At 32.6% G+C, this 72,089-nt stretch overlaps 3 protein-coding genes across 5 annotated transcripts in view; 2 read left to right on the top strand and 1 right to left on the bottom strand.

The window, feature by feature from the left end:
• The window catches only part of LOC134690248 (baculoviral IAP repeat-containing protein 3-like), a 5,541-nt gene extending 1,317 nt beyond the window's left edge, over nt 1–4,224 (top strand). Inside the window, exons 2-4 of the mRNA XM_063550225.1 lie at nt 1,633–2,017; nt 2,347–2,481; nt 3,884–4,224. Of these exons, the coding sequence (XP_063406295.1) occupies nt 1,633–2,017; nt 2,347–2,481; nt 3,884–4,080 (717 nt within the window). The 3' untranslated portion in view covers nt 4,081–4,224. The remainder of the gene's footprint in view (nt 1–1,632; nt 2,018–2,346; nt 2,482–3,883) is intronic.
• A 36,652-nt stretch (nt 4,225–40,876) lies between these two features.
• LOC134690557 (uncharacterized) lies at nt 40,877–45,885 on the bottom strand. Its single transcript, XM_063550513.1, has 2 exons — nt 45,812–45,885; nt 40,877–42,704 (listed from the first exon to the last, which is right to left on the bottom strand). Exon 2 carries the CDS (start codon nt 42,700–42,702, stop codon nt 41,410–41,412), a length of 1,293 nt encoding a protein of 430 aa, XP_063406583.1. The 5' UTR covers nt 42,703–42,704; nt 45,812–45,885; the 3' UTR covers nt 40,877–41,409.
• Nucleotides 45,886–53,015: 7,130 nt separating this feature from the next.
• On the top strand, nt 53,016–61,337 carry LOC134691440 (baculoviral IAP repeat-containing protein 3-like). Of its 3 annotated transcripts, none has more exons than XM_063551969.1 (6): nt 53,016–53,093; nt 54,912–54,942; nt 55,429–57,098; nt 58,106–58,472; nt 59,441–59,575; nt 60,631–61,337. In XM_063551969.1, the coding sequence occupies exons 3-6, from the start codon at nt 55,446–55,448 to the stop codon at nt 60,825–60,827; spliced, it is 2,352 nt and encodes a 783-aa protein (XP_063408039.1). In that variant the 5' UTR covers nt 53,016–53,093; nt 54,912–54,942; nt 55,429–55,445; the 3' UTR covers nt 60,828–61,337. The 3 variants fall into 3 exon arrangements, with proteins under 3 accessions (XP_063408039.1, XP_063408037.1, XP_063408038.1); XM_063551968.1 differs by lacking the exon at nt 53,016–53,093 and adding an exon at nt 53,461–53,578; XM_063551967.1 differs by lacking the exons at nt 53,016–53,093; nt 54,912–54,942 and adding an exon at nt 53,440–53,578.
• The last annotated feature ends 10,752 nt before the right edge of the window (nt 61,338–72,089 follow it).

The raw sequence follows: 72,089 nt of genomic DNA, 5'->3' as shown, positions 1-72,089 counted from the left end.
AGAGAGACGAAAGATACCAGAGAGACATTCAAACTCATAAATCGAAAATAAACTGACAACATCATGGCTAAAACATTTAAAGACAAACAGACAAACAATAGTACACAAGACACAACATCAAAAACTAAAGAATAAGCAACACGAACCCATCAAAATCTAGGGGTGATCTCAGGTAACGTTTGAAGATAATTTGTACCTTTTTTTTTAAATTAGATAAATTACATTACAGCAGAAAATGACAATATTTTTCTAACATCACGAAGCTTTTATGAAATACAAATATTTTTAAAGAATTGTTATACAGATTTAGAGCATAATTATATTTGAACAATTTCCAAAATGTTTTTACAAAGAAAAGGACTTGTTTTTATAGTTACAATGTAGGTGTATCCATCCAATGGATAGAAAAGGGGAAAAAAATCAAAAACAAGGGAAAAAAAACCCACAAATTTTGGATAAATGTCTCAAAATCGACCAAATTTATTTCTTAAAGTAGCACATGCATTTTCATTTTTATTTACATATTTAAATTGGCTAAATAAAAAAAAGCTTGTATGCAAATTTGCGTAAATCAATTACCTTCTGCCCTAAACAGTCATATCAATCACTGTATTTATTAATGTTATCTTCATGCATTTTTTCATACAGTGAAAGGAGTAGGTCCGGTAAGGACCGATTTTGGCCTCAAATTTCAGTTTCATCTGACGAAAGATTTTGACCGATTTCAAACACTTGAGTGTCTATTTCATTTGAATTAATTATTTTTTGTGAAAGATTTTAACTCATTTAGTCAATAAAAACGATCCGATTCAAGCTAAAATATGAAAAATCTACCAAATATGCGAAAAAATGTCACTTTTCAGATGTTTTTTGTCAAAAATGAAAGTGGCCGCATCCGTGTTCATCCTCAATCTTTATATATGTTATGTATTATTATTAAATACAACTTCCATTTCAATATTTTGGATGAACACGAATGCGGCCACTTTCGTTTTACACGAAAACCGTCTTAAATTTAACTAAAATGCTGGAATTGTGAAGATTTCAGTAATTAAGCATCACTTAATGATAATAACTTATAATCCTGGTACCTTTGATAACTATTTAATGGTGCTAGTACTCAATATGTGTGCATTGTATTGTCAAAAACAGCCAATATGTATGTAGCAGAACCATTCTACTATCCAATAAATAACTAAAAGTTTACTTTTTAACAATTTTGTAAAACTGCTATATTTTGGGGCCAAAAAGGGCTCTTACCGGATCTACTCCTTTTCATTTTTCGTGCAGTAATTCGATTCATTTTATAATTTGTATACGAAAACTGGTTTTATTGGTTTGGTTGGACCAGAACTCACGACTTTTATAAATTTTGGTAGATTCAGAATATTTGTCGATGTTTAAGAATATTGTTTCGAAAAACTAAGGATTTTCTTATCCCAGGCAAAGATTACCTTAGCCGTATTTGGCACAACTTTTTGGAAATTTTGGACCCGCGATGCTCTTCAACTTTGAGCTTACTAAATATTTTGATGTGAGCGTCACTGATGAGTCTTAGGTAGACGAAACGCGCGTCTGGCGTTCACTTTTTGTCATCCTTGTACATTTGATAACTATTGTATGGCTTTTCAGGATCAAAAGGGTAACGAAAACAGCACCTACAGTCCTAAAAACCAACAAGAAGATCGAACTGTCACATCTAATAGGAATACAACCATGGCTTCCACTTCTGTGGCCGGTTTGGACAAGAGTAATATGTGCACACCAAATTACCAAGTACAAGAACAATCAAATAGCAGAAATTCATCATCGGGCATACAACCAGTTACTAATGATAGTACCACTGTTGCTTCAAGGGTGAATACTACTTATAATTATGTTTCCACAACAAATATAGAACACACGGAGCGAAGGATATTGCAAACTATTGCAGCTAGAACTGTTATAGAGATGGGATTTAACAGCCATCAAGTAATCGATGCTGTAATTGAAATTCAGAGACTGAGCTCAGGTAAATGATGATTAAAATGTACGGAATCAAAATCTTTGAATAGCAATGAAAATTTAATTGAATGGTATGATTAAATGCCATGTATAAGTGTTTTGTTTTCCAGAAGAACATCACAATCCCCGACTCTGACTCGAGTTAAAGATCATCAATAATGGTTTATCATATATTGTGCGGACTTGAATGGGCATTGTTTGTGTTTTGATTCGTTAAAATAAATGAACTTTGTTTTTTTTAATCAAAAATATAATTCAATTAAATATATTTGATATTAAGGTTAGTGATAAAAAATCAATTTGTTAAAGTTCTAACATCAAATGTCCAAAATCATTTTCCAGTTGAAGGATTCTCAGATGTTTCAGCAACAGATATCATGAATGTTCTTCTCAGAGAGGACCACCAGCAAACAGTAGAAGTTTTGAATGTACAAGAAACTAGCACAGGAAAAGGCATAGGTGGCGCTTCTTTTGATGGTAAGAATGTAAAAATATTTCAAGCAATAAATGTAGTACAAGCATCAACAACAAGTGATTACTGCTAATAACTCATGAAAAACATTATGCTTGATTGCTTTACTGTAATCATATTTTATTGTATTTTTAACACATTTCTCACAACATAATCAGAATTCCTTTGACAAACAACTGTGCTCTTTTGCATTGATAATTATCATTCCTTTGGCCATCTTATGGGTGTAATTTGTGCTTTAATAAAGAATTAATTATCATTTATTAGACTAACAGTATTTTCCGATGTAAAAATCAAGGTAAGAAACCAAATCAGAAATTGCATGAACCTCAAAAAGAAGCGAGACATGTTGCGTCGACAGGATTTACGTTATCTGCTCTGCATACACCACCCGGTATCATAGTCCACACTTAGATAAATGTCATAAAAAGAGAATATGTGGCACGGTATCGGTACAGATTAGGACTACTTTTGTTATCTAAAGACCAAACACTGCAAATACCGAACGTTGCTATCAATTTGAAACACAGACATAATCTAAAAAAACATTTCCCATGTGCATACTACCGACAGAATTTCTATAAAACTATAAATTAGCAGTTTAATTTGATTTCACACTTGGTTATATAAATGATTTAATTTCACTGATAACGCAAAAATTTGTATCCAATATAATCGCAACTAACCAGATATGGTTCTTTCATATCGTGACAAAATTCAGGAAATGAAAATGAATATGATGATTGATGGACATTTCGAATTTTGCAACTTTGTTTTCTATTCTCACTACTCACTACACCGTCACGTAAAATTGGCACCATTTTTTGTCAAAATTTTCTTAAATATCGACCGAGTTTACTAAAGATCATGTTTTTCAATTAACTGAAGAAAAATCCTGTCCAAATATCCACTACTGTCCTACCTTTTATTGTGTTTGCACTGTATAATCCTGACCTTCACATATTCCAAGATTATTTTGTATGGTAGAATCCGACATTGTTATTACCGGAAGTGTTGCCGTGGAGTTCCACGTGCTCTCCATTTTCTTTTGTCTCTCGGAGCTTTTCGTTATTGTTATGTAAAAAGGGCGGTAAATTGTATCATCAATGACAATGATATTACCGGAGGGTAACGAATGTTATGGAATAAGGGAGCCTCATAGAAACCAAGATGGCGGTTTTACAATGTAAATAATCTTGAAAAATGTGGAGGTCGGGCTTATACAGTGCAAACACAATAAAAGGTAGGACAGTAGTGGATATTTGGACAGGATTTTACTTCCGCTAAATGAAAAACATCATCTTGAGTAAACGCGGCTGATATTAAAGATTTATTTGACAAAAATCATGGTGCCAAATTTACGTGACGGCGACTATAATTGATTCTATCCCTTTTTGATTTTTTCAGACACTCATTTGATTTTAGAAGAAAATAGACAGCTACAAGAACAAAGCCAATGTAAAGTGTGTAGAGAGTTTGACTCTACTGTCGCTTTCTTACCATGTGGACATATTGTATGTTGTACAGACTGTGCTCCAGCAATGCGTAAATGTCCCGTATGTAAAACGTATGTTAAAGGTACAGTGAAGACATTCCTAGCATGAGGCGATATGACAGATTTTTACAATTAAAGTTATCGTTAGATTGAAAACGTATCGAATATCACGTCGAAAGTTTCAATTAGTCGATGCAATTGCACAATGAACTTGGACAGACATTTGCATCCGTTTATACGTACACGTTAGTCATCGCTTGGGGGGATATTCACCGTATGAATTATTCAACGATGAAATTACAAGAAGAAAGAAATAGTCATTAGATGATCAGATTACAGTAACAGAGAACATTTCTTTTGATAAAGACTTATACTCAGACAATTTGCAGTTATCTTATAGTCTAATTCATTGAAAGACAGGTATTTTGTTTATACAGCGACTGAGGTAGCTATTGAGGACTAATAGTCATTCTACTTCCACGGTCGCAATGACTGTTCTGATTAAACATGATTAGGTTTTCCTTGTTTCTTTAATTTCATGAAAGGGTTTTGTTAGTAAACCCTAATTTAAATGTTTTCGTTTGTTAAAGCGATTTAAGATGTAAATATTTGAATTAAAGAGGTTTAAGATGTAAATATTTGAATCAAAGCCTGGCACGTCTTCAAACAAAAAATAGTGCTCCATTGTGTTGTCATCAGTCTGGTAGATCAGTCATTTCAAAATAAAGTACACATTCGGAATCTGAACTTTTCCAAAAAAAATGTTAAAATAAATGCAAATTAATTTAAAAAAACAATAGCATATTGATTTGTTAATATATTTTCAAAATATGCAATCTTAACAACACCTGAGAAAATTTTATTTTAAAATTGTGTGCCAGCTTGTGTCAGATTTTGTCCATCCTGTTACTTTTTTTAACTGATAGCAAAAGTGATAATAGTAAAGAAAATATCCAATGAAAGGTGTGGCTCACATTTGCATAGCAGTGTTCATTTGAAATCACATTTACATTCATCATTTATGTAGATTACCCAAAAAATATCTGCAGATAGTCGGTACGTTCAGGAAAATCATCACATTTCTTATTTTTCAAACACTCTTAAAAAAATATTGTGGAGACAGTGGCATTGAAAATTTACTATTTTGTCCCTTTTCAATTATACTAACTGGAAACTTAGTCAATAGATCAGTTATGTTGATTGTAAAAATTATTTTACACATTTTCTGGGGTAACAGGAACGAACAAAGGCAGTATCAGGGAGGACAAAGTGGTAACAGTAGAGACAAAACATAATTTGGGTCACGAAAATCAATAACAAAAAACTGGATTTTGAATTTCATAGGGATACGAACGGGAGATATAATAAGTATCTAAACATTATACACGAACCATTTATACGCGTATCAACCCTGTCCGGGTCGAACAAACAAAACAAAATAAAAACAAATGAAAAATTGGTATTGGTGTTTTTTGTTTTTTTCCCGCTAAGTATGAAATAAGATTTGGTTGCCGCAAGTCGTAAAAATCAGTACATAAGATGACATGCCTTTCTGTGAACTACCGCTTTTGAGACCAAGTTCAGCATGTTGGTTCTTATTTATTTATCATATTCTCTTCCTGAATATGCCTTTAAGTGTCCACTGGAGGCTAACCAATCACAAGAACAACCACCCATCGTACCGTCTTAGAGAAGGTTGAAGGTATAGGCGTAAAAAGCAAAACTTATTTCATATGTTTAAAAACATGAGGACAATTAAATCACCCCTAGTTTTTGGTGGGGTTCGTGTTGTTTATTCTTTAGTTTTATATGTTGTGTCATGTGTACTATTGTTTTTCTGTTTGGCTTTTTCATTTTTAGCCATGGCGTTGTCAGTTTGTTTTAGATTTACGAGTTTGACTGTCCCTTTGGTGTCTTTCGTCCCTCTTTTAAAAGAACACAACAATACAACTGAACGAAAATTCAAATTATTTTTTTCTTATTGTCAATGATTCTGATATACATGTATCTAGTTTCTGACACATTTTAACACTGAAGGCTTGTCATTCTTGGATTTTTGGATCATCTCCATAAGTTCACGAAGAGGTTCTGATTTTATTTGGAATGATAGCCAATATTCTGGAAGTTGTAGCAGCGTCTCTTAATGGGTTTGGCAAAGAAAAGCACGGAGGCGTCCAAAAAAAAGGGGGGTATGTCATTATAAAAATTATGAAAATGAATAATACACACAGATTTGCCGCTGGTGAGCGTATTTATATTTGGAATGGCAAATATATCAATGACCTGCAACTTTAAGAAGGCAATAAAACAATGGGTAGAAATTCTTATACCAAATAATGGGTCGACCCATACGTACATGATGTGCACCTACTGTAGACTAAAATTGGTGTTCTAATATTTGTATCTCCTAATATCATCTCATTTAAGTATGATAGTGGTAGCTGTGAAATATATATGTGACGGAGAAGGGATTTTCACATTGTTATTTTATGAATAGGGCAGGGGAGTTCAAACCACAACCGGAGGTATAATATACCCACATTTATATGTTGTGCACCCCCCTTTTTTTTTAAATAAAAGACATTATTTTGTGTCATAAGTGTTGCTGTCGTCTCGCAAGGTCTGTATCTCTATTTGCCTGTAACGAGAAAGTATCGTGTCTCTAAGAAACCAGTACAAAAGTTGGCAAAATATGATGATAGTTTTACAACCCAAGCAGAACAAAATAACACATCAAGGAACAAAATGAACCAAATTAGGTTCAGGTACTAAAGAAACGTTTTAAATACAAATCGCAAAGGGTAAAGCATCCAAAGGGTATTGAAAAGAAACAATGCGTATTCCATATGACACGCTTGAATAATAGCTGTACAGTAATATCGGCAACTGAATTCTAAATTATAGTTGCACAATTAATAATGTTGTCCATCCTGTTACCAGTCAAGGTAGCACTTGACTTGTTCTAGAAATACCTCAATACAAATGTACATTTTATGAATTAATATACCGTACGGTAATAAATATGTGTAACAATTTATATGCGATAATGTAAGAGGCATTTTGAGTTTTCTTACAAAGTATGTCTATCCTGTTACCATATTTGTCCCTCCTGTTACCACTGTCTTTGTAACAGGAAGGACAGTAACAGGATGGAAAAATTAGTACATAACTTAAATTGGTTTTAAAAAAGTCGCCCTCTAATAATTGATGTAGTGTTTTTATACTTCCGGCCCATGCCTAAGTTACGGTAACAAGCGTTTCATTAGTCTTATGCAATTGAAAATTATCTATCAACTGGTAACATTAAAGACATTATAAAAAGGTACGCATACATCAATACCTACCGATCTTTTGATTCTGATGACCAAAATCTTTCCATATAAAAAATTTCACCATGTCGTTACGTCCTGTATCCACGCCTACGACGTCACCATTAAAAACCGCCGTTATTTGAGGGAGAAATTAGTTTTATTCCGTAAACAAATAAATAGTAACAGCAAGGACAAATATTGATGAACAGACATTCCCGTGACTGTGGAATAAAAGTGTCATGATTTGAAACCTGGAAAGTTATTTATTTGTAATCATGATGTTACTAAATGTAGAAAAATCATTCTGTTTACCTTCAAATGCAGTTTTATGTACAGAGAATTTGAATGCAAATGTTATTTATCAAAAATGGACGCATGGAAATTGGCACACTAATATTTGCATGTACTATCTTGCACAATATGCAAACTCTTATGTTAAATTAAAAAAATATGTCAAACTTACAAATGAAACAGACAATAGACAATAACCGAAAAATGTACATTTTTTTGTAATGACTGAGATAGTGCCTAGATGCCTTCGCATTTCATCACTAAAAATAAACACGAAACATTTGATATATTTATGTCTTTATCATGCACGAATCAATTTAGCTGATTTGGGGTTTCTTTTTACTTCTGTTGTCTTTATTTATTCACCCCTTATTTTATTTTATTTTATTTTATTGATTTTATATTTATATTTTATCATAGATAAATCTCTCCGTTCAGTGTATGTTCACTTGTGACAATATGTTCTTTTTTTGCGTTAATCTATTTCAATTGAAATTTTATGGTGTGTCTTTCTATACACGTTTTTTTCGGGTACGGGCGATGGTTTTTACCTATTAAAATGTTTAATCCCGCAGTATTTGTTTGCACTTGTTCTAGTTCAGGAAGCTGATATTCAGTAGTTGTTAATGTGGTTATAAAGTGTTTCTTGTTTCTCCTTTTTTATATAAATATATATTCGACCGTTGATTTTCCCGTTTGAATGGTTTTATTCTTTTTTTGCCCTTTACAGCTTGCTGTTTGGTGTGAGCCAGTGCTCCGTGTTGAAGACACTGGTCTGTAATGTTTTTTTTTCTGCTACAAATTGTAAATTGGATGGAGAGTTGTCTCATTGGCAGTCATACCACATATTCGTATATCTATATATGTCATACAGATTTTCAGGAAGAATGAAAAGCAAGCATTATCTACTGATTTTACGTTCCATCTTTTAAATGATGTACACTTACTGAATAATTTCAGTTTGGAAAATAGGCGCGAAAGATATAAGAGGCTAAGTCAAACTCATAGATCGAACATAATCTGACAAAGCTATGACTAACAGGGAAACAGACAAATAATAGTACACAATACACAACATAGAATACTAAAGACTAAGCAACACGAATCCATTCAAAAAACAGGGGCGATCTCAGAATCTCGTCTAATATTAGTAGGTTAATTCATGAAAAGGGAAGGGGATTGTGGTTACAACATAATGAAAAAAATCCGATAACATCTGTGAATCGGTAATTCCAAACCAGTAAACCAACTAGTGATGGCGTCTGAAAAAGGTACAAAGGAATTTTTTGGAATTTTGGATCCTCAATGCTCTTCAACTTTGTATTTATTTGGCTTTTTAACTATTTTGATCTGAGCGTCACTGATGAGTCTTATGTAGACGAAACGCGCGTCTGGCGTATAAAATTATAATCCTGGTACTTTTGATAACTATTTACACCACTGGGTCGATTCCACTGCTGGTGGACGTTTCGTTCCCAAGGGTATCACAAGCCCAGTAGTCAGCACTTCGGTGTTGACATGAATATCAATTATATGGTCATTTTTATAAATTTTCTGTTTTCAAAACTTTGAATTTTTGGAAAAAAATAAGGATTTTCTTACCCCAGAAGTAGATTACCTTAGCCATATTTGGCACAACTTTTTTGGAATTTTGGATCCTCAATGCTCTTCAACTTTGTATTTATTTGGCTTTTTAACTATTTTGATCTGAGCGTCACTGATGAGTCTTATGTAGACGAAACGCGCGTCTGGCGTATAAAATTATAATCCTGGTACTTTTGATAACTATTTACACCACTGGGTCGATGCCACTGCTGGTGGACGTTTCGTCCCCGAGGGTATCACCAGCCCAGTAGTCAGCACTTCGGTGTTGACATGAATATCAATTATATGGTCATTTTTATAAATTTTCTGTTTTCAAAACTTTGAATTTTTCGAAAAAACTAAAGATTTTCTTACCCCAGGAGTAGATTACCTTAACCATATTTGGCACAACTTTTTTGGAATTTTGGATCCTCAATGCTCTTCAACTTTGTATTTATTTGGCTTTTTAACTATTTTGATCTGAGCGTCACTGATGAGTCTTATGTAGACGTAACGCGCGTCTGGCGTATAAAATTATAATCCTGGTACTTTTGATAACTATTTACACCACTGGGTCGATGCCACTGCTGGTGGACGTTTCGTCCCCGAGGGTATCACCAGCCCAGTAGTCAGCACTTCGATGTTGACATGAATATCAATTATATGGTCATTTTTATAAATTTTCTGTTTTCAAAACTTTGAATTTTTCGAAAAAAAATAAGGATTTTCTTACCCCAGGAGTATATTACCTTAGCCATATTTGGCACAACTTTTTTGGAATTTTGGATCCTCAATGCTCTTCAACTTTGTATTTATTTGGCTTTTTAACTATTTTGATCTGAGCGTCACTGATGAGTCTTATGTAGACGAAACGCGCGTCTGGCGTATAAAATTATAATCCTGGTACTTTTGATAACTATTTACACCACTGGGTCGATGCCACTGCTGGTGGACGTTTCGTCCCCGAGGGTAACACCAGCCCAGTAGTCAGCACTTCGGTGTTGACATGAATATCAATTATATGGTCATTTTTATAAATTTTCTGTTTTCAAAACTTTGAATTTTTCGAAAAAACTAAGGATTTTCTTACCCCAGGAGTAGATTACCTTAGCCATATTTGGCACAACTTTTTTGGAATTTTGGATCCTCAATGCTCTTCAACTTTGTATTTATTTGGCTTTTTAACTATTTTGATCTGAGCGTCACTGATGAGTCTTATGTAGACGAAACGCGCGTCTGGCGTATAAAATTATAATCCTGGTACTTTTGATAACTATTTAAACCACTGGGTCGATGCCACTGCTGGTGGACGTTTCGTCCCCGAGGGTATCACCAGCCCAGTAGTCAGCACTTCGGTGTTGACATGAATATCAATTATATGGTCATTTTTATAATTTTTCTGTTTTCAAAACTTTGAATTTTTCGAAAAAACTAAGGATTTTCTTACCCCAGGAGTAGATTACCTTAGCCATATTTGGCACAACTTTTTTGGAATTTTGGATCCTCAATGCTCTTCAACTTTGTATTTATTTGGCTTTTTAACTATTTTGATCTGAGCGTCACTGATGAGTCTTATGTAGACGAAACGCGCGTCTGGCGTATAAAATTATAATCCTGGTACTTTTGATAACTATTTACACCACTGGGTCGATGCCACTGCTGGTGGACGTTTCGTCCCCGAGGGTATCACCAGCCCAGTAGTCAGCACTTCGGTGTTGACATGAATATCAATTATATGGTCATTTTTATAATTTTTCTGTTTTCAAAACTTTGAATTTTTCGAAAAAACTAAGGATTTTCTTACCCCAGGAGTAGATTACCTTAGCCATATTTGGCACAACTTTTTTGGAATTTTGGATCCTCAATGCTCTTCAACTTTGTATTTATTTGGCTTTTTAACTATTTTGATCTGAGCGTCACTGATGAGTCTTATGTAGACGAAACGCGCGTCTGGCGTATAAAATTATAATCCTGGTACTTTTGATAACTATTTACACCACTGGGTCGATGCCACTGCTGGTGGACGTTTCGTCCCCGAGGGTATCACCAGCCCAGTAGTCAGCACTTCGGTGTTGACATGAATATCAATTATATGGTCATTTTTATAAATTTTCTGTTTTCAAAACTTTGAATTTTTCGAAAAAAATAAGGATTTTCTTACCCCAGGAGTAGATTACCTTAGCCATATTTGGCACAACTTTTTTGGAATTTTGGATCCTCAATGCTCTTCAACTTTGTATTTATTTGGCTTTTTAACTATTTTGATCTGAGCGTCACTGATGAGTCTTATGTAGACGAAACGCGCGTCTGGCGTATAAAATTATAATCCTGGTACTTTTGATAACTATTTAAACCACTGGGTCGATGCCACTGCTGGTGGACGTTTCGTCCCCGAGGGTATCACCAGCCCAGTAGTCAGCACTTCGGTGTTGACATGAATATCAATTATATGGTCATTTTTATAATTTTTCTGTTTTCAAAACTTTGAATTTTTCGAAAAAACTAAGGATTTTCTTACCCCAGGAGTAGATTACCTTAGCCATATTTGGCACAACTTTTTTGGAATTTTGGATCCTCAATGCTCTTCAACTTTGTATTTATTTGGCTTTTTAACTATTTTGATCTGAGCGTCACTGATGAGTCTTATGTAGACGAAACGCGCGTCTGGCGTATAAAATTATAATCCTGGTACTTTTGATAACTATTTACACCACTGGGTCGATGCCACTGCTGGTGGACGTTTCGTCCCCGAGGGTATCACCAGCCCAGTAGTCAGCACTTCGGTGTTGACATGAATATCAATTATATGGTCATTTTTATAAATTTTCTGTTTTCAAAACTTTGAATTTTTCGAAAAAACTAAAGATTTTCTTACCCCAGGAGTAGATTACCTTAACCATATTTGGCACAACTTTTTTGGAATTTTGGATCCTCAATGCTCTTCAACTTTGTATTTATTTGGCTTTTTAACTATTTTGATCTGAGCGTCACTGATGAGTCTTATGTAGACGTAACGCGCGTCTGGCGTATAAAATTATAATCCTGGTACTTTTGATAACTATTTACACCACTGGGTCGATGCCACTGCTGGTGGACGTTTCGTCCCCGAGGGTATCACCAGCCCAGTAGTCAGCACTTCGGTGTTGACATGAATATCAATTATATGGTCATTTTTATAATTTTTCTGTTTTCAAAACTTTGAATTTTTCGAAAAAACTAAGGATTTTCTTACCCCAGGAGTAGATTACCTTAGCCATATTTGGCACAACTTTTTTGGAATTTTGGATCCTCAATGCTCTTCAACTTTGTATTTATTTGGCTTTTTAACTATTTTGATCTGAGCGTCACTGATGAGTCTTATGTAGACGAAACGCGCGTCTGGCGTATAAAATTATAATCCTGGTACTTTTGATAACTATTTACACCACTGGGTCGATGCCACTGCTGGTAGACGTTTTGTCCCCGAGGGTATCACCAGCCCAGTAGTCAGCACTTCGGTGTTGACATGAATATCAATTATATGGTCATTTTTATAAATTTTCTGTTTTCAAAACTTTGAATTTTTCGAAAAAACTAAGGATTTTCTTACCACAGGAGTAGATTACCTTAGCCATATTTGGCACAACTTTTTTGGAATTTTGGATCCTCAATGCTCTTCAACTTTGTATTTATTTGGCTTTTTAACTATTTTGATCTGAGCGTCACTGATGAGTCTTATGTAGACGAAACGCGCGTCTGGCGTATAAAATTATAATCCTGGTACTTTTGATAACTATTTACACCACTGGGTCGATGCCACTGCTGGTGGACGTTTCGTCCCCGAGGGTATCACCAGCCCAGTAGTCAGCACTTCGGTGTTGACATGAATATCAATTATATGGTCATTTTTATAAATTTTCTGTTTTCAAAACTTTGAATTTTTCGAAAAAACTAAAGATTTTCTTACCCCAGGAGTAGATTACCTTAACCATATTTCGCACAACTTTTTTGGAATTTTGGATCCTCAATGCTCTTCAACTTTGTATTTATTTGGCTTTTTAACTATTTTGATCTGAGCGTCACTGATGAGTCTTATGTAGACGTAACGCGCGTCTGGCGTATAAAATTATAATCCTGGTACTTTTGATAACTATTTACACCACTGGGTCGATGCCACTGCTGGTGGACGTTTCGTCCCCGAGGGTATCACCAGCCCAGTAGTCAGCACTTCGGTGTTGACATGAATATCAATTATATGGTCATTTTTATAAATTTTCTGTTTTCAAAACTTTGAATTTTTCGAAAAAACTAAGGATTTTCTTACCCCAGGAGTAGATTACCTTAGCCATATTTGGCACAACTTTTTTGGAATTTTGGATCCTCAATGCTCTTCAACTTTGTATTTATTTGGCTTTTTAACTATTTTGATCTGAGCGTCACTGATGAGTCTTATGTAGACGAAACGCGCGTCTGGCGTATAAAATTATAATCCTGGTACTTTTGATAACTATTTACACCACTGGGTCGATGCCACTGCTGGTGGACGTTTCGTCCCCGAGGGTATCACCAGCCCAGTAGTCAGCACTTCGGTGTTGACATGAATATCAATTATATGGTCATTTTTATAAATTTTCTGTTTTCAAAACTTTGAATTTTTCGAAAAAACTAAAGATTTTCTTACCCCAGGAGTAGATTACCTTAGCCATATTTGGCACAACATTTTTGGAATTTTGGATCCTCAATGCTCTTCAACTTTGTATTTATTTGGCTTTTTAACTATTTTGATCTGAGCGTCACTGATGAGTCTTATGTAGACGAAACGCGCGTCTGGCGTATAAAATTATAATCCTGGTACTTTTGATAACTATTTACACCACTGGGTCGATGCCACTGCTGGTGGACGTTTCGTCCCCGAGGGTATCACCAGCCCAGTAGTCAGCACTTCGGTGTTGACATGAATATCAATTATATGGTCATTTTTATAAATTTTCTGTTTTCAAAACTTTGAATTTTTCGAAAAAAATAAAGATTTTCTTACCCCAGGAGTAGATTACCTTAACCATATTTGGCACAACTTTTTTGGAATTTTGGATCCTCAATGCTCTTCAACTTTGTATTTATTTGGCTTTTTAACTATTTTGATCTGAGCGTCACTGATGAGTCTTATGTAGACGAAACGCGCGTCTGGCGTATAAAATTATAATCCTGGTACTTTTGATAACTATTTACACCACTGGGTCGATGCCACTGCTGGTGTACGTTTCGTCCCTGAGGGTATCACCAGCCCAGTAGTCAGCACTTCGGTGTTGACATGAATATCAATTATATGGTCATTTTTATAAATTTTCTGTTTTCAAAACTTTGAATTTTTCGAAAAAACTAAGGATTTTCTTACCCCAGGAGTAGATTACCTTAGCCATATTTGGCACAACTTTTTTGGAATTTTGGATCCTCAATGCTCTTCAACTTTGTATTTATTTGGCTTTTAAACTATTTTGATCTGAGCGTCACTGATGAGTCTTATGTAGACGAAACGCGCGTCTGGCGTATAAAATTATAATCCTGGTACTTTTGATAACTATTTACACCACTGGGTCGATGCCACTGCTGGTGGACGTTTCGTCCCTGAGGGTATCACCAGCCCAGTAGTCAGCACTTCGGTGTTGACATGAATATCAATTATATGGTCATTTTTATAAATTTTCGGTTTTCAAAACTTTGAATTTTTCGAAAAAACTAAGGATTTTCTTACCCCAGGAGTAGATTACCTTAGCCATATTTGGCACAACTTTTTTGGAATTTTCGATCCTCAATGCTCTTCAACTTTGTATTTATTTGGCTTTTTAACTATTTTGATCTGAGCGTCACTGATGAGTCTTATGTAGACGAAACGCGCGTCTGGCGTATAAAATTATAATCCTGGTACTTTTGATAACTATTTACACCACTGGGTCGATGCCACTGCTGGTGGACGTTTCGTCCCCGAGGGTATCACCAGCCCAGTAGTCAGCACTTCGGTGTTGACATGAATATCAATTATATGGTCATTTTTATAAATTTTCTGTTTTCAAAACTTTGAATTTTTCGAAAAAACTAAAGATTTTCTTACCCCAGGAGTAGATTACCTTAACCATATTTGGCACAACTTTTTTGAAATTTTGGATCCTCAATGCTCTTCAACTTTGTATTTATTTGGCTTTTTAACTATTTTGATCTGAGCGTCACTGATGAGTCTTATGTAGACGTAACGCGCGTCTGGCGTATAAAATTATAATCCTGGTACTTTTGATAACTATTTACACCACTGGGTCGATGCCACTGCTGGTGGACGTTTCGTCCCCGAGGGTATCACCAGCCCAGTAGTCAGCACTTCGGTGTTGACATGAATATCAATTATATGGTCATTTTTATAATTTTTCTGTTTTCAAAACTTTGAATTTTTCGAAAAAACTAAGGATTTTCTTACCCCAGGAGTAGATTACCTTAGCCATATTTGGCACAACTTTTTTGGAATTTTGGATCCTCAATGCTCTTCAACTTTGTATTTATTTGGCTTTTAAACTATTTTGATCTGAGCGTCACTGATGAGTCTTATGTAGACGAAACGCGCGTCTGGCGTATAAAATTATAATCCTGGTACTTTTGATAACTATTTACACCACTGGGTCGATGCCACTGCTGGTGGACGTTTCGTCCCTGAGGGTATCACCAGCCCAGTAGTCAGCACTTCGGTGTTGACATGAATATCAATTATATGGTCATTTTTATAAATTTTCGGTTTTCAAAACTTTGAATTTTTCGAAAAAACTAAGGATTTTCTTACCCCAGGAGTAGATTACCTTAGCCATATTTGGCACAACTTTTTTGGAATTTTGGATCCTCAATGCTCTTCAACTTTGTATTTATTTGGCTTTTTAACTATTTTGATCTGAGCGTCACTGATGAGTCTTATGTAGACGAAACGCGCGTCTGGCGTATAAAATTATAATCCTGGTACTTTTGATAACTATATTCAACTTCACCATGTGGAACTCTTGGTTTAAAAGGTTCCTTGTGAGCAGCAATCCTCTATGAAGGAAATCATGGTAAGAAATACAAGTCAGGGAATATAGTTGCAAGTAGAAGATATATACTCCGTATGCAGGCCCTGCTGGAATGTTGCTACATAGAAAAGTTAACAATTTGGAAGCTGAAATCATCTCTTTGGTCTTAAATTTTTGTTTTTAACCAATCCTCACTGTCAATTTCTAGATGTAAGTCAAGATGTGAGACAGACGTTACTGTATATGTTGTATCCTTTATCTCTAGTTCGAAACTATATGGAACGTATCGATCCTACCAAAATTAAACAGAATACACTAGATATACTTAAGTAAGTCCGCCTCATATCCTGACTTGCAACTATCAGTTCATTTTCTAGTTTGCGATGCTTCCTTTTCTACTAGAACACATCCGTGATATCACGGATTCTTGACTGAATTAAAATATATAACTATGTGTAAGCCTTATTTTAGTATTTTTCAGTATTGGTATTGTCATCTGATAAAGTCATGCCGATTATAAGATGTACAGTTTTCTCTGCTTTCAAAATCTTGCTGTTTGTACCCGTCGACCTGGAACTTATCAATTATTGGTAATTAAATTATTTTGAAAACAAAAAAGCCTTTTATGAAATATCTTTTTAATTAACAGCATTGTCCTTTATGAGTTATAAATAAAGTTGAATTATTTGATTCTCTGTTTTAAGTCATTCCGGCTGACAAATTGAAAAACTGTACATATACGCCTTATTTTAAGTCCAGATTTTTAGTATCCGTATTGTTATCTAAGACATCATACTGATTAAAATACTTCAAAAGGGAACAATGTGACAATGATTGGATTGGCAGTGTCAACCCTGTAATTATGACCCATGTATATAGATAAATCTTTAATACAACGTTCGGAAGTGCGTCTGTCAGATGAGGAACGTACAGATAAGGTAAAAGGTAACAGGTGAATATACGTTTAGTATCTTTATCTGATTCGACCCGGAACTTGTTAACTATTGACAATATTAATTATGTGTAAATATTCTTTGATTTGTCGTTTTTATCCCATGACGGCTGATAAATTGGACCTCGTTATTTAAGTATTAAAGATGCAGTATTGATTATATATTCCAAATGAAAACGATTTTCCAGCGCTTAAATTATCCGTCATAATTCTCTCAATAGATTAAATTGATATATATCTACTAATCTATATCTTTCAGCTCAGGGGGTAATTTAGATCCTTTTGCGGTAAGAGTAAGCAACTGAAACACCCAGTACCGAATACTTTTCAAATGTTTAAATATTAGGTGATACATACACACATTTTTGGTGAAAATCTTTGTCAATGTAAGCAATGAATGAGGTTGTTATATTTAATGTAGGCCTTTTTGTGCTTCTGTGTTATATATATTTTTTTATAGTGATTAAGAATATAACACAATGTTGACTGCTGTACCCTTATGTTTACATATTGTGTATGTTTGTTTCGTGGTCAATTCAAGTGAGAGGTTTAGCTAGCTATAACACCAGTTTCAAACCACTGTTTTCTACATAAAAGAGGGACGAAAGATACCAGAGCGATAGTCAAACTCATAGATTGAAAATAAACTGACAACGCCATGGCAAAAAATAAAAAAAAACCAGACAAAACATAGAAAATTCAAGACTTAGCAACACGAATCCTACTGGGGTGATCTAAGGTGTTACGGAAGGGTAAGGAGATCTTGCTACGCATGTGCACCCGTCGTTGTGCTTATATTATTACAAATCTGGTAAAAAGTCTAATTTTGGTAGGTCACATTCGTGGAAAAATGAAGAATATTATAGTTACGACATAAGGAACATATCCTATATATTCTGTGAAACATATGAAAATGCCTGAACCAATTCAGCCATATGACAGCTGTTATCTATTCGTTTAATTTGATGATGTGTTTGAGAATTTGATTTTGTCATTTTATTACGGACTTTAATTTCCTGTTAAAATTTTCCTCCGAGGTTAGTATTTTTATGATTTTACTTTAAAGTATATTTCATAGACAAATGATAGAGGGAACAACATAGATTTGACAAATATCTAACGTATTTACGGATTATTTAAAATATAAATAGCATCTTATTTAAAGATGAAAATTTGTCTCAATTGCAAATCTAGTAATGTTATATATACACATGGAAAAAAGTATTGCAACCCAAAATTGAAATTTAAATTAAAAAAACGTTCTTTATTTTTTTGTGATATAATTTGTTAAAATATAACTAGTTAAACATTATTCATATATCACCTGAGTTTGATCAATAGTTATCGACTCGATAAGTTCCTATCTGCACATGCAGCTACTGTACCCGTAAACAACAAAATAGGTGTTTTTATCATCATTGTTTTCAAAACTTTAAATAAACAAGTTTATAACGTTATGTGATTGACACCTTGAAATTGGTTCTCCACAACTCTTAACCGCAGCAAGATGGCAGATTATCAGCATGAAAGAAGCAGGAATGTTCTGTGATAATCGCACGTATTGTTGGTCATCACCATTCCACTATAAGTCGTTTTGAGAATAAAAATCAGGCAATAAACGATGTTAAAGACTATCCCAGATCAAGAAGATCTCCTATGCCATCTGCTAGGCAAATCAAGCATGATGAAGCTTGGTCAGAAAGAAACCCACTGCATACAATACAATCCTAAAAGAGAGTGGTGGGCATATAAGAGCCTTTTAACAAACATTGTTCGAGATCGACTCATCGCTACTGGTTATCGAGCGATGAGAACTTTTCGGAGACCTTTGCTTACGAACAGACACACAGTTGTCCGTATCCAATGTAGTGCAGAACTCGCAAAAGTTGGAAATTTGCCTCTTGGAGGAATATCCATTGTTCCAATGGAATTTGGTGTATCCTCCTTGGCCCGATTGTAGCCCGGATTTGAACCGTATCGAGCATATATGTGACACTATTGGGCGTAATATGCGTGAAAGGACACCCAAGTCCAAGCACGAAATGAAATAAACAATGCCCTTCATCAGAAATAGCAACAAATAAGTCGATTTATGGCAGGAATCAGAAGACGTTAAGTAGCGGTTAACCGTTTGAATGGAGGGTGCGCACAAAGTACTAATTGTTTGGTGTATAACGATCAACCATGATGTGAACAATCATCTTAAGAATAATTTTGAAATGTCTGAAATTGTAATGTTCGACTACAGTTAAAGTTGTAAAATGCAGTTTTTTGTAGAAACTAGAGGCTCACCTTGGTCTATGTGGATATTTAACAAAGGAAGCAGATGGATTCATGACAAAATTGTGTTTTGGTGATGGTGATGTGTTTGTCCATCTTACTTTACTGAACATTCTTGCTGCTTACAATTATCTCTATCTATAATGAACTTGGCCCAGTAGTTTCAGTGGAAAATGTTAGATAAAATGAACAAATTTTATGAAAATTGTTAAAAATTGACTATAAAGGGCAATAACTCCTAAAGGGGTCAACTGACCATTTCGGTCATGTTGACTTATTTGTGAATCTTACTTTGCTGAACATTATTGGTGTTTACAGTTTATCTCTATCTATAATAATATTCAAGATAATAACCAAAAATTACCAATTCAGGGACAGCAACCCAACAACGGGTTGTCCGATTCATTTGAAAATTTAAGGGCAGATAGATGTTGACCCGATTAACAATTTTATTCCTTCAGATTTGCTCTTAATGCTTTGGTTTTTGAAAAAAAACCAGCATTTTACCCCCTATGTTCTATTTTTAGCTGTGGCGGCCATCTTGGTTCAATGACCTGGTCACCGGACACATTTTTTAAACTAGATACCCCAAGGATGATTGTGGCCAAGTTTAGATTAATTTGGCTCAGTAGTTATTTAGAGGAGAAGATTTTTGTGAAAGATAACTAAGATTTACAAAAATGGTTAAAAATTGACTATACAGGGTAATAACTCCTAAAGAGGTCAACTGACCATTTCGGTCACGTTGACTTATTTTTAGATCTTACTTTGCTGAACATTATTGCTATTACAGTGTATCTGTATATAAAATAATATTCAAGTTATAACCAAAAACAACAAAATTTCCTTAAAATTACCAATTCAGGGGTAGCAACCCAACAACGGGTTGTCCGATTCATTTGAAAATTTCAGGGCAGATAGATCTTGACCTGATTAACAATTTTACCCCCATGTCAAAGTTGCTCTAAATGTTTTGGTTTTTGAGTTATAAGCCAAAAACTGCATTTTACCCCTATGTTCTATTTTTAGCCATGGCGGCCATCTTGGTTGGTTGGCCTGGTCACTGGACACACTTTTTAAACTAAATACCCAAATGATGATTTTGGTCAAGTTTGGTTAAATTTGGCCCAGTAGTTTCAGAGGAGAAGATTTTTGTAAAAGTTAACGACGACGGACGACGACGACGGGCCAGGTGAGCTAAAAACACTTCTTTTGGTTATTAAAGTTGTGGTTAGATGAATCATGGTTTTTTTTCAAAACAAAATTTGTTCGTTAAAATGCCAATGTTATCATAAACTATGTTTCAATATTATTTAACATATACTTTTTAATATGATGCAAGATTTATTCAAATACAATGTTTATGTACTGTATGTATGGTACTTTGGGCTTTTGAATTTTAAATATTTCAATTTGTGTATGAAATCATAATAATGTAAGAAATAACCTTTATGCTCTTAAATCAAAACAGTTTTATAATGCATGAGTGAGAAGTAGACACAGAAACCGCCTCTCTAAACCTGATCTTCAATCTAACCCCTGATTATACAAAACCAGTACAATTTCATTGTTCAATTTCATTGTTCAATTTCATTGTTCAATCTCATTTGAATTGCTCCAGAGAAACTTTTGACCTACTTATACCATATTTTATTAAGACAATGGGTCATGCAAAACGCATTCGTTCACAATGGCGGATTGTTTACATTTGAAAACGAAAGTTGCAAAAAAGAAATCAAACTATAGAATACAATCATAAATAAAAACTTATCTTTGATAATTTGTGAAGTGTCCTTTGAGCTTGTTTACATTTAATATATATAAACCATTTCAGCAAATACAATTCCAAATCATAACTTTCTATTGTGTTTTTGATGTCCGCGGTTGAACAAGTTTAATTGAACTAGATTATAGAATAACACTAAAATATATGAATTTATATCATAATTCCTACAAAATGTCGCCATAATCGGACTCATGATAAATATCTCAAAATGTAAAATCACTAAAATACTGAATTCGAGGGAAATTCAATCGGAAAGCCCATAATCAAATGGCAAACTCAAATGACAAAACACACCAAACGAATTGACAACAACTGTCAAATTCCTGACTTGGTACAGGTATTTTTAAATGTAGAAAATGGTGGAATGTACCTGGTTTTATAGCGCTAAACTTTTCTCATCAACAAAAGATATAATAAATAAAATAGTCAAAATATGGGTGCATCAGTCAACACTGTGTTACAATCTTAAAACAAACAATTTTACAAAAAAAAGCACAAAAATATTTATCAAATTAAAAACACATTCATTGCTTCGCGTGTCTGACGTCAGAAATTTATACGTCACATAGGGAGAAATTTTGTCATTCAATGTTTATTCAAAACAATTTTATAATTTCACATGGGGAATGTTGGCATACAGGGTTAATAAACCAAAAGTAGGTTAGGATTCATTTCACAAATAGACCGAAATTTGAAATTGTCCAGAAGTTCTTTAGAATTTTCAAGAATACACAAATGGTTAATACCACTACGCGATTAGAATAATTTTGTCGTTTGTCGTTCAAATTATTATCTAATTTATAATAGAACTATAACATAATGACATATAATAAAACATTAACATAATGACTAGATCTTTTAAAGTACAGGATTACGTTATCAGAACCAAAGAAACACAAAACGTCGCATTTACAAAACACACCAACAAAAATGAAAGATAATACAAACACATTGAAGGGATGTTTAAGTACCGAGCCACGTTAAACTTATATATAAGAAAACAATCCAACAGTATCATTAATATTAATAATAGAACAAAGACAATTGAAAAAAACATTATAACACGTTGTTAAGATGATAAACAATGTCAGTACGCAGAATCTATACATCAAGACCATCATGTATTATTTGTGGAGTTGATACGGGATATTTGTCAACAATGTCTTTGTACCTTTCGATGAACTTTCTTAGAAAAAAAACCGTTATCAATCTGAAAATAAGCGTTCGTGATATTTTCGTTTTAAGTTTAGAAAGATCTATCTAAATTTTAAGAATTGATTACCCAGGTCCATTTGCCATACGTACATTCCGGACAATAATGTATTTTGCTTGATCAATAAAAAAAAATCCGCAGTATCACAATGCAAACCGGGATTAGCATTCAATCACTTTGCCATTTGGAGCCTATTCGGTATGAGTTTTGTTTATATGTGAAGGCCATATGGACTGGTGACCTTAACTAGAGAGCGTATAGGGGGCGGTACGGAAAAGAGAATAGTAGGCAAAAAGTATAAAGAATAGAGAAAAATGGCATAAAATATCAAAACAACCAGAAATGAAAAACCCCGCATTCAGACCATCTTACTTGATGATTTAACCAACGTTATTTTATCTCTACTAGATTGTTAATGGTTATCATACATTTACTCCTTGTTTCTATGATTATCAATTAGGACGTGAGCTTTTATGTTTTTCCAGCATATTACAGATACCATTATAAATTAAGAATAAGCCGAACATCACCCTGGATATTTTCTAAGTAGACCTCAGCTTACCCCACCATTAACAAAATTAAGGCAATACTTTTGTCCGCACTATGTGCATAGGAAGCTGGGTAGCTGAGGTGTACTGGAGAAACAAATCCAGGGTGTTGTTCGGCTTGTTTTTCGAAGTAGGTCCAAAGTTGATGTCGGGCCCTTACCGAACAGCCAATAAAAAAAAATCTGCTTTTGTCTATAGTAAACAATTTGCCAAATTAGAGTTTTGACCCCCAATTACACAGTCCACTGAACAAATAAAATGATATTGCGAGTTATGCATCCGTGAACTATGGACACATTCTTGTTCTCTCTGTTACGGTTATGTTAGAATTATGTGTACGCGAGAAACAGAAAGAAAATAAAACGACAGTGATAGTCAAATAATGCTCTCACAAATGATACATTTTTTGTTGTTACGTAGAGACTTTTAAACGATATAAATTATCATAAAGAGTTATGCTTATTATATTTTTGTTTATAAAACATACATCACACTATTTCTGCATTATGAAAATTATTCAACTAACAATTTTATGAACCCTCCTTTTTATGTTAACATCTATTAGAGTCTGGTGTTTTAATGATTTTATGTTGATACCGATAGCATACTTAATCAGGTAATAGGTATAAGATTGCACCTGTATTGTGATTTATGTATCTTAATTTTAAAACCATACATTTTAAAGGACAAATATCAAAAATATGCAGTTCCACCCAGACCCTTATATATCTAATTTCCAATTTAAAGAATTTCACAAAGTTGATTGTAATTTACATATTCCCACCCCTCTCTCCGTAATATCATGTAGCAATAAAGTTGTGTATAGCTACCCCCAGAGTCCAAGTAAAAGTTCACAACACATAATGTTGTTTTTTTATAAACATTTCTTAAAATATGGGGTTATTTAAAAAAAAAAAGATAAATTTTCAATCGGACTGAGCAGGACAATGTATGCATGTAACATATTTCAGTCTTTGAGAACTTGAGTTATGTCTTGCGCTCACAAACATGTACCAATTCTACATTTTGTTAGTTTCTGTCTTAAATTAAGAACATGTAGCTAAGTTGATGTTTTTGTTCATGTGTGGCATTACCGCACATCTGTGACCTATGATGAACTCGTGGCTTCCGCAATCCCAACTTTGGATTCCCAGTGGGCGGAAACAGTGTAGTGTGTGGTTGTTAAAAAGTTCCATCTTTACACCTTATAAGTCTGCGTGTCGTTAGATAAAACCAAAAACTATTATGTTATTATTCTGTTTATTGGTTGGATAATTATCGAAATTCTTTTTGTACCAGTTTTTCAATTTGAGTTTCAAAATAATGAAAGAATTATAAAATTATAAAAAATACTTATTATGTTCATCGGACATTGGTGTCTGCTACATGAGTAATTTAATCTTTGAATTATGTCTGAAATATTGGCGAACGGCCTTTCGACTTTTTACTTTTATTTGAAAACAGCTTAACCTGCCAAAAGTATCCTCAGTTTGAGATATTGTTGATACTATATATGAGAAACAGCCTCACTCCTAAAGATAGTTTGTAACACAGTATATTTTTAATTTGTGTAAAACATATTTTTTTAGGTGAAGCTATGCATTTTGAAAGCTTGAATAAAGCCATAATTTCTACTATAAATCTACAACATTTGCAATTTTAGGAGTCCCATTATGGCTTTTGTCAACTCTAATTGAATGATTTATTTGTGTATAATGTATTTAATTTACCAAGGAGACAGATTAATATAAGCAATTGCTGCTTGTTTCTTGATCCTTATCGTGAATATGTGTTTATAATTTATACTTGTATTTATCATAATAAAATATTGTTTACACTAATTGACTGATGGACTTTCAGTTTTGAATTTTCTTTGGAGTTATTTTATTTCTCCTGAGTTGTTATAAAGCAGTTGTTCGGTGGGGTAAGTGATTCTCGGTTTTTTATTGTGTGTCGTGTGATTTGACTATATGTACAACGTTTTTGCATGTCATTGTTAGTGTGTTTTCGACTTGTGTTATTGAATGTCTCTATGAAATCATTTGCTACACTTTTATATAGTTTTAAACATTAGTTTGAATATATAAACGTATGCTCCTAATGATAACCTCTGATTCCTTGTCCTGTGTTTTTTTTTACTATAAGCTGGTCAATGTTTGTATTAGGTTCTGTTTTTTTTAAATGGTTTGGGCCTGGTTCATTAGTTTTCATAACTTGCATCTGGTGGTACCATTAATGTTATTTCATGTCATTGCATACATCAAGTAAGTTAAGATGGCTTCTTTTCTTTGGCATAATAATTCCAATTGTCATGCTAGATGTATGTTGATAGAAAAAAATATATACAATGAATATGAAATGAATGCCAAACGAAAAACACAACATTTGAAAAGGGATAACCACTTCTCATTTTTTTAATGCGTGGTATTCAAATATATAGTTAGCATTTACTACAACTATTGAAGTGTGCTTTTTGGGGTTTATGAATGGAATTCAATATAAATAAGAATTACCTAAATACATAATCAATGCATGTGGTTGTTAAATTTGATATATTTCTTTTTGTGCATCTTTGTTAAATATTTATTTGTTTTAAAGTGATAAGGATAAAATACAATAGTGACTTCTGTACCGCTATAATTGACATTTTTACCTATTATGTCTGTATTTTGTTTATACATCGTTGCCAATATAACGGAATTTGATGCGACTGTCATACAAGTGAGACTTTTAACTAGGTATAACACTAGATTCTCTCGACCTTTTTTCTACATAAGAGAATGTCTGTACCAAGTCATGCAGGAATACAACAGGTGGTATCAAATCGTTTCATGTGTTTGGGCTTTTGATTTTGCCATTTGATAAGAGGCTTTCTGTTTTGAGTTTTCCTCAGAGTGGAGTATTTTTGTGAGGTCACTGTTTTTTTTATAAAATATCGGACCCAACGGTTTCTCATCTTCCTGACCGTGGTACAAGCAAATACACTTCATGTTTTCTATGTTGAAAGAAGGTTGATCAGGTGCAGTATCAGACAGAAGTCGAATTGAAACAACTGAAAATAACGCTATAGATTTCGTGTATTTTGAAGCGGTTTTCTTGATGCGTCTTCACCATGAATGCTCAGACTAATACATTTGAAAGTCAAGAACGTATTAATACGTGAATACATGAGGAGCGATATGACAAAAAGGTAACTAAACAAGTATTTTTTTTAAAGGGGCACTAGCTGTCAAATTCATGATCACCGATTTGACTCAAATTCTCATATTGATTTATAACAATGTAAAACATTTATCCACACTACCAAAAGTCTAAAATAAACAGTTTACAGAGCATGGGGTAGATAAAATATAGGTTCGTTTCGTGTGTATTTTAGTCCAGACGCCATATAATTAACTATCGATTTGACCTCAGATGACCATATAAGCGATGTAAACATAAATAAAGATATGCATAGATTAAACCAACACGTGCAATTGGACTTTTATATGTATGATTGATTTTATTTTATAGATTAACAATATATGTATCTCATTGCTTTTAACCGTAAATGAATGATTTTATGTGCATCGAATTAGTAATCAAATGATTTACCGTAGTTTCACTTTCATTGTTGACATTCGTTTTCTTTAAATAACCAGTACACGTACAATGCATGCGTTGTCAATCTCTAGCTGAGGTTTACATTGAAGTTCACATGAATACGGATTTAAAGAGGTCGACTCATTCACTAGCAAGTGAAAACCTAATTATCAATGTTTCTTAGCGTAATTTGACAAAATTGAACCTTTTTGGCTGCAAAAAGCGAATTGTTATTTCACTAGTTCACTTTCATTATTGATTGAACAAAAAAAACCTTTAGATTTTTTATATATCTCGTTGCTAGTGCCCCTTTGAAACCTGTTTCTGGACACTTATGAGATTTAAGTTGACGAAACGCGCATATGGTGTACAAAATAGTATTCCTAGAGTATATACTGATTTTATTTCTAAATTAACACATTATTTATCACAAATAGGTACTTTGCAGCACAATTCTTATCTGTTTTGTAATGTTTTTGTTAGTTTAAACGTGTTGTATCGCCTATATAAGTTAAGTCGATACATATAATACCGTTCGTATATATAAACTTTGTATAAGTTTAAACTATCTTATCATAACCAAAACCTATCTTGGTCACAATATACTGTAAATAATGATTACATTTTTGGAAACTTACCTTTAAAAGATAGATATAGAACATGATGAAATAACCACTTATAGATATGTAAGGTCGCTATTTGATTTCATAAACCAGTGACCTTTCGTTGTCCTTCCCATATTTAGATCAAAGAAGTAAACATTTTGTCCTTTATTTGTTGCGACAATATATATAACGACTGTGTATAACAGATCAATCCCCAATATTTTTTTGTCTTTACATATTTTCAAATAAACATAAATATTTGATAAATGTGGAGTTAAAAAATAATAATTTATTGTATATCGATACCTCTATCTAGGTATAAGTGGTATCTCTGGAATTTACCATTGTATTATAATGTTAAAAAGTATAAAACAAACAAATATTTCATCAAAAATTGCATATAAAAAGTAAATGCGAACAAAAATGAAAGACAAGAATACCAAAAAAATAAGAGTTGCGGAATGTGTGAATACAGAGCCACTCCAAAAAAAAACTTACCTATACCTGAAATTTATTATTGAAACCAAAGAAAATACTCTGACACAAACGTGTTCACCATTCTGTAAAGATTTGAAACAACACGTTTAATAATGTTATGCGTCCGAAGCGCTTTTAATTTCTGGATTTACTTCATAACGAACGCTCAAAGCCAAATACTAGTATAAAATGAATAAAACAATATCAAAATATAAATGGTTCTATTTCAAATGAGACAACTTTCTACAAGACACCAAATTAAGTAGAAAAACAATCAAAGGAAGATTAATGTTCGACCTACAGCAATGAGCTAAACCAATACTGGATCTGATACTGAGGTTTACAAATTGAGCATATTGTAGCATTCTTTTGATGATAACGTCTGAAAAAAAGGCCAGAAAACAGAATAACGTTAAACTAATGATTATTAGGATAGACGCGTGAATCCATTGACTTAAAAAGGAAGGAAGAAGATACCAGAGAAAAATATCGTCCGCATACAAAGAGAAACAAACAGACTACACCATAACAAAAAAAAACCAGACCATCAAAAGAATTACAGCAACTTTACTACTTTCAACCCTCGCTTAAATATTTTCATTAACAGCATAGCATCCCTTCATTAAGAAGTCATGATAGAAATCCAAGATCTGGAAAATTGGATGATCTGTCCGATATATTCTCAATTTTCAGGCGCTGCTGGAATACTGCTCCATAAAAAAGGAAAGTTCAAAATTGAAAGCTGAATTAAACAGAAAATTTTGTTTTCAACCGATATATAATCCTAGTCATTAATGTCTAGATGTCAGTCAAGGTATGATGCAAACTAAACCAAATTTGGTGTGTCCTTTATTTTAAGTCAAATTTCGCGAAAGATTGGCCTAAAGCCCAAACATTGTCTATAAACAGATAAAAAGATTTGGTATGATTGCCAACTCTTAACCAGACACCAAATTCTTAACTTTACCCGACTGCTTGTTAAAATACTTCAGCGTAATGGTTTGTAAAGTGCAATGGTATTAAGGATTGTATTCTTCTTAGCTTATTGTACCAACCCATCAACATCTTCCAGTATTGTCACAAACATGTTTTAATTTTTGCCTGGCATGTTGCATTGATTTAGGTAGGTAGTTCATACATTTCGTGTACATTTCATTAAACTTTTTAACTGAAAAACAGTTTTGAGATCAGGAGATATGGTTCCTTTGTATAAAAAAAACCCGGGAGCACTCATTCTTCAAACGTTGTCATGAATTATCAGAGGAATATCATTTCTTCGTTAAATCTCCTTCTGTCAGTCATAAATGTTTCATTAATCTATTACCGAGGACAATAAGTGTTTATAATCTCAACAAATCACGCAACTATCATAACTAGATTATATCTTAAGATTATGAAAAGCTATTGCCAAGGCTGTTTCGAAAGCGTATGAGCTTTCTGATAATAAAAATGAGGTATGATGAAATATGTGTAAAATTAACTATGAGCTTACACGTACGTGATTTAAACAAATGCATTTGAACGTGCCTTCAGTTGATTTATGCAAAAAAATTAATGTTCTATATTTGTTCATATCTGATTTAACATAAATAATTAGCTTATATCCTATGTTATACCGTTGTAAAAATCTATTTTTAAATCCAACGTCACAAACATTTGCCAAAGCATTTCATCAACGCTAGAAATTAGGTTTCTTAACATTACACATATTGTAAAGATAGTTCGTACCTACCATTCACGATTCAATTAAAAAATCTTGATTGGTATCTTTCTTTTTCCCCAAGTAAAAATTTGATACGATAAAGAAATTAAAGTACATTACATGACAGTTAAAATGTTCGAAGTGAAATGGGTTCTACGGGATGTGTAAATATGGTGAATAGGAAAATTTAATCCGATGTCTCACGTGAGGCGACTGTCATGCTCTCCAAACGGATGGGATCTTGCAGGAATTCGAAGATTATTGACTGTTACATAAAAGATACAACCTACATTTTTGATGACAGTTCAATTTTCACCGCTTTCATCTTCGTCAATCTACTTTTCATACAAGTATTATATTAATTGTAATTTGTTCAATTTCTTATATGCATGACATGTTTGGTGCTACGTTGTAAGCAAGCAATTTAATCGAGCAATTTTTTGAAAATGATCTTTCAAAAGAAAAGGTTACAATTAATATAAAAATAGAACTGTAAAATACCATAAATGATTGCTGAATCGTTATTTTCCAATATATTAAAACGCATATATCACAGTAACATTTTTTTGCAATCGAAGCGGTTTTATCCTATATCACGACCGATACACACAGGTAACATACAAATTATTGTATTTAAAAAAAAATCAAGATACCCTCAGAGAAGATAACACTTGAATATCCTCTACATAACCTTAACATTGTCTAAAAATAAAATATCGGTTAAAGTCTGAAAATTTCCAAAGTTCAAGAACCTGACATTACGTGAGCATAAAAATGGAACGCATTCAATTATTCTTTTATATCTATGCACTAGTTTTATATCATGCTGGGAGTAAATTTCGATTCTTACTAAGGGTTGCAGATGTCTTTGTATACCGAACAAAATGATTGTTTGTTTAATTGCAGGAAATGTTAAGGTAAATTCAGATTTTGCAATGCACACTTATCACTTTTTTATAAATATGTTTACACGTTTACTTTACTTTAGTCACCAGTTTATTTTATATGTATATCATTGAAATGCTTATAGAAAAACAACTGCTAGAATTTGCATAAAAATGTATCCTGCAATGAAAAATACGCATTAAGTTGCTTCTTACTTTTACTTCGATTATTTTTACGAAGCAAAAACGAAAAATACAAAAACGAAAGTAGAATATTTAATCATTTTTCTATGTTCTAAAATTACCTGGTGACTTTCAACATTATCAATATGTATATTTATACATATCAAAAATACATTCGTATGTTCCTAAAATAATTCATTCACGTATTGATGTTTATACATCGATATTTATAATTAGAATATATGATGTGAATTTTAATAATTAAATGCGTAATACATTCATTGAAGTGTGCTTTTTGGGGTTTATGAATGGAATTCAATATAAATAAGAATTACCTAAATACATAATCAATGCATGTGGTTGTTAAATTTGATATATTTCTTTTTGTGCATCTTTGTTAAATATTTATTTGTTTTAAAGTGATAAGGATAAAATACAATAGTGACTTCTGTACCGCTATAATTGACATTTTTACCTATTATGTCTGTATTTTGTTTATACATCGTTGCCAATATAACGGAATTTGATGCGACTGTCATACAAGTGAGACTTTTAACTAGGTATAACACTAGATTCTCTCGACCTTTTTTCTACATAAGAGAATGTCTGTACCAAGTCATGCAGGAATACAACAGGTGGTATCAAATCGTTTCATGTGTTTGGGCTTTTGATTTTGCCATTTGATAAGAGGCTTTCTGTTTTGAGTTTTCCTCAGAGTGGAGTATTTTTGTGAGGTCACTGTTTTTTTTATAAAATATCGGACCCAACGGTTTCTCATCTTCCTGACCGTGGTACAAGCAAATACACTTCATGTTTTCTATGTTGAAAGAAGGTTGATCAGGTGCAGTATCAGACAGAAGTCGAATTGAAACAACTGAAAATAACGCTATAGATTTCGTGTATTTTGAAGCGGTTTTCTTGATGCGTCTTCACCATGAATGCTCAGACTAATACATTTGAAAGTCAAGAACGTATTAATACGTGAATACATGAGGAGCGATATGACAAAAAGGTAACTAAACAAGTATTTTTTTTAAAGGGGCACTAGCTGTCAAATTCATGATCACCGATTTGACTCAAATTCTCATATTGATTTATAACAATGTAAAACATTTATCCACACTACCAAAAGTCTAAAATAAACAGTTTACAGAGCATGGGGTAGATAAAATATAGGTTCGTTTCGTGTGTATTTTAGTCCAGACGCCATATAATTAACTATCGATTTGACCTCAGATGACCATATAAGCGATGTAAACATAAATAAAGATATGCATAGATTAAACCAACACGTGCAATTGGACTTTTATATGTATGATTGATTTTATTTTATAGATTAACAATATATGTATCTCATTGCTTTTAACCGTAAATGAATGATTTTATGTGCATCGAATTAGTAATCAAATGATTTACCGTAGTTTCACTTTCATTGTTGACATTCGTTTTCTTTAAATAACCAGTACACGCACAATGCATGCGTTGTCAATCTCTAGCTGAGGGTTACATTGAAGTTCACATGAATACGGATTTAAAGAGGTCGACTCATTCACTTGCAAGTGAAAACCTAATTATCAATGTTTCTTAGCGTAATTTGACAAAATTGAACCTTTTTGACTGCAAAAAGCGAATTGTTATTTCACTTTCATTATTGATTGAACAAAACAAAACTTTAGATTTTTTATATATCTCGTTGCTAGTGCCCCTTTGAAACCTGTTTCTGGACACTTATGAGTTTTAAGTTGACGAAACGCGCATCTGGTGTACAAAATAGTATTCCTAGAGTATATACTGATTTTATTTCTAAATTAACACATTATTTATCACAAATAGGTACTTTGCAGCACAATTCTTATCTGTTTTGTAATGTTTTTGCTAGTTTAAACGTGTTGTATCGCCTATATAAGCTAGTTAAGTCGATACATATAATACCGTTCGTATATATAAACTTTGTATAAGTATAAACTATCTTATCATAACCAAAACCTATCTTGGTCACAATATACTGTAAATAATGATTACATTTTTGGAAACTTACCTTTCAAAGATAGATATAGAACATGATGAAATAACCACTTATAGATATGTAAGGTCGCTATTTGATTTCATAAACCAGTGACCTTTCGTTGTCCTTCCCATATTTAGATCAAAGAAGTAAACATTTTGTCCTTTATTTGTTGCGACAATATGTATAACGACTGTGTATAACAGATCAATGCCCATTATTTTTTTGTCTTTGCATATTTTCAAATAAACATAAATATTTGATAAATGTGGAGTTAAAAAATAATAATTTATTGTATATCGATACCTCTATCTAGGTATAAGTGGTATCTCTGGAATTTACCATTGTATTATAATGTTAAAAAGTATAAAACAAACAAATATTTCATCAAAAATTGCATATACAAAAGTAAATGCGAACAAAAATGAAAGACAAGAATACCAAAAAAATAAGAGTTGCGGAATGTATGAATACAGAGCCACTCCAAAAAAAAAACTTACCTATACCTGAAATTTATTATTGAAACCAAAGAAAATACTCTGACACAAACGTGTTCACCATTCTGTAAAGATTTGAAACAACACGTTTATTAATGTTATGCGTCCGAAGCGCTTTTCTGGATTTACTTCATAACGAACGCTCAAAGCCAAATATTAGTATAAAATCAATAAAACAATATCAAAATATAAAAGTTTCTATTGCAAATGAGACAACTTTCTACAAGAGTTCAAATTAAGAAGAAAAACCATCTAAGGAAGATCACAGCAATGAGCTAAACCAATACTGGATCTGATACTGAGGTTAACAAATTGAACATGTTGTAGCATTCCTTTGATGATAACGTCTGAAAAAAAGGCCAGAAAGCAGAATAACGTTAAACTAATGATTATTAGGATAGACGCGTGAATCCATTGACTTAAAAAGGAAGGAAGAAGATACCAGAGAAAAACATCGTCCGCATACAAAGAGAAACAAACAGACTACACCATAACAAAAAAAAACCGACCATCGAAAGGATTACAGCAACTTTACTACTTTCAACCATCGCTTAAATATTTTCATTAACAGCATAGCATCCCTTCCTTAAGAAGTCAGAAATCCAAGATCTGGAAAATTGGATGCACTGTCCGATATATTCTCAATTTTCAGGCGCTGCTGGAATATTGCTCCATAAAAAAGGAAAGTTCAAAATTGAAAGCTGAATTAAACAGCAAATTTTGTTTTCAACCGATATATAATCCTAGTCATTAATGTCTAGATGACAGTCAAGGTATGATGCAAACTAAACCGAATTTGGTGTGTCCTTTATTTTAAGTTAAATTTCGAGAAAGATTGGCATAAAGCCCAAACATTGTCTATAAACAGATAAAAAGATTTGGTATGATTGCCAACTCTTAACCAGACACCAAATTCTTAACTTTACCCGACTGCTTGTTACTTCCATACTAATAAAATACTTCAGCGTAATGGTTTGTAAAGTGCAATGGTATTAAGGATTGTATTCTTCTTAGCTTATTGTACCAACCCATCAATATCTTCCATTATTGTCACCCACATGTTTTAATTTTTGCCTGGCATCTTGCATTGATTTTTCCGAGGTAGTTCATACATTTCGTGTACATTTCATTAAACTTTTTAACTGAAAAACAGTTTTGAGATCAGGAGATATGGTTCCTTTGTATAAAAAAAAACCGGGAGCACTCATTATTCAAACGTTGTCATGAATTATCAGAGGAATTTCATTTCTTCGTTAAATCTCCTTCTGTCAGTCATAAATGTATCATTAATCTATTATCGAGGACAATAAGTATTGATAACCTCAACAAATCACGCAACTATCATAACTAGATTATATCTTAAGATTAAAAAAAGATATTGCCAAGGCTGTTTCGAAAGCGTATGCACTTTCTGGTAATAAAAATGATGTTAGTTTATCACCGTATGATGAAATATGTTTAAAAATTAACTATGAGCTTACACGTACGTGATTTAAACAAATGCATTTGAACGTGCCTTCAGTTGATTTATGCAAAAAATTAATGTTCTATATTTGTTCATATCTGATTTAACATAAATAATTAGCTTATATCCTATGTTATACCGTTGTAAAAATCTATTTTTAAATCCAACGTCACAAAAATTTGCCAAAACATTTCATCAACGCTATACATTAGGTTTCTTAACATTACACATATTGTTAAGATAGTTCGTACCTACCATTCACGATTCAATTAAAAAATATTGATTGGTATCTTTCTTTTTCCCCAAGTAAAAATTTGATACGATAAAGAAATTATAGTACAATGCATGACAGTTAAAATGTTCGAAATGGAATGGGTTTTACGGGATGTGTAAATATGGTGAATAGGAAAATTTAATCCGATGTCTCACGTGGGGCGACTGTCATGCTCTCCAAACGGATTTGGATCTTGCAGGAATTCGAAGATTATTGACTGTTACATAAAAGCTCGAGCATAAAAGATACAACCTACATTTTTGATGACAGTTCAATTTTCATCGCTTTCATCTACGTCGGGCTACTCTTCATACATGTATTATATTAATTGTAATTTGTTCAATTTCTTATATGCATGACATGTTTGGTGCTACGTTGTAAGCAAGCAACAATCGAGCAATTTTTTGAAAATGATCTTTCAAAAGAAAAGGTTAGAATTAATATAAAAATAGAACATTACTGTTTAATACCCTTAATGATCGATGAATCGTTATTTTCCAATATCATGAATATATTAAAACGCATATATCACAGTTATATTTTTTTGCGTTCGAAGCGGTTTTATCCTATATCACGACCGTTACACACAGGTAACATACAAATTATTGTATTTAAAAAAAATCATGATACCCTGAGAGAAGATACCACTTAAATAACCTCTTCATGACATTAACATTTTCTAAAAATAAGTAATCGGTTAAAGTCTGAAATTTTCCAAAGTTCAAGAACCTGACATTACGTGAGCCTAAAAGTGGAACACATGCAATTATTCTTTTATATCTATGCACTAGTTTTATATCATGCTGGGAGTAAATTTCGATTCCTACTAAGGGTTGCAGATATCTTTGTATACCGAACAAAAGGATTGTTTTTTGATTGTAGGAAATGTTAAGGTAAATTAAGATTTTGCAACGCATACTTAATATGTTTACACGTTTACTTTATTTTAGTCACCAGTTTATTTTATATGTATATCATTGAAATGTTTACAGGAAAACAACTGCTAGAATTTGCATAAAAAAATGTATCCTGCAATGAAAATACGCATTTAGTTGCTTCTTATGTTTACTTCGGTTATTTTAACGAAGCAAAAACGAAAGTAGAATATTTAATTATTTTTATATGTTCTAAAATTACCTGGTGACTTTCAACATTATCAATATGTATCTTTAAACATGAATATCATAAATACATTCGTATGTTCCTAAAATAGTTTATTCACATATTGATGTTTATACATCGATATTCATAATTAGAATATATGATGTGAATTTTAATAATTAAATGCGTAATACATTCATCATTACAATAATATACAAGCAACTGGATCGTTTCTTCTTTGGACATCACAAAACTGGGTCCGGTACATACTAAGTGCAAGCATGCAATTATGGCATTTTGTCAACTTATACTCAAAAATTTTAAACTTATACCTAGTTGTATAATTTCGATGACATTTTACGCATTATTGTCTTTGGGACAGCTGTATGGTGTCTTTAAAATGAATGCAATGTAAATACGAGTTAAATCTCTTTAAAGACATCATAGGCAATACTCTACATTGTTAACATTGATTCCCCATTTAACAAATAATTTCTTATCCATAACAAAGGTAGATATAGTTGCTGTTTAAAATTGTAAAGATCGGTTGTGACAGATAAATGTTCTTCTATCTTATTAAAAAAATTGTAATTATTTTTAGGTCAGTTATTCAGGTCTTCCCCTGCGTTAGAAAAAACGTTGCATATGTTTTTTTTTATTTTGGTGATTAATCCTTATGAGTTATTTCCCTTGAAATATTACAGACATTTAAAAAAAATCATTTCAAGAACCGGAAGTCGTCCAGACAGGCAGCCATCTATAATGTGAGCATTCATTTGCACCAAAGGCCGAAGTCCAACAAACTGCTCAAAGTCTGGAGAGACCATATTGTGTGCTCGACCTTCCCACATATTTCACTTAATAAGACTCGACATTATCTCAACAGTACATTAACCACACCAAAAATCTGGGGTTGATCTCTCATGTGTTACTGGTTACTTTTAAGTACAAAAATGTATCAGATAAGGGGTATGATATCAATCTTACACAAACAATCAGAAACCTAATATATCATTCAATATCAAATTTACGGACTGTGTGTATACCACAAAAAGGTACACCACGGCTTGTGTAATATATAGTATTACGATAAATTAATCCTAAAACAACTCGATAAGGCAGCGATACCAGGATAACCATAGTGATTGCATATGTAGGAGTATAAAAATGAACACTTGAAAAACTAAACTTGTTATCATCGAAACATCGTACACCTCAAAATGAAAATATTGTAGCCCAAACATCAAAAAACGATTTGTGTAGAAATACGCATGTGGTGCAGTAAAATTGTAACCGTTCCTGTTAATGTTTTTGTAATCCTCAGGATCAAGGATGAAATATATTAAAATGCCTGTACTAAGTCAGGAAAATGACAGTTGTTATATATTCTTTTGAAGCGTTTGAGCTTTTGATTTTGCCATTTGATTACGGACTATCCTTTTTTACTTTTCCTCGGAGTTCAGAATTTTTGTGATTTTACCAGATCAAAGATACGGAATTGTTATAGTGAAAGATTTAGCCAATGAGAAACAATAAATATAACTAAGATAATTTATTTTATATCTTGTAATTGTTTCAACTTACCAGAAATTACAACCGACTTCGTCGATAGAGATAGGTAGAAGTATGAGAATATGTGCAATTCAACTTCCTGAATTGTATGTGTTCGTCCATGTCATAATTATCATATGACTTTTACTAATTGGGCTTAAGTGAGGATATGTTGTATGATTGCTTATGAGATTGATATCCGCCAAAGTGTGATCGAGTCTTCAATATCGTTTGTATTAAGAACCTATTGTTCTATACAAAAACAAATGCAAACAATATAAACAATATAAACAACTTGTTAGCTTTAAATTTGTTTTATGAATATATTTCAATCGTTCATAATCAATTTCTTCGTCTGTTGAAACCTTTAAAAAAAAAATTCAACACCGTGCTGTTATAATAAAAGGACGTCACGCTAACACTACATGTAACCGTGTATTGAAATAAGCCCCGCATACTAACCTAATATGGAATGTACACGGTCACCAGGGGGTTACTTTTAACAAATTCTATTTGTAGAATGTATAGAAGGTAAAATAATTAGTTATTAAAGGTACCAGGATTATAATTTAATACACAAGACGTATTATGTACAACTGTGGTGAACAAAAGTTGCATAACAGGAACACATGAAAGATTTTAAAGTCATCATTACTTTGCATCTGATTATTGGTTTAAACTCGGACTGTAGGTTTCATTTTTGTAAATATCTGCAATTCTATTTCATGTTATAACTCCTTTTACAGCTGAAACTGTACCACTTTACAAAAAAAATATATCATTAAATGAACAATCCATATGCACTACTGTTTTTTTCAAAGGTCGAAATATAGGACTGTGCAGCAGATTTCAACGTCTATACGCTCCGAACCTCTACGAGTTTAAACATATACTAAAATTCTTTACTACCACTACCTTGACTTTGTGGTTCTTTCAACTATCAATTCGACCAAAATGCATATGCATATTAACTAGTGACATTCCCAAGTTATGTATCTACGAGATGAAACAAAGAGATCATATTTTTGAACTAGTGTGTAAACAGAATTAACTATCTATTATTATTATATATATCTCCCAAAAAGAGGCGTTGTATGAGAAATAGCTGTATTTAGAGTGTAATTGCAACCTTTATTTTTATTAAACCTGTTCAAATCAGATAGATAAAAATAATTAGCTATATATAGTATATGCATAATGAATCATAACAAAGCCTTAATAACCATTTGATGAAAAGTATTCATCTATACCATTTTAGTGGGAAACCGCTTCATTGTACTTGTGGTAGCGCGATGAGGAACGTTATGAGTTTTACCTCGGCCGGTTTTAACCAATGACTGAAAAAATGTTGCTCGTTCTGCACTGATATGTATGATATATTTGACTCGTGACGTTGAAGTTCAAAGTAAAATCACAAAAATAACTGAACTCAGCGGAAAATGAAATCAGAAAGTCCCTAATCACATAACAAAATCAAATGACAAAACACGTAAAAAAACGAATGGATAAGAACTGTCATTTTCCTGACTTGATACAGGCATTTTCAAATGAAGAAAATTGTGGATTAAACCTGGTTTTATATCGCTAAACCTCTCACTTTGTACGACATTCTCATCAAATTCGGTTGTATTTACAATTATGCGTGAACTTAACAGACATAATAAATAAAATAGTCAAAATATTGGTACACCAGTCATCATCGTGTTACAATTTTAAAAAGAAATACATTACTTCACGTGTCTGACGTCAGAAAAGTTTATATGTCACATGTTTTTGTCGTTCAATGTTTATACAAACAGTTTAAAATTTTTACATGGGCAATGTCAGCATACAGGGTTAAAAAAGTAAGTAAGAATTTATTTCAAAAATAGACCGAGATTTAAAATAGGCAACAAAGATCTATAGAATTTATAAGATTCCACAAATGGTTCATTACACTACACGATTGTATAATTTTGACGTTTGAGGTTCAACGTATTTTCTAATTTATAATAGACATATCTCATAATGACATATTATAGAACAATAACATACTGACAGGATCTTTTAAAGTACAGAGTCACGTTATAAGAACAAAAGAAACACAAAAAGTCGTATATACAAAACACACCTGCAAAAAGGAAAGATAATACAAACACGTTGAAGTACCGAGCCACGTTAAATTAATAACACATAAAACAATCCAACAGTAAAAGTAAAACTAATAATAGAACATAGACAAATGAAAGAATAATATAACACGTTGTTAAGATGATAAACAACATCAGTACGCAGAATATATACAAGACCATCATGTATTATTTTTGAAGTTGATACGGAATATTTATTAACAAGGTCTTGGTACCTTTCGATGAACTTTTTTAGAAAAAGGACGAGACGTTCTTAGACAAACCCCTGGTTCAGCAACTTTCTGCTCAGACGCTTTACAAAATCTGAGCAGGAGCTGCAAGCTCTTGAATATCGAATAATGTGGGAAATGTATATACCATATGCAAGTGAAGTTGATATATTGCTACTAAGGTGGGGGAAAGTTATAATTTTAAAATTAAAATCGTCTCGTTTGTCATAGATATTGGTACTGAGATGCCTGTGTAGGTCAAATGTGTAGCATATTTTACCTTTTTGTTTTTCACTATTAACAAAATAGGCCTTATGATATACAAAAGTAATAAATTTACAGCGTATGCTACCATTTTTATGTTGAAAAGCATTGTGGATTATTTCTTTCATGCGATTTTTCAATTTCACATTGGGAATGGTGGTATACAGGGTTGAAAAATCTAAAGTTTGGAAAGAATTAATTTCAGAAAAAGACCGAGATTTAAAATTGTCTAGAAGTTCTATAGAATTTTTAAGAATCCACACATGGTTAATACCACTACGCGAGTAAACAATTTCACAGTATTTCTGAAGACCCTCTTTCACCTGCGGACAAAATCTTAGTCAATCAAATGGACAATACTTAAGTGGAACATGAAGATGAGCCAGTAATATACCGTTGTTTGTACGGAATTTTATAAAGCTTAGGTATCCAATACAAACAAGGTAAGTCCTCTGTTCAACCGTCCGTATACGAGATGAGAAGCTCACGGGAGCATTAGTTAAGTCCCTTATCAAACAACGCTTTTAAAAATACCAATCACTTTCTGATTTTTGTAATAACCAAATTCCGGGGGTTGATTAAAACCAACATTTTCGAAGATATTTCATGTTATTGTTTTGTCAAAACCTGCATACAACCTTATAGAAAATTAGCAGTTCGTTAATTATTTCATTAATTGTTCACCTGTATAGACAAATTCCACAAAAATTGGTAACCAATAAATAATAATGAATACACTGCATTTGCGTTATAAGTGATCAACGCATATGGTTGTACCGTTTTCTCTATTCTTCCTGTAGTATTTACCTATTTTCAATCAAGATCCACTTCTCGTTTGATTAATAACACATTATTGAAAGTCGACAAATCTTGAAAATAAGAAGCTACGAGTACAATATTGTTACGTTGGTCTTTATTTAATAAAGTTATAATGGTATTTACTTAGAAGTTTATTTTTCGTGTCGCATTCATAGGCAGCTAAAACCAAGATCGATGATATACATTTTATTTTAATTGTTTAAAAAAGACACACACACAATTATTTTGTGATGAGGCATAACATTTCAATACTAGTAGTTTATAGTTTTGAAAATCACATTTGTACATAATAAAGTTCCATCTGAACGGTACTGATATAGATATTTCTCAACAAACCAATCACGTAACGTCAAAAATACCGGCTTGACCTTTCACACTGCAAATAAGCAGACGTGTCGTTGCCTTATTGAAGCTAAGTGTCCTAGGATTTGGAATGTTATCAATCTTTATTGTTTTGTGTTTGCCTCCATCAGGGGAGATCATAACTATGTTTCCACCGCCCTCATTCCCAACATAAACGACTCCAGTTTTATCAACAACTATACCGCGAGGTCCCTGCAATGATTGGTTCATGAATTCCCAAGCAAGTGTTTTATCAACATTGTAGCATTGAATGGAAGGACGTACAGTATTAGTGCAGTACACTTTTCCATCATGCATTGCAACATATGAATCACTTGTTTTACTTCCAATACCAAGCTTAGTTAAAATGTCATTATCGAGATTAATTGAGAGCAATCCTTCTTTTGATGAATTGCAATCAAATTGTTAACGGAAATGGATATTCCATTACATCCACTCGAAGCCTCAAACGTTTTCACAACTGATCTGTTTTCTAAGTTGACGAGTACGATTTGACACCCAACTGTTACAGCTAATGCTTGGTCGTTTACAAACACGATGTCATATGGGTGTTCAGGGAGAACAATCGAGTGTAACAAAACTCCATTGGTATTTTTCACACACACGGTTTTTGTGTTATAAGCAGTATAACATACAATATCATTTTTCAAAATTGCACATCCATACATATTTACCCCGAAGTCAAATTTATTCATCAATGTTAGTCTGATATCATCAAACTTTCTTCCTTCAATTGAGATTTGTGCCTGTTTTTCGTTACCCATCGTGTAACTGTTGATTGATGGTTTCATCTCCATTACAGTATCACCGAATGAAGAAATATCAGTAGTAAAAGCGGAAAGTTTTATATTTTCTTTAAAAACAACGTTTCTTACGTTAAGCGAATTATCTTTTGTCAAGCCGTCAATTTCTTTTTCCCTTGTACTTATTTCAAATTCGAGTTCCTTCGTTCCGAGAAATATCTGAAGTTCTGAAGCATGATTTTGCATTTTTATGATGCTTTTGTTTAAATCATCTAATCTGTCCTCCTTCTCTTTCAAATCTCCGGAAATTCTCTCCAAATCTTGCAATGCATTTGTTTCCAGATCTGATACATTCTTCCGAACTTCTCTTTCTAAACGGTCTAAATGCTGATTTAATTTGAGTCGGGTGGACTTCACATGCTCAATAATGGTTTTAGACTGAGTCTCTATATCTTTGGTATTTGACTGTTTTTCCACACGAAGACGCTCATAATACTTTTTTAGATTTAACATACGCTCTTTAATGTCTTCAAATGCTATTGAATTACGAAAATCTTTGGTAACATCTTCTAGAGGTGGCATATCTGTACAGGATTTATGAGTCGAGTTAATGCATATCCTACAACATGGTCGCTCATGACTTAAGCAATAGTTCTGGAATAGCGCCCCATGATCTTCGCAATGCTGCTTTATTTTCAGTACGAATTCAGGCAACTCTTTTAAATCACTTACTTCAATAACAGCATGACTTTTTGTTGACTTAACGTTGCTATGGTATTTAAGGCAGTCGGGACAAAATGCTTCATCACACTCGAAACACCACTTTACAGCTGTTTTTATAATGGACTGTGACTCACACACAGTACAGTTTGTACTTGTAACTGCAGCCATGTCTGTAAATAAGATTTAAATGCTGATGATAATATGGATCTTGAGTATTAAAAAAGTATAGAGATAACCGGTACACATACATCTATTAAAAAAAATTGAGAAAGGAAATGGGGAATTTGTCAAAGCGACAACAACCCGACTATAGAGCAGACAACCGCCCAAGGCTACCTGGTTAGGAGTATCCAAAGTTTCGGTAACCTAGTACAGCTTGATTTGATCATTTATGGTAATAAATAGTATTTGTATTTGTTCATGCATTGAATTGTTGTCTGACTCTGACAGTGTATATGTAAATGCTCTTTTGTTCCGACGTTGGATAATTCCAGACGGAAAGACCTAACAAGCCGAAAAGTTTCGGAGAAACTTATTAACTAGTTACTTACTCTGGTTTTAAAGTTCCACCGGAACAAAGTGACTAGTTGAAAAGTTCCAACGGAACATATCAACTAGTTAGAAAGTTCCTTTTTGCCAAATTAGTCAAAACAGGAACTAACAAACTAGCCCAAAAGTTCCAACGAAACTTATCAACCAGGCACAAAGTTCCATTCGGAGAATTGATGCAAAGTAAAATTACAACATTTTATATTTGAACCTTTCAAAGGGGAACCAAGATACTGATTACAAAAGTCAAAAGGAACTTATCAACTAGTCACAAAGTTCCTCTTTGGCAAATTAGTCAAAACCAAAACTAACAAACTAGCCCAAAAGCCCGATAAAGGTGTTATATATATCTGTAGTATTGCATATTGAACTGTTACCGGAAAAGACTTAGCATATTTTTGCGTTAATATTGATTCACTTATAGGGTCTTTGCGTCGGAACTAAACACATTTATTCAAAAACCAGTTGTTGGCATGACACGGGTTATGTTATTCTCATATATTTTATGATGGTATGATACTAAACCCCTAACGGGAAGGATTGTGCCTGATGCTCATATGATGAAATCGTAATCTTTCAGTCAGTTTGATTGAAGTCTGGAGCTGGCATGTCAGTTAACTGCTAGTAGTCTGTTGTTATTTATGTATTATTGTCATTTTGTTTATTTTCTTTGGTTACTTCTTTTGACATCAGACTCGGACTTCTCTTGAACTGAATTTTAATGTGCGTATTGTTATGCGTTTACTTTTCTACATTGGCTAGAGGTATAGGGGGAGGGTTTGTTAGTCTTGTATTATTTAAATATTAGTTTCTTGTGTACAATTTGAAAATTAGTATGACGTTCATTATCACTGAACTAGTATATATTTGTTTAGGGGCCAGCTGAAGGACGCTTCCGGGTGCGAGAATTTCTCGCTACATTGAAGACCTGTTGGTGACCTTCTTCTGTTGTTTTTTTCTACGGTCGGGTTGTTGTCTCTTTGACACATTCCCCATTTCCATTCTCAATTTTATTAGGTACAAATGCAAAAAGATTTGTAGTAAGAACTACTTTATTAATTATTGGATATTGCAAACTGAAGTTGACTTCTTGGATAATTTATATTTTTATAATTACATTAGATGTATGTTTCATTATAATACTTTTTTCTGATTGGCTAACTGCACATCACGTGTTATTCCTTAAGCAATTGCATTACTCAATAAAGCTTTTTATTTATGATAACACATGGTCCCACAATAAAGTGCACAGGTGAACTAAATAAAACAATTTGATCCTGCAATTAGGTGTCCTACAATACAGATACAGCCCTACAGATATCGCTATGCTGTATCTGTATACTATACATATATCGCTTTAAAGATCCGCCCGCTTCCAGACTGAGTATTGAACATTTTAACCTGTGTGACCTCAGAATGTGTATTCATGTTGCATTCCAAAGACGATGACAATTGTCGATTTCAAAACTTGAATGCGTATGATTGTGTTACAAAATCAACCATGTCAATTTTAGCATGCATGTTTAGTGAATGTCAAGTCTGAAGCGTAGGACAACTCGTACACTTCTGTTTCAAATTTGACAATGTTTTGTTATTTGTTTTTACTGTTGAAATTAGTTGTTATGCTAAGATAGATAATTATTCACCCTGAGCGATGTATAATTGTTGACCATTCGAGATTATTTTTTTTGCGAACCCGTCTTCAGCGTAATGTGAGATTTTGATATTTCTACGCGGGCCTCAATGTATTACAATCGAAAATAAATGCTAAATATGTTAGTTTTTGTGTCTTTTAAAACACAAACAATATACAGAATTAAATGCAGGATACAGACAATAACTGTTTAGTGTCTTTAAATATCAGCTGTATGTTTACTCGGCTCGAAACAGGTATAGTAGCTCGCTAAAAGCTCGCATACACCTTGTTTCTTAGCCTCGTACAAATACAGCCGATATTTTTAGACACTAAACAGTTATTGTCTATACAAAATTCGTGTTTTCAAGACCATATTTCTAAAATATGTAATTATAAGTATTGAATTCTTCTTTTTGTAGCTTCATAGGGTCGGGTCGTAAAAGCGTTTACCGTGAGAATGAAGCACTTCCACGCTTCATACAAAATGAACTTCGGTCAACGCTTTTACACCATAATGAAGTTACAAAAAGAAGCATTCAATTAAATTATATTGATATGGAGATATTTAGAGTTATCGTTCTTTGAACGTCTGTATTGCGTCTTATTGTGTATTTTATATGTTACAGGGTATTTATTTGAGATTGCCTTTAATAAACAATTAGAACCCTACTCAGTTATTTATGCCCAACTTGATGAGTCTACAAATGGCGCTTAACGTTGTAATCAAACACATCTTTTTTTTACATTTTAAATAAAATAAAAGCATACTATCTAAATCCCATATCTTTCAAAATGGAAATATTCTAGCCCCGATAATTACAAAGCGATATGTTTGTCAAATTCTTATCTAGCACCATATACATAAAATTAAATGCTTGTTTCTTATCAGATAGATGAAATCTTTCAAAACTGCAAAGCCAATAATGTACATAAAGGAGTATTTTTTAGGTGAAACTACAACTGTTACAATGTTTGTCAATTTGTTATGCTGATCAATAAGAATGAGAAATACTATGGAACTATTAAGCCAACGACCACAAATAAACATAACTAAGATTGTATAATTGATATCTTGCAATAAGTCGAACTTACCAGAAATATCAACCGAACGTGTGATTACAAGTTACTAAGACATGTTATGCAATTTACCTTCCTTGATTGTATGTGTACCTACAGGTAATAATGATCATGTGATCGTTGTGATGTGTATGAGAGATAACACATATTAGGCCTAACTGTATGGCAAGCCGTTTTATCTTTAATCAATTTCAAGGTATCTAATAAAGTATATAAGGTTTCTTATAATGATAATATGAAATTAAACTATTATTTCACATTCATGTTTTACAAAAATCCAACAATACTGTAAAGCGGCAACATGTAAATACATTAAATCTTAAACATTAAAACTTATTAGCGAGTGACATTTCTTAATACATTCAATCTTTCAGTTGTGCGGTTATTTGATTATTATCATTATTATACAGTATGTATGACAGGGCATTATATATCAAGGTACAAGACAAGCGCTTCGTACACCTAACGCTTTTATGTGTTTTTTTCATTTTTTTGTTGAAAAAGCTTCCGATATATAGCGGTATGCAAGTTAGTTGAATGAAAACTAAGAATGTAAAAGAAGCGGAAAACTTGGAGAGCCTACAACAAACAAGAAACATAAAAGATAGCCGAATAAATCTAAATTTAACTTTGCCCGAGGGAGTTAAAACCTCAGTTTCTAATAATTTCAAATTTTGACAATTGATAAATGTACTAAATGTTTTGATGTTGAGAGACACACACACGCTCATTTTTATCTATAGAAAGGTAAACTCCTAACTATCCTATTGACTGACACTTTGGTATCTTTCGTCCCTCTTTTCTACTCCCTGTCGATACACATAATTGTTGCATTGCAGATATCATGTCTTTTTCGGCAGTCCATGACGTGAAAAAACTAAATCCCTGTGATGTGTTTTAGTTTATTTTAGTCCCTGATGCATGATTATTTTACTATTAATTGTTTTGGCTTTTAACTTGCTGTCAGATACTATTTTGAAAGCTTTTTTGTTATTTTGAAAATATTAATAATATATCTGGTCTTTATACCAGCTTTTATTGCTTGGAATTTTACAGCAGTTTTATACTTTATGTTGAATCGTGTCATATTTTTATTAACTTCGTATTTACATTTATCAAAGATTGAATTTATTCGTTCCTTTATGTGTTTATTTGTGTCACTTCGTTTGAGTTAATAAGTAATTTCAATTGATATTTTATAGTATATCTTTCTATGTTGATTTGTTATACTTCTGTTTCAGAAACTGGAGACGGTTTGGTACTATTAAAACTTTAATCCTGATGCAATTATTTGCACATGTCCAAGTCAGGAAACTGATGTTCAGTGGTTATTGTTTGTTTTTGTGGTTCACCAGTGTTTCTCGCTCCTCGTTTTTATTAATTAAATGGAACCGTTGGTTCACCCGTTTGAATGGTTTTACACTAGTAATGTTTGGGTCCTTTATAGCTTGCTATTTGGTGTCAGCCTAGGCTCCGTATTAAATAGTGTACCTTGACCTATAATGGTTTACTTTTTAAAATTGTGACTTGGATGGAGAGTTGTTTCCCTGGCATTCATACCACATCTTTCTATATCTATATATGGATTCGTCTGATGAACAAATACTACTTTTGTTATTAATTTGTATGCACCGTTTATTATGCCCAATTTATGGACATAATGGTTTCTAGTCTTTGCATCCGTTTAATCGTCCGTCCGTACTTCCATCCGTCTGTCGCGCTTCAGATTAAAGTTTGTGGATGAACACGGATGCGGCCACTTTCATTTTTGACAAAAACCATCGGTAAAGTGACATTTTTCAGCATATTTGGTAGATTTTTCATATTTGAGCTTGAATCGGATCGTTTTAATGACTAAATCTGTTAAAATCTTTCACATAAACTAATTGAATCAAGTGAAATAGACACTTAAGTGTTTAAAAAAAGTGGTCAAAATCTTTCGTCAGATGAAACTGAAATTTGAGGCCAAAACTAGTCCTTACCGGACCTACTCCTTTATAAAAATGCCTCAAATTTTCATCGGATATTGGTGTCTGCTTCATGAGTATTTTAATCTTTGAATTATGTTTGAAATATTGGCGAACTGCCAAAAATATTTGAAAATAGCTTAAAATGCCAAAAATATCTTGAGAAATTGTTTATACTATATATGATAAACAGCCTCACTCGTAAATATAGTTTGCAACACAGTATATATTTAATTTGTGTAAAACATATTTTTTTAGGTGAAGCTATGCATTTTGAAAGCTTGAATAAAGCCATAATTTCTACTATAAATCTACAGTATTTGCAATTTCAGGAGTCCCATTATGACTTTTGTCAACTCTAATTGAATGATGGACTTTCAGTTTTGAATTTTCTTTGTAGTTCACTTTTTTTTAACTTCTCCTGAGCAGTTTTTCGGTGGGGTAAGTGTTTCTCTGTCTTTTATTGATTTGTTGTGCTGTGTGTCGTGTTGTTTGACTATATGCACAACGTTTTCAGATTTTTTGCATGACATTGTTAGTTTGTTTTCGACTAGTGTTATTGAATGTCTCTATGAAATCATTTGCTACACTTTTATATAGTTTTAAACATTAGTTTGAATATATAAACGTATGCCCCTAATGATTACCTCTGATTGCTTGTCCTGTTTTGTTTTTTTTAATTATATGCTGGTCAATGTTTGTATTAGGTTCTGTTTTTTTAAATGGTTTTGGCCTGGTTCATTAGTTGTCATAATTTGCATCTGGTGGTACCATAAATGTTATTTAATGTCATCGCATACATCATGTAAGTTAAGATGGCTTCTTTTCTTTGGCACACTAATTCCAATTGTCATGCTAGATGAATTTTGATAGAAAAAAATATATACAATGAAGATGAAATGAATGCCAAACAAAAAACACAACATTTGAAAAGGGATAATCACTTCTCTTTTTCTTAATGCGTGGTATTCAAATATATAGTTAGCATTTACTACAACTATTGAAGTGTGCTTTTTGGGGTTTATGAATGGAATTCAATATAAATAAGAATTACCTAAATACATTATCAATGCATGTGCTTGTTAAATTTGATATATTTCTTTTTGTGCATCTTTGTTAAATATTTATTTGTTTTAAAGTGATAAGGATAAAATACAATAGTGACTTCTGACCGCTATATTTGACATTATTTACCTATTATGTCTGTATTTTGTTTATACATCGTTGCCAAGATAACGGAATTTGATGCGACTGTCATACAAGTTAGAGTTTAAATAAAGGCAACAGTAGTATACCGCTGTTCAAAACTCATAAATCCATAAACAAAAAACAAATTCGGGGCAACAAACCAAAACCGAGGGAAACGCATTAAATATAAGAGGAGAACAACGACACAACACCGAAACGCAACAGCACACAGAAACGGACCAAGCAACAGACAATACACCACGAGAATAACAAATATAACATCAAAAATCAACATTTAAACTAGGTATAACACTAGATTCTGTCCACCTTTTTTTTCTACATAAGAGAATGCCTGTACCAAGTCATGCAGGAATACAACAGGTGGTATCAAATCGTTTCATGTGTTTGGACTTTTGATTTTGCCATTTGATAAGAGGCTTTCTGTTTTGAGTTTTCCTCCGAGTGGAGTATTTTTGTGAGGTCACTTTATTTTATAAAATATCTGACCCAACGGTTTCTCATCTTCCTGACCGTGAAACAACCAAATACACTTCATGTTTTCTATGTTGAATAAAGGTTGATCAGATGCAGTATCGGACAGAGGTCGAATTAAAACAACTGAAAATAACACTATAGATTTCGTGTATTTTGAAGCGGTTTCTTGATACGTCTTCACCATGAATGCTCAGACTAATACATTTAAAAGTCAAGAACGTATAAATACGTGAATACATGAGAAGCGATATGACAAAAAGGTATCTAAACAGGTTATCTTTTATTAGGAGTTTAAACCTGTTTCTGGACACTTATGAGTTTTATGTAGACGAAACGCGCATCTGGTGTACAAACTAGTATTCCTAGTGTATATAATAATTTTATTTCTAAATCAATTTCAAATTATTAATCACAAATAGGTACTTTGCAGCACAATTCTAATCTGTTTTGTAATATTTTTGTTAGTTTAAACGTATTGTGTCGCTTATATAAGTTAATTCGATACATATAATAACCGGTTGTATATATAAACTTTGTATAAGTATAAACTATCTTATTATAACCAAAACCTATCTTGGTCACAATATACTGTAAATAATGATTACATTTTTGGAAAGTTACCTTTTAAAGCTAGATATAGACCATGATGAAATAACCACTTATAAATATGTATTGTCGCTATTTCATTTCAAAAACCATTGACCTTTCGTTGTCCTTCCCATATTTAGATCAAAGAAGTAAAAAGTTTGTCCTTTATTTGTTGCGACAATATGTATAACGACTGTGATCATATAACAGATCAATGCCCAAGATTTTTTTGTGTTTGTATATTTTTAAATAAACATAAATATTTGATAAATGTGGAGTTAGAAATAACTTATATATTGTATATCGATACCTTTATCTAGGAATAGGTTGTATCTTTGGAAATAACCATTGTATTATAATGTTAAAAAGTATAAAACAAACAAATATTTCAACAAAAATGACATATAAAAAGCACATTAACAAAAATGAAAGACAAGAATACAAAAAAAAATAAGAATTGCGGGATGTATGAATACAGAGCCACGCCAAAAAAAAAACACAAAAAAAAACAAACTTACCTGTACCTGAAATTTATTATTGAAACCAAAGAAAATACTGTGACACAAACGTGTTTATCATTCTGTAAAGAGTTGAAAACAACACGTTAAATAATGTTATGCGTCCGAAGCGCTTTTCTAGATTCTCTTAATCAGGAACGCTCAAAGCCAAATACTAGTATAAAATTAATAAAACAATATCAAAATATAAAATGTTCTATTGCAAATGAGACAACTTTCCAAAAGAGTTTAAATTAAGAAGAAAAACAATCAAAGGAAGATCACTGTTTGACCTATAGCAATGAGATAAACCAATACTGGATCTGATACTCAGGTTAACAAATTGCGCTTGTTGTAGCATTCTTTGATGATAACGTCTGGAAAAAAGACCTGTAACCAGAATAACGTTAAACTAAAGATTATTAGGATAGACGCGTGAATACATTGACTTAAAGAGAAATGAAGAAGATACCAGAGAAAACAAACGTTCGCATACAAAGAGAAGCAAACAGACTACACCATGACAAACAAAACGACCATCGAAAGGATGACAGCAACTTTACTACTTGCAACCATCACTTAAATATCTTCATTGTTTACAGCATCCCTTCATCAAGAACTCATGATAGAAAACAAAGTTCTGGAAAATCGGATGCACTAGCAGATATATTCTCAATTTGCAGGCGCTGCTGGAAATTTACTCCACAAAAAAGGAAAGTTCGAAATTGAAAGCTGAATTCCACTGCAAATTTTGTTTTCAACCGATATCGAATCCTAGTTATCAATATCTAGATATTAGTCAAAATATGAGGCAAACTAAACCGAATTTGGCGTGTCCTTTATTTTACGTGAAACATCGATCTAAAGCCCCAAAATTGTATATAGACAGATTAAAAGATTTGGTATGATTGCCAACTCTCAACCAGACACCAAATTCTTAACTTTACCCGACTATTTGTTACTACCATACTAATAAAATAATTCAGCATAATGGTCTGTAAGGTGCAATGGTATTAAAGAGTGGATACTTCTTAGCTTATTGTACCAATCCATCAATATCTATCATTCGATCTTGTCACACAAATGTCTGTTTTAATTTTTGCCTAGTATGTTGAATGAATTTTTAGAGGAATATCATTTCTTCGTTAATTTTTATTAACAAATTAATGAAAAATGTTCATTAAAAAATCTCTTTCGGTTAATCATATTAGATTGATCTATTTCCGATGACAATAAGTGTTTATAACCTTCACAAATCACGCATTAGTATATAATATACTATCATAACTAGATTATGTCTTCAGATTATAAAAAGATATTGTCAAGGCTGTCTCGAAATCACACTATCTAATAATAAAAATGAGGTAATTCTATCACCGTATGATGAAATATGTGTAAATTTATCTGTGAGCTAATATAAAAATATACACGTACACGATTTGAACAAATGCAATTCATTGAACGTGCCTTCACATGATTTACACCAAAATTTTCTGTATTTGTTCATGTCTGATTTAACATAAGTAATGAGCTAATATCCTGTTTTATACTGTTTTAAAAATCTATGTTTATATCCAATATCACTGAAAATTTGCCACAACATTTCATCAAAGCTAGAAAATAAGTTTCTTTACGTTACACATATTGTAAAGATAGTTTATCACTTCCATTGATGATTCAATGAAAAATATTGATTGGTATCTTTCTTTTTTCCCACTAAAAAAATTGATACGATAACAAAATTAAGATACAACATGTACAATGCATGACAGTTAAAATGTTCGAAATGAAATAGGTTCTACGATAGTGTAAATATAGTGAATAGGAAAATGTAATCCGATGTCTCACGGGAGGCGATTTTCATGCTCTCGAAACGGCTTTGGATCTTTCAGGAATGCTAAGATTATTGACTGTTACATGAAAGATACACCATACATTTTTTGCTGACAGTTCAATTTTCACCGCTTTCATCTTCGTCGAGCTACTTTTCATACATGTTTTATATTAATTGTAATTTGTTCAACTTCTTATATGCATGACAAGTTTGGTGCTACGTTGTAAGCTAGGAACAATCGAGCAATTTTTTGAAAATGATCTTTCAAAAGAAAAGGTTAGAATTAATTTAAAATTGAACTGTAAAATACCATAAATGATTGCTGAATCGTTATTTTCCAATATATCTAAACGCATATATCACAGTTATATTTTTTTTGCGTTCGAAGCGGTTTTATCCTATTTCACGACCGATACACACAGATAACATTTAAATTATTGTATTTAAAAAAAAAATCAAGATACCCTCAGAGAAGATACCACTTGAATAACCTCTACATGACATTAACATTTTCTAAAAATAAGTAATCGGTTAAAGTCTGAAAATTTCCAAAGTTCAAGAACCTGACATTACGTGAACATTAAAGTGGGACGCATGCAATTATTCTTTTATATCTTTGCACTAGTATTATATCATGCTGGGAGTAAATGTCGATTACTACTAAGGGTTGCAGATATCTTTGTATACCGAACAAAATGATTGTTTGTTTAATTGCAGGAAATGTTAAGGTAAATTCAGATTTTGCAATGCACACTTATCACTTTTTTATAAATATGTTTACACGTTTACTTTACTTTAGTCACCAGTTTATTTTATATGTATATCATTGAAATGCTTATAGAAAAACAACTGCTAGAATTTGCATAAAAATGTATCCTGCAATGAAAAATACGCATTAAGTTGCTTCTTACTTTTACTTCGATTATTTTTACGAAGCAAAAACGAAAAATACAAAAACGAAAGTAGAATATTTAATCATTTTTCTATGTTCTAAAATTACCTGGTGACTTTCAACATTATCAATATGTATATTTATACATATCAAAAATACATTCGTATGTTCCTAAAATAATTCATTCACGTATTGATGTTTATACATCGATATTTATAATTAGAATATATGATGTGAATTTTAATAATTAAATGCGTAATACATTCATCATTACAATAATATACAAGCAACTGGATCGTTTGTTCTTTGGACATAATAAAGGTAAATATTGTTGCTGTTTAAAACTGTTGAAATTGAAAAGATCGGTTGTGACAGACAAATGTTCTTCTATCTTATTTTGAAAATTATAATTATTTTTAGGTCAGTTATTCTGATCTTCCCCTGCGTATGTTTTTTTTTATTTTGGTGATTAATCCTTATGAGTTATTTCCTTTGAAATATTACAGACATTTAAAAAAAATCATGTCAAGAACCGGAAGTCGTCCAGACAGGCAGCCATTAATAATGTGAGCATTCATTTGCACCTAAGGCCGAAGTCCAACAAACTGCTCAAAGTCTGGAGAGACCATATTGTGTGCTCGACCACATATTTCACTTAATAAGACTCGACATTATCTCAACAATACTAATTTTTTTTTAAATGTACTCGACTTTATTTTATAAATCTGATTCAGTATTTGATAATCTTGATAAACATGATATAGTCTGAATTGGTCGTGACAAATTCTTGACCGGTCTCGACAAATTTTTTACCGGTCTCAAATATGCTCAACGGTCTCCACTCAGTCTTTACCTGTCTCCGTTTTAAAAGTAGGACGAAATTTTTCTAAAAGAATACATTTTTGTGTTTATCTTTGTAACGGTACTAATATCAACGTATGTTAACCCAAACAAGTATCAATACATTAAGATCTGCAATTTGATGTCAATGTCAAAGGCATAAAGAAGTTTCATCTTAAGCTTCAAAGGGTACTATCAAGTAGTAGTGGGTTGAATTGTGTCAGTCCCATGTCGGTATCATGTTTAATTATTCTTTGTGAACTCATTGACCTATATTTTTGACAATGTTGAATTTCATCTGAATATCATCTTACATTAAGCAGATTTCAGAGATCTGTTGTCGTTTGAGAGATATTGCAGTTTGAAATTTTTAAATGGTGTCATATATTTCTAGTTCAGCTAGCCACATAAAATTTAAAATTGACGAGGGATTAATATTGTATATGGTTTATTTTGTACCAAATGTTTTCGTGTAAAACTTCCTTATACGGCAAAATTTAACCAAGAGTACACCAAGACTTCATAATTTTTTGTAATATTGAAACTGGAACTTGAAAATTGGATACATTACAGGATTAATACAGAAAAATTAGGAAAAGAACTAAAAAAGTTCCTTATAGGGGTAAATTCAGAAAATAAATATACGTCATCAGGGACTGCCCATTTGGGGACAGATTTCTGTATAAAACTAAATTGATGTTCACTTCTGATTGGTAGATAATGTTTGGAATAAACATTTCTGGATATATGGATCAAGACTAGAGTTAAAGAAAATAGAAATAAAAGTTGAAGGTATTAATTATTTTTATTACAGGGCTAAAAAGTAGCGGGGATCAGTAAAGGAAGTAAGTGCGAATCTTCAGTGTTTGTTTAATTTAAACATATTTTATTTGCAAAAGTAGCAAAAGGGATTGGACACAAGATATAACAACATTAGAGACGTAAAAATGTGAATGCCCAAAAATGCCGCACGACATTTTATTACATAGAGATCAAAGTAGACTAGAAATCTTGTAATGTAGGAGGTCATGAGAATTACGTTTTTTGGACCTTAAACACAATTTATTAGAAATTTAGGCTCATAGCACTGATTTTGGAAAGAATAGTAAAATTATCTATCTGAACCAAATTGTCGTAAATTGAAAATAGCATGTTGCCGAACTATTCAAGTGTCAAGTACTCACAATCTCACTTCGCCAAAGCCACATTTTTAAGTAATGATTAACCACGTTTGAAATATAGAAAATCGTCCTTATCATTCGTATATTTGTATGTTTGTTTGTTTGTTTGATTGTTTGTTTCGTATATTGTATTGTTATCTTTGATTGCAGGATTCCATCAAGTTAACATGGAGACCCAAAGCAGACATCGCACCCACAGACATTGTTACAGTGATACTGCTGTGTTGTGTTTATCAAAGAGAACCAGGCAGATATGTACACGATCAAATAGTGATAGTGGACAATTAGAAACATATTCTAATGACCTTTATTTTGACAGAAAAGTTCAAACATTTAAGCAAGGTCAAATGACGAAAAAGACAGAACAAAAAGCAAGATGTTGCAGGTTATTCCAAGTGTATAGCTGTTGTCTTGAAGTACAGAAATATTTTCGTAAGAAGTTGAAGCTTATTCTTGCATTACTGTACTTATGTCTCATAGTCGGGCAGAATGTTTACAATGTGAAATTCAAAAAGGATCAGAAACATTTTGAACAAAACAAAATTTGTGAAAACTTTGTTTTAGCTGATCTGTTGAAGGAAAATAATCATTTTGAACAAGACAAGATTGGTGAAACCTTTGTGTTATCTGATTTGTTGAGGGGAAAGAAACATTTTGAACAAGACAAGATTGGTGACACCTTTGTGTTGGGTGATCCGTTGAGGGAAAAGAAACATTTTGAACAAGACAAGATTGGTGACACCTTTTTGTTGGGTGATCCGTTGAGGGAAAAGAAACATTTTGAACAAGACAAGATTGGTGACACCTTTTTGTTGGGTGATATGTTGAGGTTCCATTCGTTTTTATTGTCTGTGGAGATTGTGATGCCTTCTAATATGGACAAGTACTTTAATAACATGGCAAACGGCCAAAGTCAAAGAGCTAATGAATCGATGTCAGTTGAAATGATACGAATATATTCACTACGTAATTTTCCGCGAAACATAAACATAAGCATGATTCGTCTTGCACGAGCTGGATTTTATTCCACCGGAAATTCCACTGAAACTAGATGTTTTCGATGTGGAGTAACTTACCGCAACTGGATTTCTGGAGATGATCCTATGCATATTCACAGACATCTCTCGCCTACCTGTGACCTCGTTTTAAATGGTGATGGACGGGACAATGTTAGAGAGGAATTGCAAAATACTAGAAGACAGGATATATCAATAGGGAATGTATCATTGCGTTCAAATGAAAACATTGGTTCGTTAAATAATGTAACCAGCAGACAGCATCATCATGATGTTAGTCATATTAATCCGTCTGCTAGAAATTTTAGCCACCATAATACTGTGAGAGATAAACCCACTGAAATTTCAATTCAAACGATACAAAGCCATGATAGCAACACTAAAACTAACGGTTATAAAACTCCCACCAATAACTGTAAAATCAATTCACAGAATATTGCTTTAAGTAATAATTCGCCAGCGTCTGATTATGAAAGGAATTGCAGTAATAATCCGGAAGGTATCGATAGTCAAAATCAAATTCCAAGATACGTAAACTATTCTCCTCTTCAAATACGAATAAGTTCATTTGAAGGATGGCCAGGATATTTGAACCAAACACCGCGTGCGATGGCGTTAGCTGGATTCCTGTTTGCTGGGTACCATGATTACACAAGATGTTTCCACTGTGGTGGAGGACTGAGAAACTGGGAAGCAGGTGATGACCCATGGGTTGAGCATGCACGTTGGTTCCCGCAATGTGGGTTCCTACAAATAAACAAGGGAGAGAACTTCATACAAGCTGTATTGAAAAAGCATGACATGGTATTCTATGTTTGAAATGATATATTCAAGAACACCTAACGGCAATGTCTGTTTCAATTGAAAAGAAGACTTTTATAAAATTTAGTTGATCACTCAGACTGATTTAAATCGAAACGAATTTAAAACTAAAACAAACATTTTGTTGTATTTCGTAGATTACATGTATTTGTACCCATTTGTATGATAAAGTCACGATTGAATCGTTTTTAATTTAGGCAAAGAATGCCGTTAATCTTTCAAAGTCATCAAACTGCCATTAAAATAATGTCTTATTTCCAAAGAAATCTTTTACAAATTTACAGCATATTAATGTTAGGAAGATTTTCAAAGGTTACCTGTATGGGTAGTTTCATATGGTGAAATTTTAATTGTTTCAGAACATGTACCTTCTAAATATTATTTCTTATTCTCGCGAAATTTTATAATTGTAAAAAAAACAGATATCAGACATCAGTTTGTGGTTATTGGTTTTTATTATTTTTGTCAAAAATTGTCTTAAAAAGGGCACGAAATATACCATACATAAAATTACCAGAGGGACAGTCAAACTCATCAATCGAAAATAAACTGACAACACAATTGCTTAAAATGAAAAAAGACAAACAGACAAACAATAGTACACATGACACAACATGATAACGAAACGATTGTGAATGGAAGCTTTGCGATTTATAGCAAGAGTTAATTAACTTCTGTATACAATTAAAATTCGGGAATACGATGTGTGCTTTAGGTTTGTCAATCTAGAAAAAAATAATGTTATTTGAATATATCTCAATGTACATTGACCAGTATTTTTCAAGAGAGGCTTCTGTAATCAACAAAAAGATTTTCTAAAATACATATGCGTATCAATCAATCTTTCATTGTTCAAGCAGTAGTTCAAGTTATTTTATAAACTAAATATAATTCGTGCCAAGGCTTTTTTTTTGTATGCAATCAGCACTCACGACTTTGTATGTATATACACACAGACCTTTATTTCTCGATGTTTAATGGCTTTTCAGGAACAAAGAGCTAAAGGAAACAGCACCTTCAGTCCTAAAGTAGATAGAACTGTAACAACTAATAAGAATGCAACCACGTCTTCTGCCTCTGTGTCCGGATTTGACCAGAGTATTATGTGCACGCCTAGTCTCCATGTACCAGAACAAGCAAAATTCATAAATACCTCATCGGGCATAGAAACACTTACTAATAATGATAGAACCACTTCTGCTTCTAGGGTGATTAATACTAATTCTGATTCTACAACAAATATAGAACATACAGAGAGGATATTACAAACTATTGCAGCTAGAACTGTTTTAGAGATGGGATTTACCAGCCATCAAGTAGTCGATGCTGTACGTGAAATTCAGAGATTGAACTCAGGTACATGATAATTAAAATGTCGTCATTCACCTAATAAGATCATATTTCATAAGTGACATAGTATCGATACTGATAAAGTTACAAGGCCAATAATGATGGCTTATTTCAAAATTAATATTTATTTAGTCGGAACAAGTTGTTGGGTTATGTTCTTCTCATATATTTTATGATTATATGATACTTAAGAACTAACACGAGGGAAGATGCCTGATTTTCATATGATGGAAACATAATCATGTTGATTTGTGTTGTTCTATTCTACATTAGCAAGAGGTATATGGGGAGGGTTGAGATCTCACAATTACATTCAGAATCGAAATGGGGAATGTGTCAAACCGACAACAACCGACCAGAGAGCAGACAACTACCGACATATTTTACCGCGCCGCACTTTAACGTCTGGCATATGTTAGTCTTGTGTGTTTATGAAACTTGAGTTCAGTTTTATTTTTTGGCGGTGAGTATAACGTCCATTTTTACTGAACTACAACACAATTGTGTGTTTATTGGGCAGCTGTAACCCGCCTCAGAATGCAGGACTTAAATGTTGCTGCTCTTTGTTTGGGTTGTTGTTTCAATGAAACAGTATTTATTTCCATTCTCAGTTTTAATTTAAATGTTTGGCTACAGTGATGAACATCGAAAGTTCATTTGATAGGTGTAATTTAGTGAGTTGTATTAATGGTATGCAAAAAGTCCCTTGTGTGTATGTCCGTAGGACGAATTGGTTTTCAAAAAAGGGTATTTCCAGCATAACTAATATTAAAATGAAGACACTGACTTAATAAAATCGAGTGAAAAATGTTTTTTTAAAACGAAAAAATATAATTCTGCGGATATGAAGGGAACAGTGTCTTTGTTTTTGCTTATTTCAAAAAAAGAGAAAGATTTTCTCAGGACATAGAATACCACACATCTAGAACTAACAAAAAAACTTTTAATAAATAACAAGACAAATCGTTTTTCAGGTGACGGAGGTACACATATTTCAGCAACAGATATAATGAATGTTCTCCTAAGAGAGGACAACCACCAAACAACAGAAGTTTTGAATGTTACGGAAACTAGCGCAGCGGAAGGAATGGCTGGCGCTTCTTTTGATGGTAAGGTTGTGACATTATTGCAAGCACTAAACGAATAACAAGCATCGGCAACACATGCGTGATTGTTTTACTGGAATCATATTTCTATGTCGATTTGTGAACTCATTGTTCAGCTCACAATCGGAATTCATTTCACAAACAAAAATGCTTTTCGACATTACTATTTATTTAGTTTTTTTTAACAATTAAATTTCTTTAATTGATGAAGAAGACAAATCAATGTAACAAAAAAAACACCAGCAAACCGCATGAAATCGAAAAGATCGAGACCCGGTGCGCCGACAATATATGCATTACCTGCTATGTTTACATTACACTATTCGTAACACTTTGTTCACGCATCAATGTCAATATAATGTCATTTGATGTGACTGTCGTACAAGTGAAAGGTTTAGTGCTATAAAACCAGGTTTAATCCACTATTCTCTACATTTGTAAATGCATGTACCGAGTCACGAATATGCCAGTTGTTGTCCATTCGTTTGATGTGTTTTATCATTGATTTTGCTATGATTTTGGGACTTTTCGTTTTGAATTTTCCTCGGAGTTCAGTATTTTTGTGATTTTACTTTTTCTAGGGATCCGAGTCCCTACTAAGATAAAATTTCATTAACGAAAGTATGTATCAATCGGTACAGAATGGATGACATATCTGATCTTAAAGGTTTAGACTTCAGAATCGAAACGTCGTTAGTTAGTTGTGAAACAGACATATAATATCGTGATGGTATCCCTAAAATATCTTAATTGTCTATTTCATTTGTTCTTCCTTATACTTATGTTAGATCAGTTCTAAGTGTAAGGAACACATCCCTACTAATCTAGTTAATATGACGATGAGGTATGATTGTCAATGAAGCAACTCTCCATCCAAGTCTCAATGTGTAACAGTAAACCAGTGTATGTATGTTGAGCATGAGTATGCACGATCATAACTCATATATCATTTTGTATATGTAAAACTGAAAGTTCCATATCCTCAGGGGAAGAGGGTATGTTACTGCCGAAAGACAAGAAGTTTGTTGAGATGCAAACATGTCTTTCCTTTATTTCAGACACTGATTTGATTTTAGAAGAAAACAGACAGCTTCAAGAACAAAGACAGTGTAAAGTGTGTAGAGAGTTTGACTCTACTGTCGCTTTCTTACCATGCGGACATATCGTATGTTGTACAGACTGTGCTCCGGCAATGCGTAAATGTCCCGTATGTAAAACGTATGTTAAAGGTACTGTGAAGACATTCCTTGCATGAGGTGAATTAAAGGATTTTGACGAGTAAACTGATCGTTGATTTGAAAACGCACTGAATATCTCGTCGATGTATTTGCACAATAAACTAGAACAGACATTTACATTCGTTTAAACGTAAACGTACAGATTGTCCATCTACTCCATCCTTTCATCTATTGCATGAAGTATTCAACGATGAAATTAACAAGCAGAAGGAAATAGTCATGATCAGATTGTTGTGACTGTGAACAATTCTTTTAATAAAAATATTAACTCAGACAACATCGCAGTTATCTTACCTAGTTGATGGAAAAACTTTTGTTGTTTTCACAGCGACTAAAGATAGATATTAAAAACTCATAGTCATTCTACTTCAACCGTCACAATGACTGTTCTGGTTATACTTAACTAGATTTTTCTTGCTTTATTTAATCAATGAAAGTTTTTTTTGGTAAACCCTAATTGAAATGTTTTACTTTGTTAAAGAGATTTTTAAAAGATGTAAATATTTGAATTAAAGCGATTTAAACGAAGTTATGGGACATTTTAGTTGTAATTTCAATGTTACCATATACGTTGGAGTTTCGGCTAGCCATAAAACCAGTTTCTACCACTAATTTTTTTTTAATATCAGTTTTTTATGTTTTTTGTCTTCTTTTATTTGCATATGAATGTTTCTGTTGTTTAGTCATTTTTCCTCTAAAGTTTCTCGCAGAGTTTTAATAGACCGGGGTTTGTTTTCGCGTAACCTATTTTGGACTATTGAACGCCGGTATACTACTGTTGACTTTTTTTGCTTAATAGTTACTTAATCCATGTGTTACTGTGTTTTATCACATTTAGTGTTGATTTTATTTTCTAACATTCGGTCATTACCGCTGCTGGTGGACAAAAAGTACATGAGGGTACCACCAAGTCAGTATTCGACACTAACAGGATATATGTCTACCCTTCCTTTCTGAAATTGTCAATTTCAAAATCTAGAAATTACATTAAATCTTGTTTCAATTCCTTCAGGTTAAATTTACCTAAAATTAATTTGACTATTATATTTTTTAGTTTAATTTTTGTCATGCAGCTCATCAGCTGTTTCGGATTTTGAATAGTCAGTTTTGACCCTTGTGTACCATATGTTCTCCTCTTTGTGTTGACATCTTTCTGTTTCTATTTTCATATGGAGTATTCTTGTCGTTTACCTATGTTTATTATTCTATTTTACGGTATTTTGTTCGAGGTTATGGTTGACTTTCCTAAATTATTGAACATCTCACAGCGGAATACTACTGTTGCCATTAATTATTCACCTCTTATTTTATTGATTTTGTATTTATATTGAATAATAGATCAAATTTATACGTTTAGTGTTTGTCCACTTGTTCAGTTGTGGCAATTTTCATTTTTATTGAGTCGTCAACCTATTTTAATTGATATTTTATGGTACTGTGAAAGTACTTTTATTCGTGGGGTACCAATTTTCGTGGTTTTCGTGGATGACTTTATCCACGAATTTAAGTGTCCAACGAAATAAAGCAACCATTGTCCAAATCAAGACTTGGAAAGATCCCCCATTTATGTTTGACTACTGATACATGTATGATCAAGAGCATGTTTTGAATATTGCCAAATCTGAGAATACTTCAATAGCAGTCACAGAACTACACCTGCATGCAAGATTATACCCATTTTATCTTCAATAACATAAACTGTACAACTTTTGATCTTTTAATTCTCATAAAAAATATTTTTGACCGATGAAAGTCAGATTTCCGGTATTGATATGCTAGTATGATAAAGTGTTCATTTTATATCCCCATAGTTCTCATACACATGTGAAATAATAATTTCATGCTGGGCTTGATTTTGATAAGAATTATTTGACAATTCAAGATACGTTTATATAGCATTTGTTTATGTTACTGTTTCCTTTAGGTGACATCTTTATTACCTAATTAACACCTTTGATGGACTTTAATCTGTTGATCACTTTATCTAGGGTTAATTAGTGTTGTCACTCCGATTTACACAGGTCAATGTTTACTTTGCAATTTCCTTCAGTCAAGACTATTTGCAAACTTCGTGTCTAAAGGCTTTAATTTTTTTAATTTTTTAAACTAAAATCCACGAATTTAAAAACCCACGAACATGTTAATATTGCTCAAACCACGAAAATTTATACCCACGAATTAAAGTACTTTTGTATCCATTAAAACGTTTAAACCCGCAGTATTTGTTTGCACTTGTCCTAATTCAGGATCCTGCAGGTCAGGAGTTGTCGTTTGTTGATGTAGTTCTAAAGGCTTTCTTCTGTCTCCTTTTTTATATAGATTACACCGTTGATTTTCTCGTTTAAATGATTTTACATTTTACAGCTTGCTGTTCGGCGTGAGCCAAGGCGTCGTGTTGAAGACTATGACCTATAATGGTTTTTCTTTTCCAAATTGTAACTTGGATATAGAGTTGTCTCATTGGCAGTCATACTACCTGTTCTTATATCTATAGATGTCACACAGATTTTCAGGAATAATAAAAAGCTAGCAATATCTATTGATTTTACGATCCGTCATTTAAATGACGCTCTCTTCCTGAATAATTCAAGGTTTGGAAAATAGGAGCGAAAGATAACAGAAGGAGAGTAAAACTCATAGATCGACAATAAACTGACAACGCCATGGCTAAACATAAAATAGACAAATAGACAAATAATAGTATAGAAGACACAACATAGAAAACTAAAGACTAAGCAACACGAACCCAACCCAAAACTTGGGGTGATCTCAGGTGCTCCGGAAGGATAAGCAGATCCTGCTCAACATGTGGCACCCGTCGTGCTGCTTATGTTATTACAAATCCGGTATATAGTGTTATTCGGTAGGTAAAATTTGTGGAAAAGGGAAGGGTATGGTAGTTATACGACATAAGGAACATATCCGATATCAGCTGTGATACCAAGTCAGGCATATGACAGTTGTTATACATTCGTTTAATTGATGAGCCTTTGGTATTGTCATATGATTAGAGACTTTAATGTTCTTTTTAAATATTCCTCAGAGTTCAGTATTTATGTGATTTTACTTTTATGTCTATTTTATAGGGAGAACAACATAAATTTGACAAATATCTTACGTTGTTATGGATGATTTAGAATATAAATAGCATCTAATTCAAAGATGTCAGGTACATATTATCATATCGGCAATTTTATTACATATTTAATACACATGTTTCTCCTTTATCGTATATTATGAAACTTAAAGTAGTGACATATTCCAGAAGTTCATTCCTGACACGCGATATATAAAAAGTGAAATAAATATTTACTCCAAGGCTTGAAGCTTCTTTCCTGAAGTGAAAAACTGAAAATTAGTCTTAATTGGAAATCTTGTAATTTATATATATTTATATCGTAATATCTACAAAATGTCGCAATCGGATTCATATCATGGAAAATATCTTAAATGACTAAACATTACACTAGTACTTCAATATAAAGTTTGTGCTTCAAAGATTCATTGATTATCTATTTGCAGTTTCTATTGTATTGCAAGATATAGGTTATTGTTTCATTATCGTTTGGTTGACTTCCCTGCCATTGTGAATTGTGACTAGCTACACCACGTCTTTGTCCGTTTGAGTACATGAATTCTGATCAGCTGAAACTCGCAAACGGACAGCTTCCCTTTTAAGCATAATGATAAGAAAACCAAATGGTACTAAAGGTGCAAGAAAGATACCAAAACAAATATACAAGAGGGCAACACTTTTTTCTTTAGAGTCATACACATTCCGTCCAAGAATAATTATATTAACAAGTATATCTACGCAGCCAAGTACAGTTGTAGCGGTTGTGAACTCTGTAATCTTCCAGTATGATAAATAAAGACTGTAGATAAAAACTAAGATATCAAATTCTATTTCATAAAGTCTGTAAAATATCATGTGGTCTAACAACGAATCATCACGATCAACATGGGCAATCCAAACTGATACTGTTATAACAAGATATGCTATCATAGTAAACACCACAATAGTAATAAACAATCCCAGAGCAGTCTTCCCTTCTATGAATATTTCCTTGTTCACTACACACACAGTTATAAAGGCAGCAATATTAAATACTAATCCGAATGTTACACGAATCAATAAAATCTGTCTTTTTCTTCTTGTATCTTTTAGGCTTTGACTTTTTGAAACTTTATCATTCCCACAACATGACACGTTTTCAAAGACAGTTAATAAAAAGGAACACCCAATGTCTAAGTAAAAGTCAATCATTTCTAGATTGCATAGCACTTTTATTTATTTTACCTGAATGTTTCAAAAGTGTTTTTACGATTGGCAAATAAAGATCCACCAATATAATGATTTAAAGTATACTTGGTATTACTATCAACATATCAAAGTAGAGGAATAAAGAGCATTTTGTTCAGTTAATACAATTCACATGATAGCGTTAATACTAATTTTATGATTAAATAGAAGAATAAACCTTTTGTTTTGTTTAAACAATACATATTATGACGTTATTTGTAAATATAATTGTCACACTTATCAAATGATCTTGAAAGAATGAAGTCAAAAATTAAACTCATGACTTTAAACATCTTGCATTGTACACTTTACAATATTGGATAAAAATCAAAGACAAACCTCACTATTTTCTTAGGAAAAGGCATCTAACCATGTCAGTGTTCTGTATCCTACCCTTTTAACTAGACATAATGCTAATTTAACAAATACAAACTATTAAGTATGAATATATAAAAAAAATAGTTATGCGTTTATTAAAGGCCAGCAAGAATAGACACCAATGGGTTTCTTATAATGGGATAGTCTATTATCACAACAGATGTGTAATAATTACAAATGATGTAAATATGACAATTGTTGTCCATTCGTTTTTTATGTGTTTTATCCTTTTATTTTGTCATTGAATTAAGGACTATTGATTTGAATTTCCTCTGAGTTCAGTTTTTTTGTGATTTTACTTTTTATTACAAATGATGTTAATGTAACTCTTTATATGTTATTATACAACCTTAAACAATGCCCTGGTAAGCTATTTAAGTTCACGACATGAAGAACAATTCAGGAAAACATATCAATGGCCTGTTTTTCGTACAAACCAAAAATTGAAAAAAGAAAATTACAAATGCTATTTCATCTCATTTCATTCATATTTCTTCAGTTTTCTTACATATTAAAGTCGAATAAGAAATCATCAACTCCTTTTATGTATCAGTGTGAATTTAATCAATACTAACTACGATATATAAGAAATTATTTCAAAGACTGAGTAGTGTCACCATCATTTTACTTCGGAGCAGAAAACCTCCTTCCATAAGATCACTTAATGCATACATTTAGAATAATTCGTTTTGATTAAGTATTTGCATGTTTATAATTATTTAACTCTTATAAAAAAAATACAAGGTGGTGGTCAATTAGGAGCATAGTAGTGTGACTTTAAAAACATATATGACATTAATTCACGTCTTGAATTTCATGCATAATCATTTTAATCATGATCACTTGTATCAACATTTTTTTACCCCAGGAGTAGATTACCTTAGCCGTATTTGGCACAACTTTTTGGAAGTTTTGGTCCTCAATGCTCTTTAACTTTGTATATGTTTTGGCTTTTTCACTATTTTGATCTGAGCGTCACTGATGAGTCTTATGTAGACGAAACGCGCGCCTGGCGTATAAAATTATAATCCTGGTACTTTTGATAACTAGTATCACATAAGCAACACGACGGGTGCCACATGTGGAGCAGGATCTGCCTTCCCTTCCGGAGCACCTGAGATCACCCCTAGTTTTTGGTGGGGTTCGTGTTGTTTATTCTTTAGTTTTCTATGTTGTGTCATGTGTATTATTGTTTGTCTGTTTGTCTTTTTCATTTCTAGCCATGGCGTTGTCAGTTTGTTTTAGATTTACGAGTTTGACTGTCCCTTTGGTATCTTTCGTCCCTCTTTTATATGTAGAAATATTACAAAGCTTATTTGCTAGTGTTCGACTTATCTAAGTGTTATCCGCTAAAGTTCATGTTAGAAGGTGTTATTAAGTATTGTTATTTTCATTGTTACTAAATACATGTAATATCAGTATTTCAAATTTATCTTGATTTCTATCCTATTTTTTGGAAATTTTTAGATATTTACCTGTGACGTCGGCTGACAAACAAAATATTGTTCGGCTGTGCTGTTTTTATGTGATGAGTAAGGTTGTTTTACGTATTTGTTTTTATTCTGTAGCTGGTCACCACTTCGGTGTTAACAGTTGTATCACTTATATGGTCATTTCACTTTTATTTTTATCACAGGCAGATAGCCTAAGCCGTATTTGGCACCTCATTTTGGAATTCCTGAATCTTATGTAGACGAAACACGTGTCTGGCGTATTCATTGAAATGTCTTGTAACTCTTAGCTTGTCATAATGTTCTAAAGTATTGGTTATTTGTGTGTTTCTCTGTTTTGTATGATCTTCCATTTTATTGTATCGTAGTCCCGTCATGTTATGTTGTGATTTTAATGTAAAAATGTGGAAAATGGCTATTGTTATCTTGTAGTTCCTATCTGCGTGTTTTGCATTTAAGTGTTTCTGTTGCGTCGTTGTTATTATCTTAATAATGATGTGTTTTCCTCAGTGTAAGTTTGTAACCCGGATTTGTTGTTTCTCAATAGATTAATAAATTTCGAACAGTGGTTTATTAATGTTGCCTTTAATTATAACGGAAAAAACATTGGTGACTTCCAGCGATGAATATTAATTTATTTGCAATGGAATGTAATAATTCATAGCCTTAAATGTCTCGTATAGTACTCCGCTGTGCTGTCATTATTCTGGTAGATAGTGCCTATACCTTGTCGTTTCCTTACTTTAATTTTAATAATGCATAACCTATGAATATTCCGTAAAGTGCTCCGCTGTGTTGTAATAAGTCTGATATATAGTACTCCGCTGTGTTGTAATAAGTCTGAAATATAGTGCCTTTACCTTGTCGTTTCCTTACTTTTATTTCAATATTTCATAACCTTATTGAAGATAAAAAAAAAAATATTTGTTACATCTGTTATGCATTAATATTTTTGTATATTGTGGTTTCTTTTTAAAAAAAAAATATGCTGCCTTTCGAAAAGAGGGACGAAAGATACCAAAGAGATAGTCAAACTCATAAATCTAAAACAACGCCATGGTTAAAATTGGAAAAGACAAACAGAAAAACAATAGTACACATGACACAACATAGAAAACTAAAGAATAAACTACACAAACCCCACCAAAAACTAGGGGTGATCTCAGGTGCCCCGGAAGGGTAAGCAGAAATAAGCTAATAATTAATTGCTTCTTAGCAGAACACTTTGTTGGCACCTTCTATTTATAACAAAACAAACGTTTATAAATTGAATAACAAATTTAAATACTTTTTGCTATACAGTTTATCAGAGATGACAATCAACCATCTGTTTTAAAAGATAATACAAACATATGATAATTTATAGATAAACTTATCATATCTTTTCGTGTTTCTGCAACAAAAGACTCATAATGATGCTCGAATACAAAAAATAAAAGGTCAAAGAAAGTACAAAGTTAAGGAGCATAGCAGACTTAAAAGGTGTTTTTTTCAAATACATAAGGGAACGACCATTTGATATTCTTGGGGGGGGATTTGTTTTGATAGGATATTTATTTTCATAAACTAAGTGGACAGCTTATTTATTTTCTGCACTATTGAAGCATGATTTTTCATTTTCATTAAAACAAAAAACTGATTATTCATTTTCACAACTCTATTTATAATATTCGATAGCATAACATTTTTTAAATGATTTGTTCATCATAAATCATGCATGTTACCCCGATTTTTTTTTTGTGAGTTTTGAACAGCGGTATACAATGTTGCCTTTATTCATGACATTTGGAAAAAAATATTTCTGGGTCACGTTGGCGCAGGCACTAAGAAAATAAATATTTGTTGTATATTTACCTTCAAAATGAATAATAATTACAATATTTGAATAATAACAGAAAGTTATCCCCCTCACCCCAACCAGTTGCGAAAATTGGTGGTTTTGAAGTTCATCGAAACAAACTTCCAACTTCAGGGAATGTTTTAAATTAATGAGTAGCTTTCCAAAACAGAATTTGAAAAATGAAACAACCAATACAATAAAAACATGTATAAGGCTAATGAAATGGATTCATACAATACAATAGTTCAGTACTATTCAATAAACAAATTAAAGAAGAACCAATATAGAAATTCTAAAATTGTTAATACATAAGAATTAACACTTAACACCAGTAAAAAAAATAACGAATAACCATCAATAAAAATGGGCAGGGGTGAGCGGGTTAAAAAATGTTCTCAAAAACTATCAAAATGCGTTAATCGACGCTTCAACTCAAATTTCAAAAATATGATATAATAAAACTAAGTGTTTACTGTGTGAAAGGAAAATCTTGAAGTGAAGTGAAAAGGTATGGTGTTTAACAGGTGAACGAAAGAGAGTATAATTCAACTAACAATCTAATTAAATAGTAATGACAAAATCAAGATGCCGAAAAGAATGCAGCATTCAAATAAATAAATTCGTTAGAAACAGAAACAATAATGAATTCTGGCAAAAATATAATATATTCTCAGTAATTAATCATTTTTAATAAAAACAAAAAAACAAAATCAGAGAAAATATAGACAGGCCTTATCGTACCTTGTCCTTATTTTTAAAGTCAAAACCTGTTCAAATAAATTGTCGCTCAGCTTATAAATACACAGAACATACTAGTTTTCGACAGTTATTTATTAGGTAAATCTTATTATTTGATTTTTTTTTAACTTAACAATTTCTAAAGAAACATAACGAGTATAAACGCAAATCCCAACATAACGGTACTAGTATACAATGCAATTACTATTCAAATATAACAGTAGCATAAGACAATAACAATCAAAACCCAGGAGTAAACACAGACTAAAAAAAAACAAAGGAAATTTACATCAATAGTTATAAATAATAAATAAGAAACAACACGAACTCCACTAAAAACTGGGAGTGAAATCAGGTGCTCCGGAAGGGTAAGCATTTCCTGCACCGTATACGGCACCAGGGGTGGTTGGGTTAAAAAATGTTCTCAAAAACTTTACAATTTCTAAAGAAACATAATGAGTTAAAAACGCAAATCCCAACATAACGATATACAATGCAATTACAATTCAAATATAACAGTAGCATAAGACAATAACAATCAAAACCCAGGAGTAAACACAGACTCAAAAAACCAAAGGTCATTTACATCAACAGTTATAAATAAGAAATAAGAAACAACAAGAACTCCACTAAAAACTTGGACTGAAATCAGGTGCTCCGGAAGGATAAGCATTTCCTGCATCGAATACGGCACCCGTCGTGTTATTTCTTTGTTCAGTTCGGTAATGATGGAAGGTTATTATGACTGAGGAAGAATACCAGATATGATTTCTGACACACTTTTGTCATATTGGCCTATTAGCTCATGATGGCGACCGTAAAATTTCTTGAGTGATGATCTTAATCTGATTGAGCAACGATTGAGAAAGCAGCATTCCTCGTTCAACAAAATTACCGTACTTTGAGCATGCTTTACAGTAACGTATCAATTGAGACACATATACTCCATATGATGGTGCCGCTGGAATGTTAACTGTTATATAATATAAAAAAAAAAGAAGATGTGGTATGATTGCCAATAAAACAACTATTAACAAAAGACCAAAATGACACAAACATTAACAACTATAGGTCACTGTACGGCCTTCAACAATAAGCAAAGCCCATACCGCATAGTCAGCTATAAAAAGCCCCGATAAGACAATGTAAAACATTGTATAAACAGGTTTTAATCATCCTTTTTTAATTCATATATGGCATAAACCAAAATACCAATTGCTACAATAGGTGAAAGCACGACACCTAAAATAACAATAATTGGAATAATTGCTTTTTCTTCTGAATATGTTTTTGAATTCATCGCGTCATAATAATTTCTACCAAGTATAATAATATTTATAACTATATCTAAACAACCAAGTACAGTTGTAGCGGTTGTAAACTCTGTCATTACTCAGTTTGATAAAACCAGACTGTAGAAAAACACGAACACGTCAAACTCTATTTCATATATTCTGTAAAATATCATTAGGAACAATAAATTTGTTTCTACTTGTTCTTCGTCAATTGAATCTTGTTGCAAAATACCAATCCACAATGATACTTCAATAGCAGTATATGATATCACAGTAAAAGAAACAATAGTTATAAACAATCCCAGCGCAGATTTTCCGTCTATAAATATTTCTTTATTCACCACACACACAGTTATAAAAGCAGCAATGTTGAATAGTAATCCCAATGTAATACGAATCATTAAAATTCGTTTTTTCCATTTAAATTTGTGTTCCACTTTTTCATCACCATTGAGGTCATGATATATTTTTATCACAACAAGACACATTTTCAAAAACATTTAACAGAAATGAACATCCATTGTCTAAGTAAAAGTCAAAAGTCATTGTCAGATTAAAATTTGAAACATATATATATCTAATATCCCGAAAATCTTTATATTATAAAAACTACATTACAGAATATAATGAACGACAGAGCAAATTCCACACACAGAAAATGATCAATCGGCAATTCTCGGTAGAATTAGCTACTCTCCTTCTTAGATGAGGGTACGGAACCGGCCGAGTTGAGACGAATGAGAAAATGATAAGAGCTTATCAAAACATTTTCAAATAAACAATATCACATTGTGGGAACGGAACTGTACGGTTTTCTAATAATGTGGTCATTCGGGAGACTGTCAAGCGGTGCTCCAACATTCGAAAAATAACAAGTTGCTTGATGGAAACTTTGACGAACTCTTATGTTCCTATATAACGTTTCTGCTTCAAGTTTTGATAGCTAAAACATTCTTTATGTAAATATGAACCAATAAAATAATAAGAAAGATATATGCATCGAAACGTTTTCCTTAGAATGGCGGAGCTCCGTGTAAAACGATCAAAATTGTCACACAACAGCGATCAAAAATGTAAAATAAACATCGAAAAAAATCAATGTTTGCTACCTGGATTTTCACATGTACCTTTTCTGATATATAGTCTTACCTGTCTGACAGTTTCAAAGCCATTGTCCCAGTAGAAATCTAAATATATTCATTTTCTCCATGTCGGATATTTTTATTGACTGTACAATCGCTCGCAAGTTGACTGTAATATCACACGGAGCCTTC

Source organism: Mytilus trossulus, chromosome 11, assembly GCF_036588685.1.
Source record: "Mytilus trossulus isolate FHL-02 chromosome 11, PNRI_Mtr1.1.1.hap1, whole genome shotgun sequence".
Classification (NCBI taxonomy): Eukaryota; Metazoa; Mollusca; class Bivalvia; order Mytilida; family Mytilidae; genus Mytilus; species Mytilus trossulus.
Note: the sequence above shows the minus strand (reverse complement) of the source record. Positions and strands in the feature narration are given on the sequence as shown.

Excerpts from the sequence above, each read along its gene's own strand:
- LOC134690557 (XM_063550513.1), bottom strand. The coding sequence starts at position 42,702 with ATGGCTGCAGTTACAAGTACAAACTGTACTGTGTGTGAGTCACAGTCC.
- LOC134691440 (XM_063551967.1), top strand. The coding sequence starts at position 53,509 with ATGCGTAATACATTCATCATTACAATAATATACAAGCAACTGGATCGT. Across the intron at positions 53,579-55,428 it reads GTTCTTTGGACATAATAAAG|GATTCCATCAAGTTAACATG; the intron begins GTAAATATTGTT and ends CTTTGATTGCAG. Across the intron at positions 59,576-60,630 it reads GGCTGGCGCTTCTTTTGATG|ACACTGATTTGATTTTAGAA; the intron begins GTAAGGTTGTGA and ends CCTTTATTTCAG.